A 60948-nucleotide genomic window follows, 5' to 3' on the forward strand; every position below is an offset into this window, starting at 1 on the left:
TAACAATCCTTTGGCTCATCCCTACAATGTCTCTGCTTCTAGGGATTACAGAAACAAAGCTTGAGTTTGGTTGTTTGATTTGTCAAATTGGTTTTGGAGCCGTGAGAACAGAGAGCCCATCTTATTGTTTAAAGTTGGTTCAATGTAAAAAGCTTAGCTCACTATGCTTTCTTAGTAGGTTGCTGTGACCATTTTACATGAACTTTTCCAATACCTTTTGGAAGCTTTTCTTAATGGCTTTAAGATAAGAGTTTGAAGTACACTTGAAGTATAGAGTCATTAATTTCAGATTCTGTACGTGAGTTGAGGGACAAAATCACAGAAATCATGTCCAAGTACATATTGTAAATGACCTAAATGGTGACGTTTGTTCAGTTTCTTATTGTTTTCTTGTGATCTTTGTTGATTTGTCTTATTTGGTTAAGTTCTAAAATTGGTGCTTTTATTTTGAAGGCGGAATGCGGTAGGAAGTACAAAAGACGTATATGACGGTAAACATGCATGAGTGCATCTTCAAAATGAGGGAAAACGTCACGCTTATGTTTACTTAGCACCTGGTTGAAAAGGGCACAAGGTTTGTCTGTGTTTGTGTCATATGTGTGCAGCTTTGAGTCACATTATAATGCCTAGTCTGAGAAGTTGTTCAGAGTTTATATTGAGTAGGCTCGTATGTGTAGGCTAGCTAAATTGCTATATTAGCCATGATACATTGAGATCTGTTGTCATTGCTATTGTTATGTTGAATTTGGTTATATATGCTTGCTTACATCATAGTACTCTATTGGAGATTGTCAGTAATTGTGAAGAACGGGTAAAAAAGGGTCATTTCATGATTTTACTTAAATAGCACGGTAAATTCATTTTTCAGATTTCAGCTTTAAAGTAAAATGCATTTGAATTGTTGTTAAATATTATTGGAAGAATGTAAGGCTCAAAGGTACAGAAGTAAGACATTTATATTTTAAAATCAGAATGGTAAAGTATTTTTCTGTTGTGTTTATTTACTTCCTAGCTCTTACGGTGTGTTCAGAACAAGTTTTGGAGCAACAGTTATGAATAAAGATGTTGTGAACCATCAGTTAGAGAGTAAGACCATCATTCAACCGGGGATGCTACACATATGGACCTAACTGTAGGTGTCTAGTCTCACTTTTGTAATCTCAACCTCATGAAAATGTTTGGGAAATGTTGGCTATAGATATGTATTTAACATGCTATATGTCCTTCAATGTATTAACCTTAAACTCTGTTTCATCTTTCTTTACCACTCTCAGCTCTTTCCAGCAGCGGCAGGCTGGGCTTGACTCAAGACCTGGCCTTCACTGCGGCCTATAGTCTGTTTCTGGCAATAGAGTAGAAGTAGAAAGTAGCAGAACTCAAGTAAAGTACGGGCACCTCAAAATTGTACTTAAGTACAGCACTTGAGTAATTGGAGGCTACAGTTACTTTCCACCACTGCTGTTGTGTATTCTGTGTTTCTCTCCCAAATTTCTCAAGCACAGGTTCTTCAGGTCCATCACAAGTGGTGTCTCTTGTTCTGCCGGGTGTCCCGGATACTATTATGGATGGTGTTTTCTTGGACAGCCTGTCTGACTAACACGTCTGTGCCAATGTACACCTTGTGTCGGAGATTTGGGATGACCAGGAAGTAGTGTCTAATCCATCACTGGTTCCAGCATAGGTCTAAATCAGTGATTTAGGAACCAGTGATAGATGCTGAATCACCTTGGCTGAAATCGTCAATGCAGGATCTGTGCTCATAGGAAAGATTGTTAATTTCTTGGCAGACTTTTCCACCTACATGGTGGGTAGTACGGTGAAGTGTTCCATCCATGTCCCTACAGGTGAGTAAGCTTGAATCTTCAGGGAACATTTCTTGATCTGCAGGCTCTTGTTAATTTTAGTGACTGTATGTGAGTGAAAACTTTGGTTAGGGTGATGTCTGCAGCCATGTCAATTAAGGCGTCAAGCGGTACTGCTTTTTCAGTGGTGATTGTCAAGTAAAGTTTCCTTGCTATCCCACTGGGGTATGGACAGGAACTTGAAGGAGGCATTCACAGGCCCACTGTTGGTGTCTGGACAACTAGGGTTGTGCTTTTGGGTACCTTAGCTTCCTTAAGGGCTTGTTCAGTAAGGTGAGCAGTCTGTCCCTGTACAGTTGGATTTGTATTCTGTAGGCTGCACGGCTTGATTTGCTTTGGTTTCTGGTTTTTCCAAGGCAGGCGGACACACCTCAGTACATGGAGAGGAAGTGATTTGATTAGGAGTGTTCATATATGGTGATTAACGCTTCTGTCACTGGTGTTGGTTTGTCTGCAGGAGTCCCTTCTCTGTAGGACTGATTGAACAGTCACATTTGGTAACTGGGTCATAACCACTCTTTTGGACTTTTGAGTATTGGGAGTTGTTATTTCTCACTCGTATGTTTGCCACAACCTGTGGCAGTGGAGGTCAGTAACCTTTGACCGCTCACCAAGTGTTCTGTTGAGGTTTTGAACTTGGCTTATCAATGTGGTGTTGGTTGTCCCACCAATCTGGTCCTTGGATTTTTGAGGGGCTGGACACGTGGAATCTCAGCTAGGTGGTGTACAGCACCATCTTTCATTGTAATTTGTGGTTGGCATGGGTGGATGACCCCCTTCTAATGCTTGGTCCGAGTCCTGGGTGGCCACACTTACAATGGTCATAGTGTTGGCTGGTTTGTTGGGGCAACTGTGGCTCAGGAGGTAGAGCGTTTACATGTCGAAGTATCCTTGGGCAAGATACTGAACCGAAAGTTGCCCGTGATGCTGTGCATCAACTTGTGAATGTGTCAATGCTCGTAATGAGCAGGTGGCCTAGCTACCACGTGTGAGTGGGTGAATGCAGGTTTGTGTTGTAAAGCGCTTTGAGTGGTCAGCAGACTCGAAAAGCGCAATTCAAATATGAATACAGACCATTTTTCAGCTGCCATTTTCTGTTGGTTATAAGCCTTAATGGCTAGTTTACACTGGTGCTAGATCCTCGTTGTGACAGATCAGCTATTAAACCCATATAACGGCTTATATCAGTTTCTGTCTCTGATTCATTTCAAGACCTGAGTCTGGAGGCAGCTGCAGTATGCGTGAAGGTTCCCTTTTTCTGCCATGTTTAATGTCCATCAAGTTCTAATTCTGTGCCTCCAAATTCCCTAAACTGTGCCTCACTCTAGCTGCGTTTCCATTGCCCCTAGAAATGCGCAAATCCTAAATATCGCAATAAAAAACGGTAATGGAAACACCTAAATTTCGAAAATCCTCTCAAATATCGCAAAAACATTTTTATGCTCTCATGAGGTGGTTTTTCAGACGTGTCGATATTTAGGTGTATCGCAAAAGTGTAATGGAAACACTTTTTTCGAATTTGCACGTCTCCGAGGTCAGCGGACTCCCCGTTTCGGGACGGCCGCATGCAGTCAGATATAACGTCTTGTCAATTTTGTAGTGTTTGTATGTTTTCTGGATCTCAATAAGTAGCAGACAACTACACTACAAACACTACAGCTGTTCCAGCTGTCATGCTGGCTGATCTGTTGAAGACAATCCGACAGCTGTGATCTCGTCCTGTGCGCACTTTGCAAAATCTAATCATTCCGTTTTCATGAATTGTGAGATGAACTTGTGATGAGTGTGTGCACCTCAGCTATGTGGGAGACACCCGTGCACGCCATTAACTTTAATATTTAGGGACAAAGAACACTTCAGTAATTCACAGTCCTATATTCTGCTGCTGCTCCGCCGGCGGGAGCTGACGCTGTCAGAGCGAGCCTCGCGTTATAACAAAGTGATCAATAATAGGCCATTAAAATCACTGATCACTCTAAGTCAACAGAATTACTTTATTTCACCTCCAGCATGTGCTTTTTAATTATAGGGCTTTGTGTTAAGTTTTACCGATGCACAGCACGCACACACATCTTGCGGGACATCCGAGAACTTACGAGAATTTCGGCTGGTTCGCAAAACACTGTTCAATGGAAACACCTGCAAGTCGCATTCGAACTTTGCTGAAATTTCAGAAATATCACTTTTATTTTGCGAACAACTGTAATGGAAACGCAGCTACAGTCACTCAGAGTCAGCGTTTACTTCTTCTGGATGACAATCAAGGAAGCTGTGGAATTCAAGGTTAGAGGATTTCTTTATCTAAGTCTCCAATGGACACCATCTGTGCTGTGGAAAGCACCACTCATGAAAGGTTTCATCTTGGGCTGTTCCCTTGCCCTGGATGGATTCTCCGCTTCTGCACAGTTACTTACCGAGCTTACTGCTCTGCAGTTTGACCAGGCTTGGCATTGGTTTCATGCTCCATCTGAATTACTTCACTTAGCTTCATAGAGCCGAGGGTCTTTGCCAACTCTTGGTTTCCATAGAGACCTATGCGAAGGTATTCATCATGAGCCTGGCTATATTTTGATCAGTTTGTAGCAGTTCCTTGGCTTTGAGTTAATCAATTGTACACAGTACTTACTTGACTGAAACGTAAGCAACTACTGACACGATACACCTATATAGCCAATTATTGCACAGCCCATTTGTGAGGTACATTAGTTGGTGTGTTGGTGTGTTTGTGCCACAGTATGTTTTCTCTACTGTCTTTGGGTGTGACAGTTGTATGCATTGATATGCATGTTTGTTTGGTAAAGCCTGAAGGGTGAGAGTAGGAGGGAGATACAGAAGATGTCAATTTCACTGTTGTGATCTTTACAGTGTTTATTGTAATTTCTTGCGTGTAACTGCAAATGTTAAGTATATGTTCAGAATGGTTTTGAAATTACTATGAATGGCAGAAGGTTGCTGAAATAAGGTTTAGGGAGTCAACACAGGTTGTGTGATTCAACCTGGATTTTACTACACTGATAAGTGTCACAGGCACAAAGGTCTCCACTCTTTATTGTTTTCAACCACTTAAAGAGTGTTGTCACAACAAAATGGACCCATAGAAGAACAATCCACTATCACTCTGGTTCAGGTTAAAAACATAATGAGCTGTATAAATCCATTAAACAATTAACGAGAATCTAACCTAAGATATGCTCTGTGGCTTTCTTCCTAAAATGGGATGACATGGAAACATGCTAGTTTAATTTATGCTCACAACCAGTCAGTCACATTTTTGACAAGACAATTTGCCATAGATATTTTTCCCTCTTACACTAGAAACATGCATTGCTCTTCAACTCAACTTCAAAGGTCCTGTATAGAAATCTATGCATCCACGTGGGGGTCGGCTTATATGCTTCATATCCACAAATCAGTAGTTTGGTAGTTAACACAGTGTAAATGGCTGACATCACAATGAAAAATTGCCCTCACTTCATCCCTCCACTTAGAAACCACCAGTGAATTTGGTATTATTGATGTTATAAACAGTAGTATTGCTACTACTACTAGTAACTGTAGTAGTGGCAGTAGATTAAAACAGGAAACAGGAAAAAAAAAACAAGTTAAATATATTCAGTCCTGCCTTCTAAATGGCCTTTGTGTGCAAGAGAGACAGTAGATTAAAAGCTCATCCATAATTGATAAGGATTAATGTTATGCTGTGTCTATCTACATTGCTCCCTGTTGTTCTTTCATATTTTAAAGGAGGAGAGTATAGAGAAGGGGAGAAGAGAGAAAAGGAGAAGAGATTGCAGGAAATGAAAGGGGAAGAGAGCAGAAGAAAATGAGGAGGAAAGGGGGGAGGGGTAGCATTACAGCAAGCATCCTAATGCACTTTGCATGAGTGTAAATGTTAATTGTACTTTCCCAAGAAATAAACTGTTGGAGCAAAATGGATGCATGGTAAGACTGACATATTAAATAATGAGACTCCGGCCTGTAGTTTGATGGCCATAAACACCTGCTCCATTAAGGGCAAAGCCAGCGAATCAGTTGGAATTGTAATACATGTTGTTGGTTGTCAATGTACTACACATATAACCTAATAATCTTACATACCTTCTTCACAGTTGCGTGGGCAACTCAAAATGTATTATATATTTTTTCTTAATTTTAACAAGATCATGGATATTAGTTTCATAGAGCTGAAGTCGTGATGCCATGCTTGTCTCTGTTCCACCAGCCCCTGTTACTCAATGTATTGGCAATTTGCAATTGCAATTTCTTTCATTTGCCTGTGCCAGCACGTGAGAATGGGGGATCCATCTGCAAGCACTCTGTAGGCAGGTCCGCCATGTACTTTCGTGCATAATACACATATGTGTATAACACTATTGATGCTGCTCTTACCTCCCTCAATTCACAAGCCACTTAGTCTCTCAATTCCCTCCGTTATGTGTCTTCCTTGATGCTTTACTGATGCTTGATGGTGATGAATGAGAAGCACAGCCACTGATGTTTGCCAGGAAAGTCAAGAGGATTTGTTTTGTGACTCTGTAGCTTAGACTGTGAACGGCACCCTCCTACTCCCAGCAGTCATCGTCTTTGATTGGATGAAGGTTTTGAAGAGAAGTACTGGATGGTAATTCTTGTTTTTCATGAGGACATTTGATTTCTTTTGTGTACTCTGCATGTTCCATACATTTGATGACAGCAGGCTTCACTTTAATTGGACCCTATTCTGTGAGCACCTTCTTATAAATAAGACCGAAGCATGTGATGAAGGTGACCCACCACTTTGACAAGAGACTCCCTTTGGAAAAATGATCAAGGCATGTTCCTAAAGTACCTTTTGAAAAAGTGGTAGTGACTGTGGTCACTTCAGGCCATATTTCAACATCTGACTCTGGGTTGATAAGCTTGAATTGGGCCTTTTTTTCCGCTGTCACATTTTCATTTTTCAGCAGGATTGCAGGACCATGCAGCCAATTAGCACTAGGTTACATGCAGTCACTGATCGAGAGCCATGGTTGGTGGGATTGTGTTCAGTGGAAACATACTGCTTTGGCTGAGAAGACTTTTATTCTCTAAAAAGTGATTGTTTACACACACATAAAGTTGTCTGTCTTTTTCATGAATATTTGCTAATATGACTTTGCAGTCAGTGCAGAAGGTGACTCTGTTCATGTCAGGTTTTTGCACAACGATCTTAGACATTTCCACAGCAAATACTACAGCACAGAATTCAAATCTGGAACAGTAGGCTTTGCTGCAGGAGCTAGCTTGGCCTTACCTAGAACAAAACCAACTTCACTATGATTGCTCTTGTGGGTGACCTTCAGCAGTTATAGCAGGTATAGCTTTGACAGACTCATCTGAGAACACACAGAGGTTTGTGTCTTAACGTATGGAGACTGATACATGTGTGTGGCACATGTCTTCCTTTTATTGTCACAAGGACCAAAATTCCTAAAGGGCATTGATAGCTGAAAACACTCCACAATGTGTGAAGGGCTTCTGATTCTGTGGAACTTGGAATGTGGATGTGTCGAAACTGACATTCCAGCAAACTCCCAAGCTACACTGAACTGGTATCTTGTCTGATCAAAGTCTTTAACAGATCTTAATCAGGGGAGGCGTTCATCAACTCCAGTCTGTTGGATGCAGTCAGGTCAGGATGAATGCTGGATTGAGCAAGTATTTCTTGAGCTTTTTACAGGAAATCAGTGGCTTCAAATTCAATTGAAAAAGATGCCATGGCATCACTGACGTAAAAATCCCTCTCTGTGAAGTACTTTACAGCAATTCCATTCCACCTTTCTGTTTCCTGTGCTGTCTTTCCCTTTTCAATGGCCTCATTGATTAGCATAGCTGGAAAGGTGGCAGTCAACGACATCTTCGCTGAGGTCGTTGTGCTCTGACCAGAGAAGTCACAAGACATCTCTCTCCTCCTCTCCAAAACAGTAAAAGATTTATTGTTTGTCTGTTGTGGCAGCAGCTTCCTTTCTGAAATGGAGGAGGAATCCTTAAAGGTGGTTGTTAAGGTCCAGTCTTCAAGGAGCATAGTGTTCTGTGAAACTCATTCAAACTGAGCACTGATGTACTTAGTCAAATACCATACATATCTGCTTAGGTTTTTGTGGGTGGTAGAAACCAAAAATTGCAAGTTATCATCTTTCGTTTCTTTTTTGATTGGTGGTGTCAGCTCTGCATGGTTATTATGCAGCATCTTCTGCATAAATTCAAGAATTTGTGCTCCCATGTCACCTTTCTTGTCCAGCATACACCAAAGAAATTTGCCTGCTATTGTAGTGTCTATTATTTGCAATGGGGCAACCCAGCTATTGATGGAGTCTTTGCTGAGGTATTTCTTTATCTTTTGAAAAACATCATATCCTGAAAAGATGGTGCTAACTGTTTTTTGTCTGCCATTGCTGAGACATTTAACCGGTGGGGAATGGCCCTTGGAATGTTCTTGAAGCCAAGTTTCTCCTTAACCTTCTGAACTCTCACAAGGTTATGCCAGATGAAAAGAAGGATTTGTGGGTCTTGGTTCAGGGTAGGCATCTGTTCAGCTATCTGCCTCAGGTGTTAGTGATGCCATCTTTCTTGGGGGGTAGAAAGATGGCATCAGAGTAGTGAGAAGTAGTTGTAATTTAGTCAGTACCCATCTATCTTTGCAATCTCCACTTCAAGCTGCAAATCTCCCAGTTCATGGAATTGGACATGGTCTTTGTTGCTTGGTTTTGGGAGATTCTCTACTTTCATTATGCAACAACCTTTCATATTGCCTCAGGAGAACCATAACTTTCTTGTCAGGACCAGATCATTTTCAACCCAACAGATGGTTGCAGACTGCCTTAATTCTCTGAGCACAAGGCGCTGACTCTGGGCCCAACCACTTAATAAGTAGGATCAGAGACAAAGTTCTACTGTGGTGTTCTGAATGGTGGACTTCCAGAGTTTTTACAGGTTTACCATTAAATTTAGTACACCTGTTAATGTTTGGCTATTTGCTGGAAACTTTGCAAGCTCAATGATTGTGATGATTTTGACAGTAAGTTGTGGGTCATGTATTTATTTAGGACGTGGCTCATAGTAAACAGTGCTGCTGTTTACTTGTATCTTCATTCTTTATTGCTTCTTTAACATCCTCTTATGGTAAGAAGACAAACCTCAAATGTACTAAAATGAATTGGCATTAACTGCTCCATAGCCTTCCATTGCTGGTGTGAGACTCTGACATCATTATGCAGCACATACATATCTGTCATTTTCGAGCAGGCTCAGTGTTGGGGTAAAGAGCTACATATTCACTGACCCTCTGCATTGGGCTTGTTTCCAAGGATCAAAAATCTGAACTGCCACTTTTATACTCTCTGAACTCTAGTGGCAGCAGATTCCAGTACTTCTAAATTTTGAATTAGGAGCTTCAGCTTACCTGTGTAATTGACGTGCCTCAAGAATGGCTTCGGGGCAAGCCTTTTCTCATTGAATCTAAACTCCTTTCTGCGCAAAAGCTGTTCTAGTTTTACCAGATTCTGCTTCTGTTCTTGTCTGGGAAGAACCAAAAAGGAACAGGATAGAAAGTCAAAAGATGTTTATTTAGCAGATGATTAGAATTACATATTGACTTTTTTATTGGCCATCACTACACATCTACTCCTGTGCTTACTGCTGAACTGTGTTGACTTTCTTCTGTCTCCATGTTGCTAAGATCTCTTCTCCAGCTGTCGCTCTGCTCTCTGTTGCTCGTCATCTCCCAGAGCTCATTGGAAATTAATGAGTACCGGTCTCTTTCTCTCTTGCTGTCACTGCCAATGTGAATGCATGTTTAGAAGAGGTTAACTGACTAATCAAACTAATGATAAACACCTTTATTCCTATTCTCAGGATTGTACAAGTTTCCTCCCTGCTGAATGGTAGCTACTTCCAAATGCCAAAGTAACAGTTGATGATCCTGAAACAACACTTGCCTGGACTGAATAGGGTGTCTCTTTGTATGTCTGTGTGTGTGTTTACCAGTATGACAATGGCAGGGAGAGTTATTTTTGGAAATGTTCCTTTCTGCCCCAACAGGCAAACACACAATGTAGTTTCAGAATTTGGAAACTACGACCAGAGGAATGAACAGGCAACCTTTAACCCTAATCCTAGCTCTAACGTTCTTCTTAACATTCTGGGAGTTAGCTCACAGTTAAGAGTCCAAAGTTCTTTGGCCTTTTACAAGAAACACTTATCAGGACATCAGAACACCTGAAGCCCAGTTCTGACCAAAAATTCGCGATGAGACAACACCATTACATCACTGGTAGAACATTGCAGGGAAAAGTTGCATCAGTGTAAACTGGACTGTCTTAGCTCGACTCAAGCCGGATGATTCAGCTTTTTAAGTTGCCAGTGGTTAGACTTTACATCACCTGTTTCAACAGCCAATCAGCTTGCTTAGAAGTCAGCTGGTCATGTCAGTTAAAAACTGTCAGCTGGTCAAAGTGACACCAATTCCTCTGAATGACAGAACTGCTCCAGGAATAGACAGAAGAAATTGACAAGAGAGATTTTAGGTTCACGCCATGCATTTGCATAAACCCCCTGGGCAGACCTTTTCTACCCTCCCTGTCCCCTGATTAAAATATTTCCCATTAAATCTGTATTCTTAACCTTTCTAAAAACAAAATTTAAAAAACAATAGCTTGGCTGGAATGCTGACGGGAGACACAAGCTACTTTCACTTATTCACTCAAACAGCACCAGCCAATATAAGAAGAAATCGAATGAAGAAAAGATGCTGTTTCATCGATACTGGAGATGCAACTGAAGTAACTCACTATCACAAAAAAAGCCTGAGAAGCTGGCAGTTAGAATTAAAGTACAGAGATATAAAAATGATACATGGTCTTGTCTAGTTGCATGGGTGTGAACAGACAGGTTTTCAGAACGTTCCAGACTGGCACATTGCGAGTAGTTGCAAATTTCAACTCATCTTGCCACAAATCTTTGGTCTGAACAGGGCCAAGACTCAGAGCTAAATGGAAACCCGACCATTTCCGACCATCCCTCCACCCAAGTCTGTTCCAGAGCCTGAACCGTTGCAGTTTGGCTGGGCCTGTCTCACTTCTAAAAAAAAGACAGCACCATCTCAACACCAAGAGTTGCATGTATTGTGGTCACGTTGGTCATTGCCTCTCCTTCTGTTCCCTGTGCCCAGTAAAAGAAGGAGGATTAGCAGTAGTGAGAGATTTTCTACTGAGCCTTACTACCTGTTCATCTCCCCCGCCCAATGGCTCTCCTAAATGGCACCCTTGTGTGAAGAGGCCAGTCCTTCACCCTGCCTTTGCTCATTGATTCCAGTGACAATGAGAGCTCTATAGATCAAATGACAGCTACTCAGGTGCTCAGTTGGGTATTGTAACTGTCCCCCTGGATACTCCCACCAAGGTCAGCTCTCTCAATGGTCAGCTTCTTGCCTGGTTCAGTGAAAAAATGGTTCCCTTTATTTCTGCACCTCTCAGGGACAAAATCTGCTTCCTTGTAATTGATTTCCCTCACACACTGCTTGTTCTCAGTCGTCCCTGGTGAAAGTTGCAAATCTTCAAATAGACTAGTTGGCTGGTTTCTTGGAGTACCTTTTGTCATGCCAACTGCCTACATTCTGCCCTGGCTCCGGTTCTGTCTGTGCCTGGCAGACTTGGAAGAAGGCTTGAGCTGCCCTCCTTTGGGCTTCCACCCAATCCCAGTCCCAGGCCAACCATTTCCGTGCCACTGCCCTGACTTACAACGCTGGTAAGAAGGTATGGCTTTTCCTCTCCCTGAAAGTGGAATGTTGTGATTTGCACTTTATAAATAGAACTAATTTGAATTGAATGTTTTCCCATTCTTTTTTGGTGTACGATGTCAGCTACTCAAATGTTTTGGCTTTCTTTTGTCATTGTCATTTGTCAAATTTTTTGAATGGGTGACAATTTTTTGAATAGTAGACCAATGATCTTTTGAGCTGCATTAACTATGCGCTGCACAGTTTTGCGGTTGCAGGCAGTACAGCTCCCATACCAAAAAAGTGATGCAGCTGGCCAAGATACTTTCAATGGTGCCTTAGTAGAAATAGCACACGATGGGTGCCAGGGCTCTTGCTCTCTTTAATTTGCAGAGGTAGTAGAGGCACCGCTGGCCAGTGATGTTGTGTTGTCTGTCCAGGAGAGGTCCTTGGTGATGTGCACACCAAGAAATTTGATACTGCTCACCTTCTTCACAACAGAACCGTTGCTGGTCGGTGGGGTTTGCTGGGTATGGGTTCTCTGGACATCAGTAACAGTCAGTTGGGGCAGGAAGGAACATTTCCAAAAATAACTCACTGCCATTGTCATAGTGGTAAACACACACGCAGTCATGTCATCTGCAAATTTTATGAAATGATTGGTGCTGTAGTTTTGAACTTAGTCATGGCTCAATAGTGTCAAGAGCACGAGACTGACATCATTGGGGGGGCCCTGTGCTCACTGTGATGGTGCTCAATGTGCTGTGGCTGACCCATACTACTTGTGATGTCTCATTGAGAAAATCCAGCAATCAATTACAGAGAGAGGTGCTCAGGCCCGGCCGGTCTAGTTTCCATATTGACTGCAAAGGGATGATGGTGTTGAATGCTGAATTGAAGTCTATGAACAGCATTCTCACATAATCCTCTTGTGTCCAGGTGGGTGAGGGCTGAGTGGGGAGCAGAGGACACTGCATCATTGGTGGACCGGTTGGTCTGCTATGCTAACTGAAATGGGTCCTGGGAAGTAAAATGGACGTATTTGCTGCATGACTTTCCTTTCAAAGCATTTCTTGATGGTGGAGGTCAGTGCAACAGGTAGTCATTGAAGGAGGATCCAGACTTTGGCACAGGTATGATGGTGGTGGCTTTAAAGCATGTGGTGACAACAGCCTGGCTCAGAGAGGTGTTGAAGATATCTGGAACGATATCTTAGAGCTCCACATTCTTTTAACACATGACCAGGGATATTTTCTGGACCAGCAGCCTTGCATGCGTTGATCTTGGAGAGTGAGTTCTTAATGCTGGCTGGGGACAGGCACACAGCCAAATCATCAGGAGGGCATAGTCTTTTGTGCAGGTGTGTTGTTTTGTGCATCAAAGCGTGTGAAGAAGTTGTTGAGATTGTTCAGCAGACAGATGTTGTTGTCACAGGTCTGTGATGAGAGTTTGTAGTCTGTAATGGTCTGAATACCTTGCACACTTGTCTTTGCTGTCTCTGAAATGGCAGGTTATCTTTTTTGTGTACTGATGTAACTAACAGAACAGGCCTTCAGCAGCCTGTGGACCTTCCCTGTCAGCCATAGCTTATGGTTAGCCCAGGTGGTCATAGTTTTGGTGTGAGTCACATCATCATCATTTGGTGATGTAGGCAATGATAGTCTCTGTACATTTCTAAATGTTGGTGTGTTTGTTGTAAGTGGTTGCCTGCTTAAACATGTCCCAGTCTGTGGTGTCAAAGCAGTCCTGCAGTGTAGAGGTGGCGCCCTATGTCAGCACACGTACGTCATTTTGAACAGGTTTGGTGACTTTAATGAGTGGCCTGTGTGCTGGTTTTAGCATGACAGTGATGTGGTCAGAGAGGCCAAGGTAGGGCAGAGGTGAAGCCTTGTATACTTCTTTGTGGGTTGTGTAAACCAGTTCTTTTGTATTATTTCCCCTTGTTAGAAAATCAACATGCTGGAGTATTTTTGGAAGGACAGTCTTGAGGTCTGTGTGGTTGAAATCCCCAGCTAACATGAGATATCCATCTGGGTGGTCTGTCTGTAGCTCACTGATGACCTGATAAAGTTTGCAGAATGGCTCATTTCTGTCATCGCTGTCGGGACTGGAGTGAATGTAAACAGCGGCCAGCAGAATAGCTGTAAATTCCCTAGGCAGATAGAAAGGTTGACGAACATAAACTCCTCCAGTGGTTAACAGTGTTTGCAGACCGCCACAGCATCAGGACACAGACACAGACTGCAACACTGCGAGTTTTCCCTCCCTTAACCAAGGCCCTGCCCGCTCGGTTGCATGTTGTAGCCAGTCTAGTTGAAAGGCCAAGCCATTAATGGCTTAATGTTAATGTTGTCATTAAGCCGTGTTTCAGCAAATACAAAAACACAGCATTCTCTCATGCTAGGCAGACCTCAAAAGACATATGTGGTCTATTTTATTATCCAGGGAGTGTACATCTGCAAGAAGAAGGGGGGGGGGGGGGGGGGGGTTCACAGCCCCTAATGACAGATTTAAAAGCAAGGAAGACTACCTGGCGGCTACCTGACGACCTGGCGGGCCCACGTCGCCCGAACGAGCGACGTGGGCCCACGCTGGAGACACTAGTATCAGACATAGTATCTCACGCTGGAGATACTATGTCGCTCTGCTGGCCTGGGAATGCCTCGGGGTCCCCCCGGAAGAGCTGGAGGAAGTGTCTGGGGAGAGGGAAGTCTGGGCATCTCTGCTTAGACTGCTGCCCCCGCGACCTGGCCCCGGATAAGCGGAAGAAAATGGATGGATGGATGGATGGATGGTTTAAATAGCTGGCACAGATACCTCCATGCTTACCCCTCTTCTTCCTCAACTTGTGGTGCCCTGTGACATGTCTGTACAAAATGACAGCGTAACTTTATTGGCAACGATGACTCTAAGTAACAAACATAATGATTCCATAACCAAGGGTCTGATACACACTCACACGCTGATGAAGCAACACTGCAACACTGTGACCACAGTGAGAGTATTTATGTTTGTAGGTGGGGCTACCGAAAATTTTGTGGTAGCACAAATTGGGGTTGGGAGGTGCTGACAGCAGCGCACTGTCCGGACTACACGAGGTAATTCTGTAGTTGTCTACAGCTTGTCTGTTAGATGCCACTTTGGTTGGTTTTTGGTGGTCAGCTATTGTATTGAATGTCAAGCTGAGTATTTTTGTTTTGCTTCCTGGGATTCAGAAGAGTTTTTGTACAGATAAGGACTCATTCATTATTAGCTGAACTGTGGGTTTTGTATTGAACACTGACTGCCTCTTTGGTGGAGGTCTGAAAGCCCTTTCTAGTTAAGCATTTACTTATCATAATGGATTTTTCATGTTTTTTGGGAGACTACTCACATTGGACATTAACTGCTGGAGAGAGTGTTGTGTGTTGTTGCTCTTAATGTTCACACATTAACATTATACGGGATAATTTGCTAGGAGCTCCTACAGTGTAGATAAATAATGTGTCTTGTTTGCTCTAGTACACAGTTTGTACAACTAAATGTAGTTGTAAGAGCATGAGTGAGAAATAAATATGGACTAACTGTATGAGCTTTGTCTGCCTCTGTTTTTTGTTAGCATTTGATGACGTTTTGTCATTGCCAATCATTCCAGACCTCTGACCTTGAATAAAAATCAAATGTGGACTTCTGAGTTATAAGTTTGAGAACCCCTGTCCTAGGCTGTGTTTATCCTGCCATGGTTAACAATGACTTGATGTGATGGGGGATGGAAAACAAAAGACAAAACTATCCCCTTTCATTAATTTCCTTTCAGTGTTCTAATTCACACAATTTAAATCCCAACACCACATCCTCCTGTGTCACAACTAACAGAATGTATTTAATGGAGAATTTTATTATACTGTGACAGAAGAGGGTTACATCAAATTGGATGTTGCACCACTGGTCCTCAATGATTTTCCTCATTCCATCAAAGGTCTGCACTGTGAAGACGGTTCGCTACTACAATTTTGTGTGTCAAAATAAAAAAGTTGAACTACTTGGTTGGAAATTTCATATTCAAAGCTTGTATTTTGCAGGTTTTATCCTCAGGGTGTTTATGAATGAAGTAAAGGTCAGAGCTGTCATGAACAGTCAATACCTTGACTTACTATGATGCTTTACATCAGTTGACAAGAGGAGTAGCAAAATACACATCCTGCTATGAAATGTCACAAATGATTACTTGTGTTATCTGTGTTTTGTTTCCATGACAGTGTGGGTCAGTGTAAGGAGGTGGACAATGCTGCGAGGATACGGCAGGTCCCAATGTCTCCCTCTGATTTTCTGGATAAACTCATGGGGAGGACATCTGGATATGATGCCAGGATAAGACCGAACTTTAAAGGTACCTGCCTAGCTATGTGTCTGTCTGTCTTTAAGTGGACTTCCCTTGTGAGGCAGCAAGATAATGATTTTTGTTTAACCTCATTTTCTTTTACAATATTTGAGGGGCAGCCACTGGCTAACAACAAAGAGCCATCTGGGAAGTTGTTCCTCAACACTGTTTGGAAAAGAGCAGGCTCTCTCAAAAAATACTTTGCAGGTGATTGAATAGACCATCTGACTATCACCATCTATCAAGCTGTAACTACAATCAATCAGTTCAATGAACCATATGACATTGTAGGACTTTTGCCGAAACCAGTCAGGAGAAGAGCAAAAACATCTTTTCCATTGCCTAAAGCCTTCAGCACCATTCTTTGCTCTTCTTCCAATGATGAAATACTCTTTAGTTCTGATATAACTGATGCTATAGCAACATCTGCACTAGGGGTGGGGACCCTTCAGTCTCTGGGCCGTATATGGCCTGTGAGACTGGTTGATCTGGCCTGTGAGGCAATTCATAAATACAATCGCAATACATACATCGTAGCTGATATCATGTCAATGCATAATGGCGCCTGTCAACAAAACACAAATATATGTGGAGTGCCACGCTTCCCAAGGGAAACAGACAAACTTTTTTTGTTTTTGTTTTTTTGTTGACGTAACAGACAAGCCAATTTGCCCATGTCAATTTCTGTGGATGTGCTAGCAGTGTTGAAAAAGGCAAAGCTCAACAATCACTACAACTACAAACAGTCTAAACTGGATGAGTTGCAAGGACAAATGTGCTTGGATAAAGTTAACGCTCTTCAGTTGAGTTTGGATGCCCAACAAGCAGCTGACCACAAGACCACATTCTGACAGAGACAATGCTATGCTATGCAGGTAAGTTTTGTGATGAGCTAGTAGCTAAGAAGCTGTAAACTCATCCAGAAGTAGAATTTGTGAAGGAGTGCCTTGTTGCTGCCAGCAAAGTGAAATTCTTCTATAATGTCTGCTTGTCTGTAATAATTCAAAGAGATGAGGGGAAAACTGGTCATGGAGCTAAGTGACAGCAAGTATCTGTCTAATTTCATAGTGGACCTCTCAGAGCTGAACCTCAAGCTTCAGCCAGCACCCTGATACAATTGGCTAGTGAACCCCCCAAATTGCATTTGCATAATATACTTCTCAGGTGCTGCTCAATCACCTGTGACTTCCTGTGTGTGCCAGCCCTATAAAAAATTTCTGGGAGCATTGCTAAGTATGACCCTCAAAGGTTGTTCTAATAATTTAAATGGAAAAAGGGCCCCCACCCCTGATCCACGCTAACCTCAAAAGTAGCAAGCATTGGTGTTTTTGAACAACAATAAACCACACCAGTAAATTCCAATAGTTCCTCATATGATGCTGATTGGTCTGAACCACTGTGGTTCTACCACAAGCGCATAACTTGAAGCCAGAATCATACCTTTAAACTGGAATTTTGAGATTTGCCCATGCAGTAAAAGGCTGCTTCGCAAATTCATTGGTGTGTTGGTCCATCTTTTTGCTCAAAATGAAACCTAAAATCCAGTTGCTGAAACGCAACTGTTCTGATTAAGATCCAAGGCTGAAATGTTTTCTTTGTTGTTCTCGCATTAATCATAACCAAAGATTGTTGTATTATCTTTTTAACAATCATGCTTAGTATTGTCAACATATCTGAGGTGGCTTCATTAAAATACTTTACTTTAAAACCCATTTAATATGAAGCACATCCACCAAATCATTGTTTTATCATTGACAGCAGAAACATTTGAAGATTAAATAGGGTTAGTAGTTAATGTGGGGACACAATATGTCAAACAGTGCAATATGCAGATGTAGGATTTCAAAGACATTGGACATCAAAACTGAATACTGAGCAATAAAATCTCTCCAGTGTTATCATGCAACTGTATAACGAGCAAGTCTTTTTCTCTCTCCCTTCTCAGTTTATAGATTGTCCCGATAAATAGAGATGCACTTATTTTTTTTAGTCAGGTACTCCAGTGACTGACAGAAGATGGTGTGTAGTTCTCACACAAAAAACACAATCTTCATCACTGTCCCCCTTTATGTTTCCCTCACTGTCCTCTGCTTCAGTTCCCTGCATGGTAGATGGTAAAAATGCACTTCCCAGTCCCTGGTTGAGCCTCTAGTTAGTTGTCACCACCCACAGGTTAAGAGCTGGAATTGGGACAAATGTCTCTGTGGTCATCTTTGACAGGTGAATGTGCATCAGGGCGGAGAGATGAGTATGTCAGATGAGATTTGTAAGATAGTTGGTTTTTATTATGTTGAGTTGTTGTCCAGGCCATATCCTTCCCAGTCGACCGGGCGTTGCAGTCCTCTGCCCCATTGGCATACATCCAGAATTTGTCTGACTGTGAATGCAGAACATCATCGGCAAGCTGGGTGGGAGGAGGAGTGTCGGAGGGAGGGAAAAGAGGACTAGAAGAAACTGGTTTGAGCTGAGACACATGGAGTACAGGTGGATCCCAATAAAGCAAGTCAGCCTAAAGAAGAATGTTCTTGGAAGATAGCCAAACTCTCCAGCCTGGTTCATATGTGGGTGCTGGGGTCTGGTGGTGGTTGGCTCAGCTTTTATTACTATAAGCAGTTCTTAGTACATCAGCTTGAGTCTCCCACCAGAGTTTGCAGCAGTGGCAGAGATGCATCGATGAAATGGAGAATCCAGGAGAAGGGAATTCTGGCTGTGACACACAATAAAGCTGTTCCTGAGTCTTGGCTTGCTCTGTCTCCCCAGCCTCTCATCTGAGGATGGAAACCAGATTATTGACTGACAGTAGACCCCAAGGTTCGACAAAACTATCCCCTCTCTAGGGAAATGAATTCTGGACATCTGTCTGTCCGAGACAATAGCTGAGGGAATGCCATGAAGTCTGAATACATGTGTTACAAGGAGGTCAGTAGTATCTGGCTAAGGGGAGCTTGGAAAGAGCTATAAAGTGAACCACCTCGGACAAACGGTGCACTATTGTTAGGATAACTGTGTTACCTTGTGGAGAAGGGAGGCCCGTGGCCAAGTCAAGTGCGATATGAGAGCAAGGACGACTGGGGATAGCAATGGATGCAGCAGACCAGCGGGAGGGCAATGTGAGGCATTTCCCTGGATGTAGATGGAGCAATCATAGACAGGAGGGCCATTATCTAGGTCAGGTTGAGACTGTTGGGCCTCTCTCACCCACCAACTCAATCTCCCAAGTCACTGCCACACCCAAACAGGACAAGGAGAGAATAGTGTCTGACAGGAAGGAGAGTCTTCAGAGTCTTCATAAGAACCAATCTTATGATCAGCCATAATAAGCCACAATGGCATTTTACATAAAACAGTAAAATTCTGCGGTTGTTTTTAGTACTTTGCTTCATCTAAACTTTAGATGGCAAGAAATGGTGTTTTTCTTTTTTTTTTTTTTACTTGTAAATGCAACAATGATTATTTATCGGTGGACTTGTGGTGGATGTGTCTTCTTTTGTCTATGGTGCAAAAAGGATGGTACAGCCACATAGGACTTGCTCTTATGGTTCTCTCTTTACTCTGAAGTAGGTTTAAGAATAAACAGCATGCAGTTGTCATCAACAATGCATCAACTGCAAGAATTCAGATATGTGTAACAAAGTGTAGAAAGACAACTGCCTAAGATCATTACAAAATTAGAATAATGACCATAAGTAAGCCAAAGTGCATAACTCTTTGTGTTTCCGGCGCCGACGCGAGTGGCAGCCTCTCTAGCAGCTCCGTGTGATCTTCGCACTCTTTTGTTTTTATTTTCTTCCTCTTTCTGGGTTTCTTGGAAAGTACTTCTCTATCCTATGGATATGGACTCTACAACTTCAACGCCGACACTCGTTTATTCGAGGAACTTTTTAATCGCCCTGAGAACAGAGTCTCGCTTCGGTGTGGTCCCGTGTTTACCTGTGGACGTAAGGAAGCCGTACCGGGGCTGCAGAGCCGGCGCTATGCTTAAAGCTAAGTGGCTAGCAAAGAGGTGGAGATTCAAGCCTACGGTGCCTTCAATGATCATGGGAAACGTGAACTCTTTACCGAATAAGATCGACGAGCCGGCTGCGCTGACGAAGAACCTAAAGACCTTCAGGGAGTGCAGTTTACTGTGTCTTACTGAGACGTGGCTAACAGCTAGCATCCCAGATGCTAACATGGAGCTACTGGACTTCAGCACAGTCAGAGCGGACAGAGACACAAGAGCCTGTGGGAAGCGCAAAGGAGGAGGACTCGCACTGTATGTAAACAAACGGTGGTGCAATCCTGGGCATGTGAACATTAAAATCTCCAGCTGCTGCAGGGATATTGAACTCATGGCTGTAAGTTTACGTCCCTATTACTTGCCCAGGGAGTTCAGCCACGCCATTGTTCTTATTGTTTACATTCCACCGCGCGCCGACGCGGAGGCTGCGTGTGACGTCATCCACAGCGCTGTGGCCCAACTTCAAACACAGCATCCTGAGGCCCTTGTGCTAATCTCTGGGGACTTTAACCATGTCACTTTGGACAATACACTGGCTGCTTTTCACCAGTATGTGGACTGTAACACCAGGGGGAAGAGGACTAAAGATCTGATGTATGCAAACGTGAAGAACGCATACAGAGCCACCCCCCTGCCAGCACTGGGGAAAGCTGATCACAATCTGGTCCTGCTCAAACCTCACTACACACCAAGAGTGAGGAGACTACCAACAACAACACGCTCATTCAGGAAGTGGTCTCCTGAAGCTGCGCAGGCTCTGAAAGACTGCTTTGAGACCACAGACTGGGAAGCGCTGCAGGGGTCTCACAACGAGAACATGGAGGAGATGGTTGACTGCACCACAGATTATATTAACTTCTGTATGGACACTGTTGTTCCAGTAAAAACTGTACGCTGCTTTGCCAACAACAAGCCCTGGATTACCAGTGACATCAAAGGACTTCTGAACCAGAAGAAGAAAGCCTTCAAAGATGGTAATACACTGGAAATCAAGAGAGTACAGAAGGAACTCAGAGTCCAGCTCAGAGAGGCGAAGGAGCATTACGGAAGGAAATTAGAAGCAAGGATGCAGAACAACAACATGAGGGAGGTGTGGGAGGGAATGAAGACAATCACTGGCTGCAGCTCCAAGAAGGGTGCCCACATTGAGGGGGATGTGGGGAGGGCAAATCAGCTCAACCACTTCTTCAATAGATTTGATCACCCCAACCCATTCACACCTCTGAGCACAGCAGCCCCACCCTCCTACTCCCGCAAGCCATCACCAACACAGATGAGGACATCTCCCCTCCTCCCCTCACACCACCCAGGACAATCACAGCAGCTCAGGTCTGTCATGAGCTGAAGAGGCTGCGCCCCACCAAAGCCGAAGCCTGAAGGCCTGTGCGAGGGAGCTGGGACACCCCCTTCAGCGCATATTCAATCTGAGCCTGGGACGGTGGAGGGTTCCCCAGCTGTGGAAGACATCCTGCATCATTCCAGTCCCTAAGAAACCACATCCTGGTGAGCTGAATGACTTCAGCCAGTCACCCTGATGTCACACGTGATGAAGACCATGGAACGGCTGCTGCTCCATCACCTGAGGCCACAGATCCACCACGCTCTTGACCCTCTGCAGTTTGCTTACCGGGCGAAGACGGGAGTGGAGGATGCCATCATCTTCCTGCTACACCGATCTCTCTCTCACCTGGACAGAGGCAGTGGTGCTGTGAGGATTAAATTCCTGGACTTCTCCAGTGCCTTTAACACCATCTAGCCACTGCTTCTCAGGGACATAATAATAGACAATCCTGATCATCCACTGCACAGCACCATCTCCAGGCAGAGGAGCAGCTTCAGTGACAGACTGCTGTCATTGTCCTGCTCTATGGACAGACTAAAAAGATTGTTCCTCCCCCACGCTGTATGGCTCTTCAACACCTCTCGGGGAGGGCGACAAAAACAATAACCATCACAACAACTCCGAACCCGCTGCACACCTACACCACACATGGACACACGCACTTTATCGCACACACATCCATATGCTGGACTCCATCACACACACATCTAAATGCTGGACTCCATCACACACACATCCATATGATGGACTCAAACCGACTATTGCACACTGCTACTTTGCACAACTGCACTACTGCGCACATATTTAACTGCTCGAATGTTTAGTTCAGATGTTTATCCTGTATAGCTTAGTTCTTTATTTTTTACTTCACTACTTTTTCTTATATTGGTATCTTGTATTTTGTATTGGATTTTGCCTCTTACTTGAAAGTTGTGCCTTACTTGAAGATTGATCTGTATTTGAAAGTTGTTCATCACTTGTAAGTTGCACATTACTTGAAAGTAGTTCCTGTTCTTATTTTGCATGCCCTTGTGTGTCCACCTTTTTGAGCTGCTGGAACTGCAAATTTCTCCTTGGAGATAAATAAAGTATCTATCTATCTATCTATCTATCTATCTATCTATCTATCTATCTATCTATCTATCTAACTAACTAACTAACTAACTAACTAACTAACTAACTAACTAACTAACTCATCATGGTACCAAACATGTTACTTGTGTTACTGTTTACATAGATAGATAGATAGACTTTATTTATCCCAAGCTGGGAAATTGCAGTGCAGCAGCAGCATTACACACAGTGAAATAAGTGAAAATAAGACTATAAAGAACAAACTATACATAATAAAAATATAAAAATAGCGAGCAGTAAAAAGATTATATACATAACAAAATAATAAAACAGCCAAATAGTAAACAGTAGTAAAAAGTATTGCACAAAAGGAATATCAAATGCAAATGGCAGTGAAAATAAAGTGTACCGTGACTGTAAGAACAAACTATATATAATAAAATATCGAAATAGCACAAATCTGTATCTGTAATTTTCAGATTACATGCTAGTCGTGCTTGCAGTTAAAATGCATGTTACTGAAAACAACCGAAAACAACTTTAAAGCACTAAATATAGAAAAATTGATTGCCACATTGCTCACCCATTCGTCCACCTCAAGGTTGGAAGTATTTTCCTTTGCTGAGACATGTAAGGTGTGTGAGGAGGAGCTATTTGGGCAGTTGCATTATTAACCAACCAGGTGGCTCTAAAATTATACATATGTAAGTCAAGCATATCGATTTTGTAGAAAGTTGTGAGCTTTTTTCTGTTACACAAAGACAGTTTTTAGTTGGATTCTAACCAAGACACATGTCAAACTGTCTTGACAGCCATCCTAAACATTCAAATTCTAGCCCTACTTTCATTGTACTGAAAACTGAAGCACTGCAGAATGACAAATAGGAAATAAAGGAAGAACTTTTATTTGATTTATTTGTAGATAATCAAATAAATAATTATTTCATTATGTTCTTTATGAGTCTGCTGTAAAGCTATATTAGTATCATTCTGAATTATCCTAAAGATATCTCTGTCAATTCACGTCAGAACCCAAAGAGCTACTTCTTGATCCTTAAAATCACTGACTGCAAAAACGTCTATGTGGTTTTCCTCTTAGTCCCTCACGTTACTACAGGTTAAAGTCAAAACATATACTCTAAATTGCTATTGGCTGAGTATGTTTATTTGTAGGGCTTTGGGCACAAGCTCATTTTGGTGTAGCCAGTATTTTTGCAAATGTATAATTAGGAGAGTACAACACTGAAACAGTCCAATCCAGCGCAGTATGGTATAGGATTGATTAATTCTTAGGTGGAGTTGGGGTGGGGATCAATAATGGCCAATCACATGAGCTCCTCTCATTCCCCTTAAAAGAAGCAGTTTCCTGATGGGCTGACAGGAGTCTAAGAGTCTTCTCTTACATTATACTGGGAGGCGTTTCTAGCATTTTCTCTTCAAAATATATTACCTAAAAGTGGACTGCTCACTCTTCAATATAATGCAATCCAGTACACCAACACCACTGTTGCCTCTAAAATGACATCTTCAGGATACCTCAGTTTCTTCTGTAACTAATCTGTGCAGTATGGCCTACTGGTCACACAGGTTTATGTTTGAAGGCATCCACACTGGATAACGCATCTGTATTTAAATATGCTGAACATCCTTTAAGGCTGTATGAAGACATTGCTAGAGGGCAGAAAGTCCACTCTGAAACAGCTTCAGAGAAAGCAGTCTTGATATGCTCAAGCAGCTTGTTTATCTTTTAGAAATATATTGTATAATTTATATTATATTCATTTGCTCTCTAATCATTCTATCTCTATCCCACTGTAGGTCCTCCAGTCAATGTTTCCTGCAACATTTTCATCAACAGCTTTGGCTCCATTGCTGAAACCACCATGGTAAGTAACAGAGACAGTGCATGAAACTACAGTAAACTAGGTTAAAATAAGGTTAAAATAAAATAGCATAATTACAATACCTTTATTTTCTATGGGGAGCTATTTCAGCATTTTAACACAATCCTTGTAAACCCAAATTAAGTTGTCATTGGTGAGACCTAAACATGGCAATGTTATGTGCATCAGAGGTGAAAGGTAAGGAAAAGTAAGTAGTATTACTCTTACTATTTGTGAGCTTTTGTGATGCTTTCTGCACTTTGCAGCTTGTTTCAGAAAAACCTATATTCTACAGTCTTCAACAGGATGCTCAATCTTGTCAATTAAATACATAAGTCTTTGTGTAGTGTACTTTAGTGTAGAGTGTTTAGTGTCGATGGCTGAATCGTCTGGGTTGTGCTCAGTGCACAGACATGATGCGGTGATGCTTCAGTTAGGCCCCACATCATCAAATCAGAATCTGGACCTTTAGGTCAGTATTTAGGATTTAAGACTTTGATCAATGCTTCCTTGATAAGTGCAAAGGGATTATTTCTCTGTTTATATAGAAATGCAGATTGCAGTATATACTTGAAAAAGAAAAAATGGTTACTAGAAAACATTTTTTGTATGCAAAAGAGTAGAACTTTAAGAGCTTTGAGCTGGATGGTTATGTGCAGATAGTAAAGGTATCAAGACTGGGTAGTCTGTCAATTATTATCAAGCCTCAAGATGTTGTAAATTATTGAATACAGTTTCAGAGCTTTTAAAATTGGTTTATTTGTCCAAATTTAAAACAGCTCAAGCCAACAATTCCATTTAAAATAAAATGTAAATGTCCACCAGCTAATAGGAGCATTTCCCCAAAGTACATTGGCTGGTGGTCAACAGAAGAGTCAAATCCATAGGTATCTTTTAAAATAAACAGGTGGTATAACTTACTGGTGATATCACTGACATTATTCTTTGTAACTGTAATTAGTTAAAGCAGAAGTTATAGATATCAACACCTACCAGAAGGGAAAAAAAAATTGCAAGAGTTAATTTAAACACAAGATACTTGTGCTCAAAAAGAGGATTCATTCTCAGTGAAGAACCTTGGAGCTCTAATCTGCCTCTATACCTGCCAAAGAGCAGTGATTCCTAACACGTCTCTGGGGGTCATCAGGTGGAAACCTCCCTTCAACAGTGTTTCGCCTACTTAGTCCCACTACACCTCCAGGAGGTTAGGCAGTGAACTCCGGCGTCCCAGAGTCACCCCCCCTAGTGCCAGTTCACACTGCTCCTACACAATCCAAACAGCACCGCCACGTTCAACTGACCCAGAGATGCTCCAGGTAGTGGCCAGTACCGATGCTACCATTTAACTATTGCTAACGCTAATGCTAACCGCTAGGAAGAACAGAAGAAGACAATACAGTTCCGATGCTACCATTTAGCTAATGTTACGTGCTAACCGCTACCTGCTAAGAGGAACAGAAGAAGACAATAAAGCTAGATTCACCTATACTGTTAATGTTAATTGCTAGCTACCAATACTAACTGCTAAGATACTATCATACTCTCACCGCTTTAGCTATTGTTAGCTGCTACAATGCTACCACAGGCCTAGATGCCACATGTAACTGCCGATTGCCACACTACCATCATCTACCCCTGCCTCTCACCAACTGCACCAAGAAAAAGCGGGGTGGGAATACAAACCCTGGTTCGGGTAGGGGATAGAAAATAAAGAGGTAGAGTCAAAAGATGAAAGTAGGGATTGGATACAGACCCTTGTTCGGGTAGGGGGTGGAAAATTTAGAGGGTGCTGAAGGTGGAGGCCTAAACCACAGACTAGATTTAACAGCCTCTTCTAACATTTCCTTCAAGAAGCAGCAAACCCTACCATTTCCTTCAAAAAGCAAACAGAGCAGGAAAACAAACCCTAACATTTCCTTCAAGAAGCAAACAAAACAGGAAAACAACCAAAAAGATCAAAAAAACAAGCCAACTCTGTATCTTACCACGCAAACTCACCTGAACAGGCCGCATGGTTCCAAAGAGAGACTCTAGCTGGCCACACCCCCACCTTATCTAAACTTCCTGGTTCTCTTCCTATTGGCAGAGCGAGAAGATGGGGCGGGGAAAGCAGAGCAGAGGAGAGGTGTCTTGTTGAGACTTTAACCTCTTCTCTTGCCGGGTTAGGCATGCATGTCCTCTGCCCCCCCCTCCCCCACCGTCCCTATTTCACCCCCCAACTACTATTATTTCTCCTGATCCATATCCACTGACTAGACCTAGCAGCCTCATCTGACATCTCCCTCACTGTCTTTCTTAAATTTTGCCCATGCACTCCCAGCTCCCTCAACAGTGAAACAGCTGACCCTGCAACAAAACCTCTACACCCCACTTTAACCGGACAGACCCTGGTCTTCCATCCCCTCTGCTCAGATTCTGTCTTTAAATCTGCATACTTAGTCTTCTTCCTTTCATAAGCTGCCTCCACTGAATTTTCCCAAGGGACTGTTAACTCAATAAAATACACAGTCTTTTTACTCATGGACCATAAGACAATGTCCGGCCTCAGATTACTATAAACTATTTCCTGGGGCACAACTAGCTTTCCTCCCAAGTCGACCTGCATTTGCCAATCATCAGCCCCTACCAGGCAGCCACCTACCTGCTTTGTCCCTGACTTAGCAGCTCTATTTTTCTCCCCCTCTCGAACGAACTGCACATCTAACCTCTCCTTTCTAGAACTTCCAGAATTCACCTGCTTCCTTCTCTCCTCAATGCCTGCGGCTAAGCTTCTCAGCACCTGATTATGCCGCCATGTATACCGGCCTTGTGATAAGCTAATTCTACAACCTGACAAAATGTGCTTCAAACTTGCTGTACCTGAGCAGAGTGGGCACGATTGATCGCCCTGTACCCAGAGACTTAGGTTCTGCGGGGTTGGCAACACATCGTATGTCGCCCCTATCAGAAATTTAATACGGCCTTCCTCCATATTCCACAGGTCCCTCCAACTAAGTTTCCTCTTCTCAACACCTTCCCAATTCAACCATTGTCCCTGTTTGGCTTGACCAACTGCTTTTGCCCCTCTTAACAACTCCTCCTGCCTACGCACCTGTTCCACTACAAGCTTTCTTTTCTCCTTTAGACCTGCTTTATTCCACACTGGTTTGCCTGGGCCAAGCCCCAAGCCTCCCCGGCCAAATTGAACATTTCCTACTATTTCTGCATGCCTAAGAGCTGCCTCTGCCTCCTGCACTGCTGCCCTTGGGTTCCATTTCCTCCCCCCAGAAGGATTCGGAACCACATTGCTAACTAACATGTCCTTACTCCCAGATAATAAAAGTTCTGTCCTTACCTTAGTGCATTTAAACTCCTCTGTTAGACTGGATACTGGCAGCTGAAGCATTCCTTTCCCATACAAAGCTACATTGCTTAAGCACCTGGGAGCACCCAACCATTTTCTAATATAAGAGCTAACTAGCCTTTTCATTCTCTCTGCTACAGATAATGGGACTTCATATACTGACATTGGCCACATTAACCTAGGATACAAGCCAAACTGCAAGCACCACAACCTCAGTTTTCCTGGGAGCCCTGATTTATCTATTCTCTCCAGCCCTTCTGCAACATCCTTTCTAAATTGCACAACCTGTTCAACATCATTCAGGTCCACATTGTACCACCGTCCTAGACTCTTAACTGATTTCTCCCTAATTGTTGGGATTTCCTCACCATCTATAGCGAACTTTCTATCACTTACTTTCCCTCTGTATATTGAAATACTCCTTGACTTACTAGGCTTAATCTTCATACTAGCCCACTTGAGATTCTGATTGACTTTATCTAACAACCTCCTTGTACATGGCACTGTTGAAGTTAGCAGTGTCATATCATCCATATAAGCCCTAATTGGTGGAAGACGCATTCCATTCTGCCGTCTCTCTCCACCTACGACCCACTTGGAAGCCCTAATAATTACCTCCATAGCCATTGTGAAAGCTAGCGGGGACACTGTACATCCTGCCATAATACCAACCTCCAATCTTTGCCAGCCTGTTGTGAGCTCTGCGATACTTGCACACAGTCTGATGTCTTGGAAATATGCTTTCACCAAGTTAACAACTATCTCCGGCACTTTAAAGTAGTCAAAGGAACTCCAAATAAGGTTATGTGGCACTGACCCAAACGCATTAGCCAGATCTAAAAATACAACATTCAAGTCTCTTTTCTCCCTCTTAGCTGTCTGAATCTGATGCCAAATCATGCTAGTATGCTCTAAGCATCCCGCAAATCCTGGTATCCCTGCTTTTTGCACTGTCGTATCTATCATACCATTCCTTTCTAAGTATTTAGCCAGCCTCTGTGCTACGATACTAAAGAAAATCTTTCCCTCAACATTTAGGAGAGAAATCATCCGAAACTGGCTAAGGTCCGATGACTCCTTCTCCTTAGGGATGAAGACACCTCCTGCCCTGCGCCATGCTCTTGGAATACTTTGTTTCTCCCAAACTATTCTAAGGTATCTCCATAGTGTCCTTAAGATGCCAGGTGCACTCTTATAGAGACGGTAGGGGACTCCATTAGGCCCTGGGGCCGAAGAAGCCTTTGCACGCCTAACCACCTCCACCACTTCTCTCCACCTAGGTGGGCTCACATCCATCTCCTGCTCCACTTCCCCTAATGGTGGCATGTCAGGTGGAAGACCTATGTTCCTATTCTCCTTTGAATCTGAATACGTCGACTTCAAATACTGTTCGATCTCTGATTTCGTTGCCTTAAGTTGCCCTCCTTTTTCTTGATTAAACAAGCCTTTCACAAAATTAAAGGGGTTCCTAAAAAATGCTGACCTTGCACGTTCCTTCTTCTTTCTCTTCTCCCTAAGGTGCTCTGCCCTTCTGAGTACTGCTAACCTGCTTCTCAGTTCCTCCTGCAACACCTTAATTCCCTCCCTTTCTTCTTCTGTCGCCTTCCTCCACTGCTTTCTTAACTGCCTCCTTTCCTTTACTAACTTCTCTATTTCTCTTTGCCGCCTAGACTTGCCGACCTGCACCCTCTCGCCTTTCCTTTTGACAAGCACGCCAAATCTCTCTCGACCATAGGAGTAGATCACATCTCCAATTTTATCCAACTTCTCCACTACATCTCCTCTAAGCCTGCTTAATATGACTGATAAATCTCTATCAACTGCCTCCCACTCTTTGCTATCATTAGCCCTCGGCCACCTAACTCTAGCTTTCTGCTCCATGCTTCTCTCCTTGGCTGGCCTGTTGACCTCAACACCAACTGCATCCCCTCTCCGTACCTCCTCCTCTCCAGGGATAGTGTTACTGATATCCTGCGAACTGTGGTTTTCTACTTGTCGCTGGACTTCATCCGACTGATTCGACTGACTTCTCAAGAAATACTGGTCGATGCGGCCACTCTGCCCTTCCACCGCTAAACACTTCCTCCTTCCCTGATGGGTCCTAAGGCCTCGGATTGATGTTATTTTCTGCCAGCCACATGGGCAAACTTGAAGCTTCTTATCCTCTGATGCACAACTTTTGCTCTCCTTAGTTGCCTTCCCTGTCACCTGAGTACTGCTACCTCTGGTCCTAAGAGATGGGTCCGTGCCCCCATCCCTCACTGAGTCATGTATCCAAGGCATAGTCATATCCGTTGTCCTGTTCGTTACCATGCAATCCACCTGTGAGTCATCTTCCACCCCTGCTCTCGCTGACTCTTGGGGTATTTTCCTTATATTGGTTGTAGCTAAGTCTGGTTGTAGCAAGGTTAAGGCTTGCCACTGCTGCCATGGGTTGCTAGCCCATACCAGCACCTGGTAGTGCTAGGAGTAAAGAAAAGCTTTAAACTGTGGACACACAGGCCCTGACAAGTAGAATAATGACAGAGGGAGGCAGACAGAGATAGAAATCAGAAGAGACAGACAAGCAGACAGGAATAGCAGATGTGCAGTGAAGACACTGAGTGACTCTGACAGCAAATACTTTTAAGTGACAGAAAGTCAGTCCAGGCTGCAAACAAGCTGCTTTTATTGATATTAAGTTGTATGTCACATACACATAGAACAGGATCAGGATTTTTATGGATTGCCATTAGATTAGTAAAAATTATCATCTTTCTAAACCTGAAATCATCAACAAGGACAGAAAAATATAAATAATAGTAATAATAATAATACATTTTATTTAGAAGCGCCTTTCAGAACACTCAAATACGTAAACAATCTCCCCCCTGGTTATTCTCATGCTCCTTATTTCTGATGTTACTGTCAGCTGGGATGGCCACATCTATCACAACTACCCTCTGCTGCTCCTTGTCAACCACCGCAATGGCTGGATGCTTAACCAGCAGCTGTTTGTCAGTCGGGAACTTGTAGTCCCACAGGATCTTACCTCTGTTGTTCTCAACCACCATTGGGACTTGGGGACTTCAAATCCATACTTAGCACAGATGTTCCTATACACTATCCAAGTCACTTTGTTTCCTCTCATCTCAGTGCACGCTGTCCCAGCTTACATCTCATACCCTGCTACTATGTGCTGAGTTGTCTCCGGCGCATCTTTGCACAGCCTGCACTTTGGGTCCCGTCTGCTGTGGCTTACCCAGGCTTCTATGGATCTGGTGCTTAGGGCCTGGTCTTGTGCTGCCATGATCAGAACCTCTGTGCTGCCTTTTCTAGCCTCTGGTGCGATTTCTTTATGTGAACCACTTCCTTTCTCTGCCGATGATACATCCCATGGAGGGACTTGGTCCTCCATGATAGTTTCTCTTCCACCTCATAGCCCTCTGTCTTCTGCTGCCTGAGGCACTCTTTTAGCAGTTCTTTCCGGGTGGTCATCTTCCTGATGTATTCATTCACTTGTCAACATTACAGCCACCTTTAAAAAAACAGCAGATTCGCAGAAAAATCTCATTTAACTCACACTATGCGTATCACCTAAAGCATATTGTTACCGTTCAACTCCATTTTCCTCTGTTTTCTACATATAATTATAGTGATTGTGTATTTGGCTCTGAGCACAGCCAAAACACTCAATTCTCTCACTCAATTCACTTTTGGCTCAGAGAATGAAATAGTGCTATTAGCAACTTCTAAAAATATGAGAATTCGCCCTCATAAACCAAAACTGATGATAGCTAGATAGAACTATACATTTATACATTCCAACACCACTTCACTGTCTGTCACACACTGTCTCTTGCATAATTAGCAGAGCAGGATGGGTTGTGATCAGCCGAGCCCTCTCTGAAGATGGATGGATGGACGAGTGAATGAATGATTGAAGCAACAAGGTCTAAGTGCTTTCTGCAGCACTGCAATTTGTTCTGACAGATACGTCGTGTGTGTGTGTGCATGTTGGTGTTTTTGCCTGCCAAGCAAGAGCTGCCATGAGAAGTTTCAGAATGTACAATATTTCTCTCATTTGACTTTATTATTCATCTTACACAAATCAATTTTTCATGACGGTATGTGTGTGTGTTTACATAACACTGAACCAGCTTTGTGAATGTGTCATCCGGGCCCTCTGTCGCTGTGATTTCTTTTTTGAGTCTGTCTATAGTAAATAACCACAGGGAAGTTATTATCATATTTATGTAGTCTGTTTTCTCAGGATGCTTTTTCAGTTTCAGTTTTTATTTTGAGGATTGAGTTATAAGCATTTTTGTTCATTATCAGTTGTACCTTAAGCAAGCCCATAAGTCAAAAGAAGCTTGTTTTGGCTTTTATATCAATAAGGGACTTTTTAAAAAGGCAAAAACAGTCAGCGTGAGGTCAGCACAAATGCAGAGCTCATGATAAACAGTTTATACTGAGAGCTAAAGAGAGAGAGAGGAGCACTAGGAGTACATACAGGGGGCATATGTCACATTAGGATTAAGACCTTTCTCTCTTCTCACCATCTGTCTTTTCATCTACCCACTCCCTCTTTCCCTCCAACAAACAAGAGTGCACAATGACATAACCTCAACACATCAACATTTCAAATATGTTTTAGTGACACAACAGAAAGTATAACTGTAGCAGGACATGATTTCAGCTGACACATAATAAACAGCTATGGCGTAGATGATGATTGGAAGGATGGATGAATAGACTGGTAGACAGTGTCATAAATTGTCTGCTATGTTCTAGACAGTTTAAATTGCTGCTGTCAGAATGGATACTATAATTATTATTAGTAGTAGCAGTAGTAGTATATTAGTAGTAGTGGTAGTAGTATTCTTGGTTTCTATGATACATTGATGGCTGCAGTGAATTACCTGCTGCAACCTGGAGGATAAACTGCTTCCTTTTGTTTGTTTGTTGACTTACCTGTCTCAGAAAACTAGGATGTGGATGAGGATGGGTTCATGCCGACATGAATCCATCCCACTGCCTTGCAGTTAGTATGACTGCATGTTGTGTTTTTCTAATGCACAGTCTTACCTGTTGAAATAATAAAAACCCTGACGCCCATAAGGACTTTGGGTTGCCAAAACTAGCATCTGCTTAACACAAGCAGCCCAAGATGTTCCTCCTGAAAACGTGATAAAACAGTGGTAATGGGAAAGATGAAGGTGGTGAATTCAGAAGGCCTGCTCAGTTTTATTTAGAATAGATAATATTATATGATGCAAAGTTTAATGATTTAAATTCACTCCAACCTGTTTTGCTTTTCAGAGTAACGACTTATACATCTATATCTATGGAGTATGCATTGTAGTGGCGTGAAGCACAAATGCCTCAAATAAAACCATAATAAAACCACCACCATTTATAATGCAGATAGTTTAATGACACAGTTTTCCTTCCTTGTTCCATCATCATTGAAAGAGAGGAGAAAAATAGAGAGGAGGAGAGATTCAGAGTTAATTTTTGAATGTCCAGTGTCACAGATACAGCACACACACACACACACACACACACACACACACACAGGGCTTAAGGCCAGGTTGGTTCACTCTGGTCTGTACATGTTATCTATGTTAAACAGATTTACCACTGTTAGGCTGTTAGATTACTGTTTTTTTCATTTGTTCACTCAATCTCTCGATCCCTCTTAATCCTTTCTCTATCTGTGTGCGAGCAGTGTTTCGTTTTTCTGACTACACACGGAGACATAATAATGCCACAGGTTTGTTCTCACAGACAGCACAAGTTAAAAGCTCTACTAGAACAATTTCAATGTTCTGATGTTAACGACATGCTTGCATCCTCGTTGGTTGTGATGGTTCTTTAAAGCTGCATTCATTTTTTGGTTGCTTTGAGCCACTTTGGGGGAGTGAAATTAGCTGTAAATACAACTCTGATATAATTAAATCTTATAAAGTCAATAAGGTTTACAATATCAGCAGGCACAGTGTAAAACAGGCATTCATTGTGGAGTCAGATTTTTTGGACCAAAAGGAATTCAGTCTCAACCAACTCAGTTAGAAATGTGTGTTTCTGTGATGCTCTGCTATGTTCACCCGCTCATCACTAGCTGTTTCTGTGTGCTGTTTGGTGTTGGGCAGGCAGTGTTGTGGATTTGTCTGTACTTCTTCTATTAGTGGCAGTGGAGCAAAATTATGTCACTGAGAGTGGAGTTTGTGGGTTATAAAACCAAAGTAAAGAACTACAAGGGAATAGAAAGATCGGTAGAGCTAAGGGAAACTCCAATGATAACTCTCTGTGGGCTTGTCCCTCACATTACACATTCAGTGACACAGTCATTTGATCCATTGTTAATATAAAGATATTCATGCAGTTTCATAATGGATATGGACAAAGACACATTCAAAGCACAGCTTCAAGATAGAAATGCATTTCAATATGTTACTGTTAATGAGTGAAATTACTAGTAATATCCACCAGTATCTTAGTGATGAAGGTAATGGACATTTTCCTAGCACAATACACTTCTCAACACAAACGAACACACACAGGGGGGCGCGGGATTTTTTTGGTCATTCTGGTTTATACATGCGATTCATGTTGATGCATTACTCACTCTCCTTCATCTTAATGTCTTCAAAACCAAGCTGTAAGTCCCTTAGACTTTCATTTACTACCCTTTAAATACACTCTTTTCTAATTTTCATGTTTTTTTTCGGCAGATTTGACAACATAGTTGAAAAATTGGACATTATATGCAGTTGGGGCATAAGAGTTGTCTTCCATTGGCAGAACAGTTGCCAGTAGAGAGGGGATTCTGTGTTGAATTCTTGGTGCTCAGTCACTGTGATAATATAGATACCAGAAATTACTAATAACTGAAAAGCTGAGATGTAGGCCACTTTAACCAGCCAACATAAGTCACATCTGTAGGTATGGATGTTCAGGACAACCCCAGGCAGGCCGTGAATCACTCTACTGTGAAGTTCTAATAAGGTTTGTGCATCAGTGAACACTGACACCCTAATGAATCTGCTCCATGTTTCTCAGCAACAATAAAAAATACGTGTTTGGTCTCTAAAGAGCTGGGCAACCTATGGTGTAAAAGGTAAAAAATAAATGAGTCTATAAACACAGACACACATACGCTCTCTCTCTCTCCCTTACACACACACACAATTTATATATATACTATATATAGACACAGCTCATGTAGGCCTAAAGCATCAGCATCAGCAACATCCTTACTTATTGTCCTACCTAGATCAGACTAACCCGTGATTCATTTTATTAGCCACATCTGTGTTCACTGTGCGATGACTCTGGCTCTGCTGAAAGCGCAGTGAAGAGGAAGAGGAGTGATGTCACTTCCAGTTAGTGAGCATAGTGACCAGAGATGCTCGCTGCCTTTTGCAGTGCATTCTGGGAATTTTCTAGGAACCTGAACTTGCAGTGCAATGGAGTAATACTGGCATCAGGACACCCAGTTCACTGTATGGACTAGTTTGAGACACCCTGCGTTCCCCCCAGATACTTATGATTTAATTACCATGGACTATTTAAATCAAAAAATAAACAGATGACCCAAATTTTCCCCTAAGCTTTTTCTGCTCCACATAAAGGAACCTGGGACCATGAATGATAACATTCCTGAGCTATTCATTGCCATCCCCCTCCCCCACCTAAGCCACGTTTATCTCCTCTTATTGTTTTTAATTCCCACATAGATAACCCTCATTTAGCAGGTAACAGCAGCTAGGAGAGACATTTCTCATTCCCAGGTTGTCAAGTACCTAGTACCTAGTTAGCAAACCTAACCAAGTAGTTTTGGTGCCTAAACCTAACCAAACTGTGAGCATCTCACTTCGTTAACCATGTGTTTGAAAGGCTTTCTGGCAGAAGGATACCTTGTGCGTCTGTTTGAGACGCAGAGGGCTAAAACATTGGTATTTGATGACCTTTGAATGAGAATGGCTTGGCAGACAGTTAGATTGCCAGTGCACTTCTGTTGTTTGAACCGATGTAAAATATGGTACTATGATCAAATATGATCCCAGATGGTTTGTAAAAAAGCATTTAAGTCAGATGGAGGAGTTAGTGGTTAGCTGTGGGAAAATTATCTAGTTTAATAGTTTTGGACAAGGGATTTGTGCTTTTTGTGATTTTGAATATGTAATAATTTGGCCAGAAGTGGTTAAGAAAATAACAAAAGTCCCAAAATAGGACATTTTCTGCATCTTTCCTGTAAATATCAGGACAACTATCAAATGTCAGCATGTGAAGAAGTTACTACGCAAGTAGGCCTTGCTTCTTATTTTTTTCTTCTGTTTTTTTATGGTTTAAAGTTTATTCAACAGAGATGTTCATAAAATAGTAAAAAATAGTATTCATAATTACACCATGTCTTAATATATACTAAATTGTTTGATTAGGCCTATTGATTTCACTGTCCATTATCACTACGAATGTTATTTCTTTTTATCAACCAATAATACCTTTAAAAGTATGTGTCATACCTAGCAGAGGGTCAACCACACCTCTTCACTAAGGTTAAAGTTTCAGTCCCTTCCTTGTTTAGCGTAGATCTAAGAATTTTTCTAAATCTCTCCCAAGCTAGGACTCCTGGCTAGGAGCTCTCTGAGAGGACTCACAGAATGTGAATTTGTGCCTGATCTTTTGTAACCAACCCACTTCCACACTACTGACACTGCTCCTCTTTTAGGAACTAACTCCTCCACTGTGGAGCCAGTAGCAATGTTACTTTTGCGTTCAGTCATGCTTGTTTTTGCTGTGCATACTGGTATGACATCATTAGTCAAAAAGTGGGAATATTGCCATTACCCCAATATGATTTTTTTTTTATCATATTAAAAACTATACTGGTATTATCATGAACAGTATGATATGGCACAGCCCTAGTCGTCATCCACATCTAAAAAATAGTCAGGCTACTTCCTGTTCCTAAGAAATGTTTTTATAAATTTCTGTGTGTGTGATGTGTCCATGTTATTCTCTGTGTCTGTAGGACTACCGAGTGAATATCTTCCTCCGCCAGCAGTGGAATGATCCCAGGCTTGCCTATGCTGAATACCCAGATGACTCTCTGGACTTGGACCCCTCTATGTTAGACTCCATATGGAAACCAGATCTGTTCTTTGCGAATGAGAAGGGGGCCCATTTCCATGAAGTCACTACAGACAACAAACTGCTGAGGATATTTAAGAATGGGAATGTCCTGTACTCCATAAGGTAAGCGTGGGAGCAGGCCCGGTTTAGCTGGTGGGTGACAAGGATGGGGGGGGGTGGGGAATGGTGTTAAATACTGACTATGCTTAAGTGCACAAAATGCTCTGGTTTTTGCCCTTATTTCCCAAAAGGACAATATTCCTACAAAGTTATTTATGTGACTAGTGAAAATGAATAATCCACTAATATCCTTGTTTACATGCAGCTGTGCATATTCCAATTAACGAACACAGTCTCCTTCATAGCAATATTTGCACGTAACTAACAACCTATGATATCCAAGTCTTGCATAGTCTAAATAGGTGTGTTTCTCCTTCAGACCAGAAATGTGGGCCTTTCTTCTTTTGTGCAACCTTGCAAACTGTTGGATAGGCAATGCTCAAAGCAGATTAAACAGGCAAGACGTTGTGGTCCCCAAACTGTGGTAAAAACCCCAATTGAGACGCATATTCCAAATGTGCTATTCAGTGTACATGAATTCTCGTAAAATATGAATTACATTGTCATGTCCCACATCTTAATCGGAAAATGCTACATTTAGAATAAGGCCTAATTTGGACTAGCATTTGGAATATAATAGTACATGGCCATCATAAAATTCATTTAAAATTTGAATAGTGTCATATTCAAAACCACTGAGTGACTTCAGGTCATCTAAAACTCTGCAGCTCGGCTAAATACCACAACCAAGAGGAGAAGGCACATTACTCCAGTTTTAGCTGCTCTGCACTGACTTCCTGTAACATTCGACCTGATATGAAGGTCTTCTTCATGTAGCCCTTAATGGGCTACAACCAAGCTACATTGCTAACTCTAACACTATTTGCCTTCAAACACTGTGATCATCTGCTGCAGGTTTATTGGAGGTTTCCAGCAACAGCTGAAAAAAAATTGGGACGCAGCCTTTGGCAATTACACCTCAAAGTTTTGGAGCACACTGCCCATAGATATCAGGGAAGCAGCTTGCTGAATAAAAGAAAGCTAAAAACGCATCTCTCCTCTTTAGCCTTTAACTAGCTATGACTTCCCGATGCAGGATTGAAACTTTTGCACTTTACCTTCTACTTATACATTGCTGCACTAAAATATTGTATATTACCTGATTTCATGTGTTCTGTTTACTAATTTTTTTTACTTTATTTCATTACTACTATTCTGTAGAATTTATGTTCCATCTTATGCATTATCTTATATAAAAAAGAGTTATGTTTTGTAACCCCCACAGCAACACAACAGGGTGTTTTTTTTCTTGGGGAAGCTTCAAGCTGTGCCCACCACAGATAATACCCACAGTGGGGGTAAACCCGTGCGAAGACGTTCGGGGCTGGCTGAAATAGGCTTATTTTGGATTCAAGATTGAATATTGGTTAAGACCAATACTGAATCTGTGTCAGTTGGCAAACTGAGAGGCTCGTCCAGAGGCTTAGGCACCGATTGGTAGAATGTACACAAAAAATGCTTTCTTAGTTCTAACCTATTAAGTCTCATATTGCTGAATTGCAATTGCAATTGCAATTCTTGTATGAAGGGTGCAATACAAAGTATTATTATTGTGTATGTATGTTCATGTACATGTAAATGTAGTCGGTGTTCAAGCTGCAAGGATGAATACTTGGTGCAAACTATTTAGTCTGACGTATTTGAGTGAATACAGTCCAAAGATAAGAAAGGTTTTGTTTTGCAGCTTAGAGGTTTTATTTTGAATAAACCTTTATGCCCTTGAATTTGACCAAGCCAAGTAGCTATAAAGCCCTGTATTCATGACTCAAGGAGCAGTGCATAATGTGAACACATGGTGTTGTACTTTTTAGATTTCATGGCTAGAGCCCCCACAGTACAGCTGGAAAAATAGGATTTGGACAAACACATTATCTATGTTGTGAATGCATCAACCCAAGTACTATAGTTCTCTATGTTGGTGCGCCCTCAGGATTTGTCTTTTTATGGCGGACCTCACAGAAGAATGTATATGTTCTTTTTCATTTTTTTCACTCTCTTCTGAAATAATTTGTTGTTTCTATTTACAGTGCATGAATCAACAGCATGCATGTTTCCAATGAAAAATACAACCCAAAACAACATAAAGAAAGAGAAAAGAGAAAACTAGCCATCTAATGCTAGACTTATTTGTAATTTAGTGAGAACTGAATATACAAATAGCTTCTCACTTTGTGTGTATGTGTGTGTGTGCATATGTGTACATGTGTGGGTGGAGAACACAGAAACTGTTCTCTTAAACGGACTAAGGTTGTGATGTCGCAGGCACAGACATGGCCGTCAGACAGAGCTCATGTGGAAACATAGTGGGCGTTGCCTGCTCAGACCTGTGAGAGTTGACCAGTCAGAGCAGACTGGGCTTTTTGGGAGGGCGGCTTTAAAGCAGCAATGGACAGTAAAAAGAAGTATGAACCTGAAAAGAGTATGAACCTGAGCATAATATGGGGCCATTAATATAAGCACAGATAAAAGCATTTTGACACTGTACATGCATACAACAGTTATAAATTATTTTAAACCCTGTCACTGTCGTTGACTCACTTCTCAGTTGTTCTCTCCTCTCTCTTCACTTTCAGACTAACATTAACCTTATCATGTCCCATGGATCTAAAAAACTTTCCTATGGATGTTCAGACCTGTATCATGCAGCTGGAGAGCTGTAAGTACAGTACAAACACACACACACACACACGCACACACACACACATACACACATACACACACACTGTAGTTCTACACTCCTGTAAGATGGTACCAAGCCCATGAGGAAGTGTCTGATGGACAAGCTTGGGGAATAAATGTCCCTTCCCTTGCTGTCTTTAAGTTGTGAGCTTACTGGGGGATAGGAATTAGATGAGCGTAACATAAGTGGCTATTTAATCGGACATACTCAACTACAAATATAAAGCGATGAATAATATGACTTCATCATATTATTCATCAAATACTGGTGCTTGTATGGTGCACTGACACAGTCCATAAGGGTTCGTGATAGTCAGGCCTGTGAGCAGCACTTTGCATAATTGGTTAAAAAATAAAAGCCTCTCGCATCAGTGTCCTTACAACTCAACAACGGCAGTCACACATTGTTGATTAATAAGTTAACATCACTCAGCTCAAGCTCCCCCACTCCTGCCTCCTCCTGCTTCAGTTCATTATTCATCGTAATTGCGATAGCTTCTCCTCTTCATGTCATACATATATATTCCATACCTCACTGATGTGACTGTGTCTATACCCACAGGGACATAATTGTGCAATCTACTGAATGTTTAGCATCCTTCATAGCAGTAGTAGTAGTAGCAGTAAAGTGCAACATCTACCACCACCTGTGCAGAAAGAGCTGAATGCTGCAAAGAATAAATTGAATTACAACACAGGCCTGTCAACTTTTTGATATAGTTTGGAGTTTTGTTTAAAATTGCAGCAGCCAAATTCCAAATTTTAAAGCACCTATTATTATAAAATCCAAGTCCATAGTCATGATCAGTGATAAGTAAATTTGGCTGATCAGCATGCTTACCAACCTTCAGTCATCATAGCCTAAATCAGGAGACCAAACCAGAGTATCTGCGTATCTTCCCCCAGAAAACTGTTAATTTCAAAGACTGTACATTTTCCTGCATTGTAGGGGATTTATAGAGTCATTTTGTTGATGAATTATGGAGTTGGGAGGACAGAGGAGAAGGGGCCAAAAATGACTCTCAGCGTTAACCTGGTAGCTCACTAGGTTGACCCTGCGCCCCATAAACTAAGGCTGTGTTCTTACTGCAGCAGCCCTGGCTCGGTTGTATCTCCTTTACTGTCTGTCCTCAGCTGCACACTTAACGCCAAACAGCCCAAAAAAAAAAAAAAACTTTAAAGAAATAAGGCTGTCTGGAGGGTTGGGTTCAAGTAGATACATCTATAAACATTATATGAAAAGTAAATGAGAAAAAAACACATTGTTCATAGTGGATCCCAGTTTTAATTTGTCATAGATGTGAAACACAGAGCAAAGGGCGGGAAAACTGTACATACATGAAAGCTATTTTTTGATGTTGGAGTGGTGTGTGTACATCTTAGTCCTAAGAGGGTTAGGGTCCTTAGTCTTAGTGTGCACAGAAGGCTTATATTTTTTTTGAGGCTTCCTCTTATCTGGTATGAGATTGATTTGAGAGAGATGAGAGCATTTTGGCAACCTTAATGTTAACCAGAAATGTAAAATTAGGTTTTATTACTAGTTCCTACTTTCAGAACAATTACAAAGATGATTTTGCATAACCTAAAAACCTATTACCGGGAATCACAAGAAAGTTTCAGAGCAACAGAGACACTGGTCCCCATAACCAAAGTAAGTCACTCACACCTGCCTGCATTACAAGAGCAGGAGGAGAGACAGTGTGCTGCTGCAAGGAGAGCTGCTGACTCCTCGGAGCAGCAGGCATTGAAATTAATTATAATATAACAGACTTGTGCATAGTTCTTGCTTCCCGCAATGCTTGGACTAAGTTGCTGCTGCACGGTGCTGCTGTTGTACTGTCTTGTCTGTTCGTGTAATGTCAGTGTCCTCTTTTTGCACTGCAACGTTGTCATTTATGAATTTGTTTTTACTGCATGAGAAAATGGACGTGTGAAAGCGCGTGAAACGTGTCAGTTGTGAGTCTCACGGTCAGTGTGAGAGTTGGCAGCCGTGAGAACAGCATGAGAACAGTGGACATTGTATAAGCTCTGTAACTGCCAGTGAAGTACAAATGTGTGGATAAAGATATGCATATAATTACATATGTCATGTTATCCTTCTGTTTATTTTGCCATGTATTTCATGCTCTCTCCTTTTCATTCATCCCTACATCAAAAACATTGTAGCTTGTTTTTACTTGATGGGTTTTAATTATTGTGCTTGTATTTATCTTGTGTTATTTGTGTTTTTACCCGCTCTGTAAAGTGTCCTTGAGTGTTCTGAAAGGCGCTTCTAAATAAAATGTGTTATTATTATTATACTAAAGTACATAATATCACCTTCTCCTCGACTTCCCCCTCTTTGAAACAGGATTAAAACAGACACATGGCTGCATCTTTTTTAAGGAAACACAAAGTCATGTATAAAAATGTTGATAGAGTTATGATGACTAATTCACCCTTTGTCCAATCAGAAGCTTAGCATGGCCCTAGGGGACAGCTATCACTTGGACAGATTATTTGTCTTCATTGGTGGTTTTATTCTGCTCCAGCCTACTGGCCAGAGGCATTACCATACATAGATCTAGCTCTGTTTTTTTTTTTTTTATTTATTTATATAAGATTATTTTCATTGCTGTGTTGCTGCTGTCTTTGACGTCATGCAGAAAAAAACACAGGAGGCATAAAGACACGCACACACAGACAGACAGAGAGAGATGATGAGAGGAAATTATTCCAGTCATGACACGGCACATGTTGGAGAAAAAAAAACTGCCTTGATCCAACTCCACCTTCAATTCAATTTAAAATGACTCATTACATATACATAGATATAATGTGTAGTACTTAATTGAATTGGAGACTAACAGACATTCAGATCGTCCCTCATTATAACAGTGATATGATTTTTATGCCTGTGTGACAACCCGAAAAGATAATACCCCAAGCATTATGTTTTCATGTTGTACACTACAATAAAGCTGACTTTGACTTTGATTTTGATGCATATATATATATATATATATACACACACACACATATATACATATTTGTGTGTGTGTGTATATACATATAAAATGAAAGAGCCGTGTTGGCAGTAGTTTGGACTTGGACTGTAGGCTGAGGAAATAAGGTACACGCTTACTACACTGGAAACTGCCACACGCAGTCGAGGATTGTCATAAAGTTTAAATAGGGTAGATACAGAGGTTATCTATGCTGCTGCCATGACACTGGAAAACACAAAACCCATAAGGCTAACTCCTTTTGATGTAGCTATAGGTTATTGAGCGAGTTAGCTGCTAACATTAGCTAACTTAAGATGTGACCATAATGATAATAATAATAATAATAATGATTCCTTTGAACAGACATACTTAAGATCACTTTGGTGATGGTGTTGATGCTCTGCTGATGGTACACACACACACTTTGTTTTTGATTTTGGGACTGGAATAAACACGTATGGCTTCCTTTCATATGGTTGGGTATAGGTAGTGTCACTTTCACAGCAACATCTTTAAACCATCTTCAGAATGTGGTTTCTCTTCAACATAGACCAGGCTGCATGTAGCATACAGTAAGTCTAACGTGACAGGAGAAGTTGACCAAGAGTCTGCCAGGTACCAAGCTTGCTCAACTATTATTAGAGCACAGAGTGAAGAGGAGCGTGATTTAGGAAGGGCTAATTGTAAGATTTAAAAACATCCAGAGCCAAGCACAGAAGCTTCCTTGTGTGGGAGGCTGAGGGTATGGCCTCCTCTGTTTTTTGTTTTTTTCAACATGCGTACGTTTTTCACACTCTTTTAGCTGGACCTTAAGAGGCAAGATGAACTGAATCTTTTGTGTATGCCTGTAGGCTTGTACCAGCATGTACCAGCTGGTTTTCTCCTTTTTCCAAAAAGCCCTACAGTGCACTGACTGCACGCATTTTAATGTGGCTTCCACTCTGTTAGTCATACATTTGTTTGTGTAGTTTGTTTATTTTTCTACTCTTTCCCATTAGTAACTTTCACCAAGCATGTTTGGAAGATGGAACATAACTATTTAGCTAAATATAAGGATGTACGTGTGTTACACATGTAATAGAGAATGTTATTGGAGCATCTGCTTGATTTAGCTTTAACAAAAAAAACTGGATGGAATATCTTTTTTATTATCACGCTAAGTGTAACAGTGAGGAAGAATGGCACGCCCACACAGCATTTGCTCTCGCTCTTGCACTGCCTTTATTTCTGGCAAAGAAAAATTAACAGCACACAGTGGTCACCGACAGCACAGCTGTAGCCTTTGAAAGCTGTGTAACAGAAATGACAAAAATCATGAAATAATATGACATTACGGCCAGGAAAAAGCCGGCTGGTGCATGGCTAGCTAACTAGCATTAACTACATTTAGCCACGACAATACTCGTGAATAAAGTTAAAATATGTGCACAGAAGTGCCTCTAACTTTCACACTACATTATGGTATTGTTTATAGTCATGGTGTAGGTCACGGACAGTTGCAAAAACAATTTTAAAACATAAAACAAAGAACTAACGATCGCAACATCGCTCACATGCACCCACCTCCAGCCTGCATATATTTCCTTTTTGCCGAGTCAACGACAGTGCGCATGAGGAAACCCTATCTGTGCTGTTGCACGAGTAATCCACCAGGTGGCTCCAAAACTATGTACAAGGAAAGCAAATAAATTTTGAAGAAACTCATGATAGTTATTTTTAACTCTGTTACATCCTCCCCCACTGAATTTCGACCAAAATTTTAGATGCCCAAAATATCACAGTCACCATAATATCTCAGAAGGGAAAAAAAAACTAAACAAAACAAAACAAAAACCGACATGGTCACACAAACACTCCAACTGAAAAAGTATCCCAAAAGGGATGAAGTGAAAAGAGAGTGGCGCCAAACTCTCCACCAGCTTCTGGAAGTAGGATGCAGCCTACATCCCACACAAACCATGTCCAATACATAGAAACAGGTCCCACATACGACCCAGACTCATGCATGGTGACGTAATGACATATAAAACTTATCCAAAGAACACACTGAAATGAAACTATACCTGACAACCATTGTTTCACTGGAACGCTTGAACCACTGATTTAGAGACTTTATCAATAAGCTGACTGGCATCGCTAATAACACCTTGGTTGGACATCACATGTAGCAAACGGTTAACTGGCTTCACTATGCGGCCAACGCGAGTTCTGACCCTGTGTATGGTGCTTGAATCAGAGAGAATGGAGGGTGTTCCTGCACTGCATGCTTCATCTGAATGGACAGAACATATGGAGTTTGTGTGTGCACTCTGAGTGTCAGCTGAAGGGGCATGTGTGCAACCGTGTTCAGAGCTCATCTCTGTCTGTGACTGAGGGGGTGAACTGCCTGCATACTCCAGCCCATTATCCACACTCAGGACGACCCCAGGTGAACCAGCCACTGTATGGTTATCCACACATGAATTTGTTAGATTGCCGACCCACTCTTGAGTTCTGCTCCCAGCATCTTCCTCTCCCACAGCAAACATCAATCCATCAGTGTCAGTGACATCACCTGACTCATCCTCACAGGAGGACACAAAGGTGCGATCCGAAAACCTGTCCATATCAACAGGTAAGAAGTTAACAAGCATCAGCAGGTTACGGTGGACAACTCTCTCTCGTCCAGTCACAGGATTCCTGATCTGATATGTGTGAGTGGAGGCATTCACACTCACGACAGTGTATACTGTGGACTCCCATCTGTCCGCTGTCTTCCATTTCCCACGTTCTCGTTTGTTTGAAACCCGGACTCGATCACCTGCAGTGATAGACTTCCCTTTTTTCACTCCGGTTATAGAGTGCAGCCTGACGACTCTGCTCCCTGTCGACATGTCCTTGAGCAATGGCCATTGCCTCTTGAAGGTCCCTTGTCAGAGACACCACATAGCGGTCATAACTGCTGATCTCTGGGTCTTTCAGGATATTCTTAAAAAGTACATCAACTGGAAGACGTGGAACTCTACCATACATAAGGTAGAAAGGGGGATAGCCCGTGGTCTCATGTACAGTACAGTTATACATGAACGTTAAGAGTCTGGAGGTGTTGGGGCCAATTGTGCTTCGCATCAGGCGGGAGGGCTCGAATCATGTTACCCAGCGTTCTGTTGAAGCGCTCCACACTGCCATTGCCCATCGGATGGTACGGTGTTGTCCGGGACTTCCTCACACCAGCAACTTTCAACAATTCACTTATCAGCTGACTTTCGAAGGAGGCACCCTGATCCGGGTGGATCCTGTCAGGAAATCCGTAGATGCAGAAGTACTTGTCCCAAAGTTGCCTTGCAACCTGTTTAGCGGACTGATCTCGGCAAGGGAAGGCATGCGCCAGCCTGGTAAAATGGTCTGTAACCACAAGCACATCAACTGACTTGTTGTTAGCATCTTCTGCAGTCCAGAAATCAATACACACAATTTCTAAAGGTGCAGAGGACTTTATACTCTCCAGAGGTGCCCATCCCTCAGGATCAGCAGTCTTACTGATAACGCACCTTTGACATTGGCGGACGTAGTCTTTGACATCCCGGTCGATGTGGGGCCAGAAGAATCTCTGCCGGGCCAGACTCAAACTCCTAAACTGCCCCTGATGACCAGCACTGTCATGAATGCCTTTGAGGACTTCAGATTTGAGGGACTCAGGGACCACAAACTGGTACCTCCTCTTCCGTGAGACTTGATCCTTGGACACTCTGTACAAGATACCATTGCATGTTGTCAATTTCTCCCAATGCTTGAGATACCTGATGACCATGACAGGCTCCTTGGGTTTTTCTCTCCTGGATGGACGTTGGCCACGCTCCACAAAATACAACACCCGTGAAAGGACAGGGTCACTTAGCTGCCCATCACGTAACTCTCTCTCAGAGAACACAGGTAGTGGATCTTCGTCCTCAGGAATCAGCTATGGAAGCTGGCGAAGAACATCAACAGCTCGTGTCCTTGCACTGGACTCCCACAGACTGTGTGTCTCAAGGATCGCAGAGACCTCTTCCTTGGAGAAACACTGGTTCACGATACAGGCAGGCACATAAGACTCCTCCCCTCCGCCGCCGTCACAGTCATTTCGACTGGTGTTAGATTGTCTGAAGGAGTCAGGAGAGACAGGGACTGCTTCTACGAGGAGCTCACTGTAAGGGCATTGAAGCAACCTCTTTCCAACAACTGACTTTATAAACGGCTGGCGGCTAAGTGCATCGGCAACAATGTTCTTGGAGCCAGGGATGTACTTGATGTCAAATGCATACGACGCCAACTTCGCCACCCACCGCTGCTCGCATGCATCCAGTCGTGGTTTTGTCATGATATGCGTGAGGGGGTTATTATCTGTCCACACAGTAAAGTCATGGCCTGGGCAGTGCGTTTTATGCGTTGTGTTCCCTTGCGCTTCTGGCCAGCTAGGAGGTCAAAGAGAGGTCTCGCCATGGTGGAGTAATTGGGGACAAAATGCTGGTAATAATTCACCATTCCCAAAAATGATCTGACACGAGACTGAGACGGGGTGGCTCCATCAGGCTCCATTAGATCTGCAGTGGTCATGTTGCTGACGGCCTCGACTTTGGCAGGATCCGTAGACACACCAGACTCGTCAACGATGTGCCCAAGGAATTTCACAGACCTCCTGAGCAGCCAACACTTCTTTGGGGCCAATTTCAGGTTGTGCAGACGAAGGCGACTGAAAACCAACTCCAGCCGTTCCAGAGCTAACTCCTCAGATGATGCAAAGACCAGCAAGTCATCGAGGTAAGAGAGCAGGCTGAGAAAGTTCTGGTCGCCGAATATACAAGTCATCATCCTCATGAAGCTGGCCGGGCTGTTGCACAAGCCCTGAGGGAGACGGTTGTACTCATATAGCCCCATGGGTGTCGTGAAAGCAGAGTACTTGCGGTCCTCCTCATGCAGTGGCATGTTATAAAAACCAGACGTCAGGTCCATCGTACTGAAAAACGCATTTCCACCCAGGGCAGCTAAACAGTCAGCTTGGTGAGGCAGGGGATGAGCGTCCTTCAGTGTGCGTCTGTTCAGCCATCGGAAGTCTGTGCACACCCGCAAGTCACCATTTTTTTTCCACACGAGGACGAGGGGTGAGGCAAACTCGCTGCTGGATTTTCTGATTATTTCTTTCTCTTCCATCTCATTAAGAACCTGGCGGAGCTTTTGGTATTCAGCAGGTGGCACACGTCGGTAGGGCAGCCGGAATGGCCTCTCGTCTGTGAGGCGTATCCTATGCACAAAACCTGTAGCCTCACCACAGTCCAGATGATGGCGAGAGAAGACATCCTCATACTTAATCACAAGATCAGCCAACTTCCTTTGCCAATCTGCTGACACATCACAGGACTTGAGGTCTAGGTCCCCTAGGCCGACATGCTCTAACCTCTCCTGTACAGCATTGACATCCCCCGACAGAGTAGATGTTCCAGTGGGCTCGACAGATGTAGCCTGGTGAGAGCAGTTGAGCTCTGGAACCTCCATATCCTCCAGTGCAAGACAGGTGTGGACATCAGCGAGCTTGGCGTTCCTCCGCAGGGTAACAGGGCGGTCCGAGATGTTAAGGATCTTGAGTGGAACCCATTTGTCCCCCCAGAGAGGAGTCACCACCCTTGCAACCATGATGCCCCTGGGCGCAGAGTGAGAAGAGGTTGGTTCAGTCACGACAGCACTGCCTGGGGATATCCTTGCATTTTTAGGAAGTTTCCCCCATACCAAGTACTCACTGCCAGCCGGCAGGGTGACGGCTATGTTGCATCTGACTGTGCCTACTATGTCTGGGACCACATCACCAGACCAACGTTCCAGGCCAGCGAGTAGAGAGAGGAACTGTTCAAGTTCATGGTTACCTAAGCCAGATGTCGACACAGCTTCCCAGTAGCTTGCATCTTTCTTGAACTGACGGATTAAATGTCTGATGACATTTGAGCCAATGATCAAATCATCTTGTTGATTCTCAACAACAAAAGTGGGGACTGATACTCTACATCCATAGACTTCTATCTCCAGATTCACCACAGACTTTGGCCTCACACGAACACCACCACACCCAACGAAAACAATGTTGGTCACCTCCTGACTGCTCAGATCCATAACACCAGCTCCTATAAGCTTCTTCTGCGCTTCTTCACTAAATGAGCAGGCCATCGAACCACTATCTAGCATGGCACGAATAGTTACTCTGTTCCCAACTGTAGCAGTAGTGTAAAATAGACTGTCACTGCTCCTAACTTTTTGTGTGTTTTGAATAACAACAGTTTCAGACTCATTCAAATTCCTAACACTATTGTAAAGCTCAGCTGCATCATGCAAGTGGGAGTTTTCTTCATGACCTGCACGGTCTCCCTCAAGGCACAGGTCATCTAGTTTCCCTGTACCTTGTCACAGGCCTCATTTTTACTTGGACATGAGCGCCTTGTATGACCAGGCTTAAGGCATGAGAAACAGAGACGGGCAGAACGACAGTGGGACTCTGTGGTGTGGCTTCCATCATTGCAGACCTGACAGCTGGTTTCATGGACAGAGTGGGCCTGGTTCCGCACTTGCCTCCCACCAAGCCGTAAGGAGAATCTTCCATCTCCAACCTGCACTTTCGTTAGAAGCTCCCTCAGCATTGACATCATCTCACCAAGCATAGCATCGCCGCCCTGCTGTTGACTCTGTGGCAGCTGGTATGGTGGTGCGGAAGAGAGAGTCTGTTGCTGGTTCTGTGGCAATGGAGGGAGACATGACTGTTGGCTCTGGGGGACTGGGCAGAAAGACTGCTGCTGATTCTGAGACAAAGCAGGAGAGGGCAAGAGAGATGGCACAACCCCAAGAGGGAGAGCTGGGGAAGGGAGAGAGTTAGCACTGGATGCCTCTATGCTACATGTATTGTGAGGCTCTATCTGTGCGTCATTGCAAAATAGTGCTGCTGCATGAGTCCTAGGCATTTTCACAGAAGACACCCGCTCCCGCTGGTATTCATCTATCCTCTCCTGAATTTCTTTTGATGTCCATTCATGTATCTGCTTGTATTTAAACACAGATGCAAGCTCTGGATCTGGGCAGTGCTTCACAAACATCTTAGCAATTTCTCCCGCAATATCCTCCATGTGTCTGCCTTGGCGCTTCAAGCCTTCCACAGCCATGTCTGCAGCCTTGTTGAGGCGTATCCAATAGTCAATGGGATTCTCTCTCTGATTTGGTTGAGTCGAGTAGAAGTCTTGTAGGGGCAGGCATGAAGATGTGCTACTGAAATATTGTATCAGCATGTTGTATATTACATCTGGGGTGCAGTTAGTTGCGAGTGTGGGGTTGCTCCTCAAACCTATCTTAACCACATCCCTGGCTTTCCCCATTAATCTCCCCATCACCTCCTCTGTCTGCGATATGACATCAATGTTTTGCTTCCTGATATACGATTTCATCAACTCAACCCATTCAGTCACTGTGAATTTGTCAGTAGTATCACCCCGGAAAATAACAGGTTCCCTGTCAGATTTTACAATGACATTAAGGTGTGTATTTTCACTGAATGTACTCACATTGCCGCAAGGCTGAGCAGGCTGGTTGTGTGAAGGGGCACTACTTTGGTTGACATTACCAAGAGCACCACCAGACATAAGTTTGGCTGCAATAGACTCTCCTATCTGTGAGCCTAATTGGCAAATCATGTCGCTGAGCTGATGTAATGTGTTACAGTCACCACTGGGCGTTGAATGATGTGGTCCACCCCATGACACCTGCCCCATAGGCGACGCAGTCAGATCCTTGTCAGACTCTAAGCCCCTATCTCTTGCTGGCAACACAGGTGAAGAACCCACATCTCTCCCAACAAACCCACCAGACTGTGAATGAACTCCCATTACACCTCTACCCCTCCCCAAGGAGAAGCGACTGTTTTCAGACTTATCACTTGGCTGAAACCTGCTAGCCATTCTACCATGAAAACACAGAGAAAAATAAAATACAAAAAAAAAATAAAACTTAAAATAAAACTTAAATTCTGACTCAGAGGCGTAAATATAAAAAGTTCAGCGAGAGTCCTGTTTAGTCAGTGTGGCTTTGATAGTCTAGTGTACCTGATCATAACCCAAACTCCAAGACTGATAATGATCCACCATGAACTTCTTCCATGTAGTCCACGCTGCAACCTCGGTCAGGTGATCTGCGTCAAGCTGATCTTGAATCACGGAGTCACGGCACCAGTGTAACAGTGAGGAAGAATGGCACGCCCACACAGCATTTGCTCTCGCTCTTGCACTGCCTTTATTTCTGGCAAAGAAAAATTGACAGCACACAGTGGTCACCGACAGCACAGCTGTAGCCTTTGAAAGCTGTGTAACAGAAATGACAAAAATCATGAAATAATATGACATTACGGCCAGGAAAAAGCCGGCTGGTGCATGGCTAGCTAACTAGCATTAACTACATTTAGCCACGACAATACTCGTGAATAAAGTTAAAATATGTGCACAGAAGTGCCTCTAACTTTCACACTACATTATGGTATTGTTTATAGTCATGGTGTAGGTCACGGACAGTTGCAAAAACAATTTTAAAACATAAAACAAAGAACTAACGATCGCAACATCGCTCACATGCACCCACCTCCAGCCTGCATATATTTCCTTTTTGCCGAGTCAACGACAGTGCGCATGAGGAAACCCTATCTGTGCTGTTGCACGAGTACCACCAGGTGGCTCCAAAACTATGTACAAGGAAAGCAAATAAATTTTGAAGAAACTCATGATAGTTATTTTTAACTCTGTTACATAAGCATGATAATTACAGCAGTTTGTGCCTACAATAAATACTAGTTACTTATTTATCCATTTTGTGGGCAGCATCACTTGTTTTGTTTCATTAAATTTGTAAATGAAGTAATTTAACTTTAACTTTTCTTGTAATAAAGTATTTTTATTGTCCGGAGTTACTACTTTTGCTAAAGTCAGGTACCTGAATACTTCTTCCACTGCTGCCTGCTGACCTGCTGCTTGATTATGCAGACGGTGTTAACATGACAGTCTAAATCTGCTGAAAATTAGGCAGGTTTTGCCTCATTGTGTTCTTGCTTCTTTTATTCCTCAAATAATGTACTAAGAATACTTTTTTGTGACAGAATTGATAAGAGTGCATCAATAGTGTATGTATAATAGGGGGTTAGTCAAGATCACTGCTGTCCTAAAATCAAATAACAGAGAATCAAGTCGATAATTAAATGATCTTGTGGTTTGCTTTTTTCAGTTGGTTACACCATGAACGATCTGATCTTTGAGTGGCAGGAGAATGGACCGGTCCAAGTGGCTGAAGGCCTCACGCTCCCACAGTTCATCCTCAAAGATGAATCAGACCTCAGATACTGCACCAAGCACTACAACACAGGTGACACACACACACACACACACACACACACACACACACATACACTGCTGTCACCATCACATCACAGGCTGAAAAAGTTGCCACATTTAATCAATCATGTTTGTCCTGCTGGGTTCAAGTCAAGAAAAAAAGCTGCAAGAGGGAGAAACAAACAGACTGACATCCAAACTGATGTGGTCTTTTCATTAAATGGGATATGACCACAGACAGTAGACGAATATGGATGTGGTGTCTTTGACCTGGGGCACTGTGTGGGGGTGGGGACATTGACTGATTCAGGGAAGGTCAGAGGATGGCAGGGATTATGCATGTTTATAGATTTTGGGCCTCATAATGAGCTTGACTCCAAGTCAAGACCATGTTTTGTTACCTGTCTATGACTTCAATTGGTTTCTGAAGGGATGTGTTTTGAAGACTGGCATAAAATGAATACCTCCTGCCATCATGTTATTTAGTAGAACCATAAAATCCATGAAGGGTGAAGCCTGGGTGGAGTGGGTTTGAAGAATAGGTAAAAGCAGCAAACAGTGCCTTGTAGGATCATAAATGTGCCCCATATTTATTACTGATTATTCTTCTTAATACATGTAATCAGTGAATAGTATTTTGGCATTGATCTGCTTTGTCGCAGGTAAATTTACTTGCATTGAGGTGCGGTTCCACCTGGAGCGTCAGATGGGCTATTACCTGATCCAGATGTATATCCCCTCTCTGCTCATTGTAATTCTGTCCTGGGTCTCCTTCTGGATCAACATGGATGCTGCCCCGGCCAGAGTGGCACTGGGCATCACTACTGTCCTCACAATGACAACACAGAGCTCAGGCTCCAGGACTTCACTGCCTAAGGTCTGTATCTGTGTATCTTATTATTCATCTGGTTATGTGAGGGCCTCCTTTAGGTCCCTTTCATATACCCCTGATAGTCTGGGTTTTACCTTGGCTTTTAGCCATTGTTTACAGGCCCCCTGTACCGAGTAAGCCAATACAGATATATAGTGAAAGCGCTGCTGAAGTCACACTATTAGCTTGGAGATCATATGAGCGAACACATAATGGAGCTAAAATGCATTTCAACAAGATACCACACTGAACACTTAACAGTTTTCAAGCTTTTTGCTTGGTTTTCACATTTTTTCTAACAGGCCTATGGCTAAATGTGTTAGATGGGAGTGTCATATATTACCTTTAAGTTAAGGTTAGTACTACTACTACTACTACTCAGAAATGCATTGCACAGTGCATTATTTGGCATGTGAATGGTACTATACATGTAGATAAAGGAGTTGTCAGTGCTCAGTGTTCAACGCAAGAACCATAAAGCCTATTGTTATGTTTTTTTGTTGTTTATTTATTCATTTATTTATTTTATATAAGACACATAATTTCTTTTTTTGCGAGTGTTCCCATCATGCTTTGGGTAATGTAAACAATAAGTGTAATGTCGCTATAGAATCAGTTAGCTGTGGTGTACACCTTGTCCCGCTTTTCTGTGTTTGTTTTTTCATATTGTTTTCATCTTGGTGAATCTACACTATAAAAAGTCAGACTGCAAATTTCTGATTCAATTCAATTCCTGTTTGTCTGTTTGTACTGTAACCATGGATGCATAGACATATTGTATCCATCATAAAAGGGTTAAACTCTCATGTCTTTGATACAGTATATATAGACACAGTTTAATATTCTGAAGCACATATGTCCTTCTATTTACAATATATATAAGTGACTGGGGGAGGAGGTGGTTACAGAGAGTTGATATATTCCCTCCCCAGAGACCTGAAATGCCTCTTTTTTCCATCCATTTTTATTGGTGGGTGTTTTGCATGGGCAAGCACAAGTATGTGTTGATTACACACATCACACATCCGCTAGAGCGTGAGTGAGAAAGAGCCCCTTAGTCCTGTTCTGGTATCTTGTATGCATGAGAAAAAATCCGACATGGAGCACTTTGTTACATAACCCTTATTAGCACACCCATCTCTCTCACACATACTGTACACATACACCTCAACAACATGACTGAGGCTGTGTGTGTGTGTGTGAGTGTGTGTATTTAGAGGTTTCTCATGTTTCCAGTGCTCAACAGAACTTTGCACTCCAGTATGTTACACTTGTCTGAATAAATCATTATTTCATAAAGGAAGGAGGAAATGCAGATGGATTTATGTGAAGGGCGGCAGCTGCAACCGTAAAGTAGTGCCTGTAATGATAGTAGGAAAACATGAATTACTTAGGACGTACACTAGAAGAATTGACTTACATTTTGACTCACTGTTGTGAAAGAGAAAGACAGCCAGATTGAGACAATGCATCTATCCTGAAGACCAAAAATCAAAACTGGACCGACCAAAGTGTTAAAGTTTACTAGTGGTCATCAGTACGTCGTAGGGAAAACAAAATCATATACCTTTAGACAAACTCTCATTTGCATTGTAGGATCATCTGTGTATGTGTGTCTTCAGGTCTCTTATGTCAAGGCCATAGACATCTGGATGGCAGTATGTCTCCTCTTTGTCTTCTCTGCACTGTTGGAGTACGCTGCTGTCAACTTTGTGTCGAGGCAACATAAGGAGCTTCTGCGATTCAGACGGCATCACAAGAACAAGACCAAGGTAACGAAAAATCCCACAACAAAGAACACAGCCCACACAACATCATCCAGTGTGATCATTCAAAAAAATAAATTACACTTTTACAGCAATACATTCCCTCTATACCTGCATATTTATACATACACACTGATTTATGCACTTCTTTTGTGAAAACAGTATATTGTAAAATAATCTTGTTCTCTGGTTTGAGGCTGCCACCTTGTGGTGACATTTTGCTATTGCAGTTAGATGAGAAAGAGGAAGGGAGAGGTAAAAAAATAAGTAAATCATGATGTTGCAGAGTAACGTTGAAAATGACTCCTGATGTGTGATAGTAGATGAAAGGTGTCAGTACATCTGAATGTGCATGTTTGAATATCCAGAAACACCACATTTCACTTACTGTATTCATGCCTGATGTGTGACAGTAGATAAAAAGCATCAATGCATCTGACTGTGCATGTTTTTTTCATTTTCCTGGCTCACCTCATCTCACTTACTGTATTAGTGCATGATAAAGCATGGCTGTTACTTCATCTAAGTGGTTTTATGAGACCTTAGTTCACAGTTGAATTATTTCTCTAATAGAGGTTCATCCAAGCGAAGAATGAGCCTGTTGTCAATGCATGATTATGATCTCTGTGGGTTGGGAAAGGATCAACTCAGCATTCAGTCAACTCACATATACAAACAGCATTTACTTAAAAGCAAAATTGAAATCTAAAATTTCAATATATGTCAGTTTGCCTAGGAGAGGCAACTCAGTAAAAAGAAAATTAGAAACTTTTCTCCTCAGTTGAAGTCATTTTGAAACAAATTGATGGATAAAATACCTGTGAAAAATCAAACATTCATGTGTTAAGATAACCACCGTACATTGATTTAACTCAACTGTTCAGAGTGCAGACCCACCCAAACAAAATGTAATTGATGCCATTATCATTTAAGCATTGAACTCATAGGTTGACTAAATTAATAGGCGTCCCAACCCTGTTTTTGGATGATTTTTTTTTTTCCCTTTTGGTTTCTGTCTCTTGACTACTGGTGTGCATACTGTCAACTGGTAGAACAGTGGAGGTGCAGTTGATCCAGAGGAGCTAGCTGATTCCCTTCGCCATGTTAACATTGACAACGGCCTCAAATCAACAGACCCTCTGTATGGATCTATGACCAACATTTACACCAGCAACCACAGGGTAATGGTACAGTATGTGTGTGTGTGTGTGTGTGTGTGTGCGTGCGTGCGTGTGCCTGTGTGTGTGTGTGTGTGTCTGTGTGTGTGTGTGTGTGTGTGTGTGCCTGTGTGTGTGTGTGTGTGTGTGTGTATGTGCGTGCGTGTGTGTGTGTGCCTGTATGTGGACATGTGTTACTCAGATTGTGGGAGCATAAATCTGTTTGTACAGTCACATTGTGGGGAACAGCCTTCCTTATGGGAACCAAAAGTAAGCTCCCACAATGTAAATCATTACATTTACATTGTGGGAACTTGGGTTAAGGTTAAAGTTAGGCAATTAGTGGTTGTGATTAGTTGTGGCTAGGTTGTGTAAGTCTCCAGCAAATGAGTGTGTGTGTGCGTGCGTGTCTCTTTGCATGTATTTGTGCATGTTTCACTTGAATGATCCAACCAGCCTGTTGCTGTCAGTACATCCCCCATCAGTTTGCTGGTTTAGGGACGATGCGGACAGGGACACTGGTTGATGATTATCGTAACGATAATCATGATCATCAGTCATTATAATCATTATAATGATCATGTGGCAGTCTTCAACTTAGGCAGTTATAAAGAACATGACAAAAGAGATATCAGTGAAGCTAAAAGAAGAAATAGGAACACCACTTTGCTACATATTTGTGAAATCAGCATTGTTAATTTGCAAAAGAAGCAAGGAGGAAGGAACAGTTCCACAACATGGACAAACATATCACAGACTATTTGACTTTTTTTCAACTTACAAAACAAGTCAGTCTCTCTTCAGTCTTCCAGCAAAGTGAAGTTATGGACCTGTTCTGAATGAAATGATCGCAAAAAATCGCATAATCAATACTTCCTGAATAAGCCTGACCTCACTTTACTGATCATCTTCCCAACTAATGCCACATATCAGCCTCAGTGGAAATTGCCATCCTGTAATTGGTTACAGTGACATACATTTGTATTTATCTGTGTGTAAGTTGCTTGCCATACACCCACATTTGATGCTATTTTCCATTTTCTATGCTTACGTTACATTCCAGTTTCTGTATCAACTTACCTTGATAAAATCTGGAAGCCAATCTCACATATACAAAAAAAGATGGCACTGTCATCAACTGCTGTGATCATAACCTCTGTTTGTATCCATAACAGCTAAAGGTTGGTTCTTTTTTCTATTTTGATACTCTATAACATTGGTCAGACACTGACCGGATACAGCCACCTGCAGGTGGTGATATAAGGCCACCAGCCCACACTGTTGAATGAAACATAATGCAAAAAACATTCCCATTGAGGGGATTGAACAATAGAACATACAATAATAGTGCTCATCAATTTTTTCACTTTAACAAGTAATGTCTCGTTGTGACTCCTTATCACAGATTAAGGCCTTTTCCTTCTTGAATTGCTTCAGATAAAGCATGTCTAATTTTGTGTAATAGATGTATTCTTATTCTATCTAATTCCTTTGATCATCTTGTGCCTCCTAAGATTTATCTTGTGACCCTTAGCTACTGGCATAGGTCATATTGATGCCTTAAACATGACATGCTAGACTTTAGTTTGAGAAAAGCTATGCATTAAGCACAGTGTCAGTAGGAAACCTTAGGATCTTAGGAAATATTCCAGGGACCAATTATCAAACTATTGTTTAAATTTGCGCAAGATCTGTAATTGATTGTAAAATTATGACACGGTAAATGGTCAGCTTTAAGTTCCATCTTAGCCACAAAACAAATTAGTTACATGCTGTAACTCCAGATTCTGTAAGTATAGGCATAGCCCTCTAAGAGATGTCGCTAGCAGGGGGCCTAAGTGTTTAAGAGCTTCCCCTATACTCATAGAACTTGGAGTTACAGTACATAATTAACATTCTATTTCATGTAGACCTTGCCCTCTAAGAACTGTCATTATGTGGTCAATCGTGAATGCTGATGTAGTCAATAACCAAGACTATATCAGCTAGATCACCAAGTTCCAATTCAGTTCAATTCAATTCATTTTCATTTATATAGCACCAAATCACAACCAAGGTTGTCTCAGGACACTTTACATTTAGAGCAGGTACAGACCAAACTCTTTCCACACCAGTTACAGCCCCATAAACTCGAAACATAATATTATGTAAAATTCAGAGCAGATGAACTTCTTCATCTTCACTTTGTTCTTCACTTGTTGACTGCTTGATGCTAAACAAAATTTGGCAGCAGAGCTCAGGTCCTGACGGTGTTATGTGATTGTGTGTATTGTGATATTCTGTGCATGAACACTTGACAGAGGCAACTGTACAGTGAGTAGTGACGGGAAAAAAATCTGCATGACTGAGCATATGCACAGGAATAAACCCAGTAGTGACAGGTCTTAGAGGGAGAAGGTCATGCACCAATGCAGGCATGAGTAAGAGTAAATAAATAAACTTCTGAGGAATCACAAATATGTATATTTTGTGTGAAAGTTTACATGTCTGCACCAACCAAGACCAATATTGTTTAGAAACAAAGCAGTATATCAATTCAACGGACTGCAGTCTGTGAAGAGAATAATACATGAGTACTATTATCTGATCTGTGACCCCCTCCTCCTCCTTCTCCTTGTCTCCACAACAGGAAGGAGAAGTACATGAGAGCAGACTGACCTCCACAGGTGCTGTCACCTCCTCTCCTAGCAACAGCAAAGACTCGAAGGCCAACACCAATAACACTGTTACTGTACTGAACACCCCAGGAGCCACAGCAAAGACTACCCAGAATCCACCAGGAGCAGCAGCAGGTGGAGGGGGTAAAAGCACTGAAGAGATGAGGAAGTTATTTATCGACAGAGCCAAAAAGATTGACACTGTGTCGAGAGCCGGCTTCCCTCTGGCCTTTCTCTTCTTCAATATATTCTACTGGGTTCTTTATAAGATACTACGACATGAAGATGTGCATAAACCATAGAGAAACAAAGAGCATAGATTTGCATATACAGTATGTGTGTACACACACACACATCCTTGTACTGCTGTTCATACATAAGGACACATCACTGAATACCTTTATTTCCCTTACTTTACCCTCACCATTCAGGATGACGTCACTTTCTAAAAATGTCCTGATTCGGAAGTCATAAAGCTCGTATCAGAAGCAATCACAATCCATGTATAAAGACACACAAAGCTAGATCAAACCACCAGCCTCTGCATGGCAGCAAAAATAGGTGGAGTGTGACGGTTACTCAGGCTTATATCTGACTGAGTAAGTGCTTATAGTTTCTGTTACACAGTTAATCTAATAATAAAAGCTCTTAACAACAGCTTCCATGTCCATCTACCACTAATCACTAACGTCTTAGCGGATAAAAGATAGGGAAAGTGTGGCCAAAGATGCTGTGTAACACCCAGATTACCCATTAAAAGCTGTGGCAATGGTATGAAATCGTAAAAATTTGCCTCTACCCATATTCACATTGGACATTTTTACTGATGGACTATTGCTTGTCCATGTCAAAACAATCCAGCCCTATAAAGTACAAATTTAATGTTATCGTGCCTCCTTTTTATCTAATGGCATAATGTGCTGAGGAGGATGTGTTGCGACAGAGACAGTTAATTTTCCCTTGATTTGCCATTTTGGTGTCAGAATATTTAGAAGATATATGGCTTGTGAGAGAGGGGTCCAGTGTTTACATCACTGGCTGTGCAGTGAAAGAATAAGTCCTAATCTGTGCTCATGATCACTTCTCCTATTGGAGGGAATAGACTCAGGACCTGCCGCAAGACTCCTAAAGGAGCATTTCAGTGGCAACACCCATGTGACACAGATACGGAAGTGCACTGCATCGTTTCTGACCTTTAGCCCCTGTAAGATTCAATAAACTTATCCTGGTTGCCAGAACACAAACACACTGCATCAGTGGCTACATCATGCAAGTCTTATCCCACACAGATGTAATCAGCATATATAATGCAACTTGTAAAGGTATGTTGCCCTGGACCAAAGTGATGGACAGAGGAACAAATCAACTTTTTGATCAGTCAGCCAACGTCACCACTTGGTAGACAGTAAATCAGTCAATAAAAAGAGTGTTTTTACTTAAAACTGCCAAAACCTCACAATATTCTTTTAAGGGCACCGGAAAGGGTTTGTACTGAAGATGCTACCTAAATTCATGTCGGAGTGTATATATTTTTAAAGAAATTTTCAGTTCTTTATGAATGACAGTTAGTCCTTGTACTTGTTCTCCTTCCCTGAAATTGTTACTGTGAGACATTCGCCCTAACCTGGGACTTTTACATCCATTTTAAGACTTAAAACTATGACAGAGACCAAGAAAAGCTTGAGAAACAGAGCGGATTGGATTAATACTCCACCCCATTTACACAGTGAACGCTCCATATATGGGAAAACAACCAGTATGGAGGAATTTTAATTCATCAGCCATGATCAAAACCTGCAACCATGGCTTTGATCAGCAGACAAAGAACTGTTATAAACTGGAGATGTAGAAGACTCCTCAAAAAATGTGTAATATTTCGTACCACAAGAGCACACATACACACACACACACACACACACACACACCAATTTTCCCACTCGTGTCTTACAACTCAGCTGCCAATGCTGTCTTTTTCCAAGTTTTGAGTTTGCTGGCTTTTTCAGAAATACTGGAGGCCATGGAAGTTAAGATTTTTGTGGATGGTAATTTAATATATTGTATTTTTAGTCATATAGATTTTTACAGTATGTGTGAAGAAAATGCTTATATTCCCAACGGTCTCATCTTTTAACATTGTCCTGCATTATGTTACCCTCTCACTAGCTTGCTAAATTGATAGCCCCGGTGGCTTCTAGATACCGACATGTTGAACAGCAAGCATATCATGAACCCAGCTTCTCTGTTTGAAGGCAACATTTTTCCTAACCCACCTGACTCTCCTTGTGATTGGCCAGTACTTGTTGCCTTCTTCATAGAATACGGGTGGGGAAACGACATAATGCAGATCGAGCGAGCTTGGTAGACAATGGCAGGACCCTCGCTTAGAAAGCTTAAGCACAGGTTCGGCCATTCCAGCCCTCGTAGAGAGAACAGTGGGGTTTTGTGTTTCAGAAGGACTGTGCTGTTTGTGTCTTGAAAATGTTGTTTGCCGATTGTTGAGTGTCAAATGCCATTTTGAGACCAAACACAAGAAAACTGTCAAGGATGAGGCAGACCAGGCTGAACTCTTTTAGTCTTTGCCAAAATAATGCTACCAAAACAATCACATTGCTCATTGCATTGTGAAACATGG

At 42.2% G+C, this 60948-nt stretch overlaps 1 protein-coding gene across 1 annotated transcript; it reads left to right on the forward strand.

Annotated features, from left to right (window-relative positions):
- Window positions 1-11475: 11475 nt before the first annotated feature.
- On the forward strand, window positions 11476-58618 carry glra3 (glycine receptor, alpha 3). The gene is made up of 11 exons (XM_041934425.1): window positions 11476-11624; window positions 12535-12585; window positions 15834-15964; window positions 24190-24257; window positions 36617-36840; window positions 39411-39493; window positions 51759-51896; window positions 52528-52742; window positions 54359-54508; window positions 55555-55683; window positions 58289-58618. The coding sequence occupies exons 1-11, from the start codon at window positions 11476-11478 to the stop codon at window positions 58616-58618; spliced, it is 1668 nt and encodes a 555-aa protein (XP_041790359.1).
- Window positions 58619-60948: the final 2330 nt, after the last annotated feature.

Source organism: Chelmon rostratus, chromosome 3, assembly GCF_017976325.1.
Source record: "Chelmon rostratus isolate fCheRos1 chromosome 3, fCheRos1.pri, whole genome shotgun sequence".
In the NCBI taxonomy this organism is placed as follows: domain Eukaryota; kingdom Metazoa; phylum Chordata; class Actinopteri; order Chaetodontiformes; family Chaetodontidae; genus Chelmon; species Chelmon rostratus.

What these genes read in the sequence shown, in the direction of transcription:
- glra3 (XM_041934425.1), top strand. Translation starts at nt 11,476, where the DNA reads ATGCCAACTGCCTACATTCTGCCCTGGCTCCGGTTCTGTCTGTGCCTG. An exon ending in ACTGCATCATTGGTGGACCG is followed by an intron (nt 12,586 to 15,833) that starts GTTGGTCTGCTA and finishes TTTCCATGACAG; the next exon opens with TGTGGGTCAGTGTAAGGAGG. An exon ending in CACCAAGCACTACAACACAG is followed by an intron (nt 51,897 to 52,527) that starts GTGACACACACA and finishes GCTTTGTCGCAG; the next exon opens with GTAAATTTACTTGCATTGAG.